Source organism: Procambarus clarkii, chromosome 80, assembly GCF_040958095.1.
Source record: "Procambarus clarkii isolate CNS0578487 chromosome 80, FALCON_Pclarkii_2.0, whole genome shotgun sequence".
NCBI classification, from domain to species: domain Eukaryota; kingdom Metazoa; phylum Arthropoda; class Malacostraca; order Decapoda; family Cambaridae; genus Procambarus; species Procambarus clarkii.
In genome coordinates this window covers 6,155,018-6,222,517 of record NC_091229.1, presented here as the reverse complement: position 1 = coordinate 6,222,517, position 67,500 = coordinate 6,155,018, and the positions used below count along the sequence as shown (strand labels likewise).

General features: G+C 45.7%; 1 protein-coding gene across 1 annotated transcript; it reads right to left on the bottom strand.

Annotated features, from left to right (window-relative positions):
* Positions 1 to 17,931: 17,931 nt before the first annotated feature.
* On the bottom strand, positions 17,932 to 57,725 carry LOC138357813 (uncharacterized). The gene is made up of 6 exons (XM_069314990.1): positions 57,708 to 57,725; positions 56,538 to 56,671; positions 53,424 to 53,601; positions 31,645 to 31,795; positions 20,150 to 20,313; positions 17,932 to 18,006 (listed from the first exon to the last, which is right to left on the bottom strand). The coding sequence occupies exons 1-6, from the start codon at positions 57,723 to 57,725 to the stop codon at positions 17,932 to 17,934; spliced, it is 720 nt and encodes a 239-aa protein (XP_069171091.1).
* Between the last annotated feature and the right edge of the window lie 9,775 nt (positions 57,726 to 67,500).

Sequence of the window (67,500 nt, the reverse complement as noted above, 5' to 3'; positions counted from 1 at the left end):
CTAGTAACCTACCTAGCAGCGATTCAACAACTAAGTGATCGCACACTTAGTGGAGGTTGAGTCGTCCCTAGTCATAATTGTTGCTGAAAGCTGCGTGTCGCTCTGTTGGAACCTAGATGGTCGAGGCCCCTAGGCTAGGTGTGGTACGGCGAGCCGGTAGGAGCAATTATAAGATTAAGTCGAGTGCATTTTTGAATTAAGTATACTTAAATTTATAAAGTAATTTCCGTTTATTTTCGTTGTTCTAGAGATTAATTTTTTTTTCCCTTACATTCAATCCCCGGTTAAAATTTTTTTTTATCAAAGTGTTTAGCATTTTCTTGCATATTAGGCTAAGTGCATACATTAAGTTTTGCTATTCCCTGTTGTATTAGTCTAAGTCAGAGGCGTTGTTGCTAGAGTGTAGTTAATCCTCTGGACTTAGGGCTATTGGTCGGTCACTATAGTAAGTGAAGGAGTTTAAGGGATAGTAAGTTGCGTGTAAATGCTTAATAGAGTCCGTGGAATATTTCTAAGTATTTTGGGATAAGTTTTCGGCTAAGTCAACGTCGGAAAGTCGTTAACTGTAATTAATTTGTATTCGTGGGTCACGTGTATGTTCTGGGCGTCATTAGGATTCCCCAGTCGATGCGAGTGATATTTTCTAGTTTTACCAGTAAGATGGTAAAATTGTGTTTGTAGACTTAGAATTCTGTTTTCAGTAGACACGTAGGTGGAAAATTTTCTAAGTCCAGCTTGGGCTAGAATCTGACTTTTTGGCGGAAATTCTAATTTTTCAGGTTTCGTGTATATCCTAGGGTCAGTATTACTCTCTAGTGCGCGCAAGGGACGTAATTCTGTTCGTAAAACATTAAACAGTGATAATTACATTTTTGTCGAATTTAGTTATTTTTCGAGAAAATCGTGTCGTAATTTTGTCAGAGTCCATTTGAGGTGAAAATCACGGATTTTGACGAAAATTCGAATTAGTGAGTGTTGAAACCGCCCGATGTGTCAGTATTGTTCTGCATACAACGTCAGTAGTAAATAATAACGTATTTATATCTGGGAACGAGAAACCCAAATTTTTGTGAATTAAAGGAGTTTTGTGATATTTGGGGTGATAGAATATTTTTCCCTCGGAGTCAGGAAAATTGGCAGAGTCCAGCAATTGAGTAAAAACGCAGTTTTTGATAAAAATTCAATTTTTGGTCAGCATATATATGTCCTGGGTGTCTATATTAATTGCTAGAGTGGTTTATTAACGTAAAACTAGTTATTTTCCTTCAGAACAAAAATTTTGATTTTTCAGCGTTTAAGCGAAAAAGCGCGGGACTTAGTTTTTTTTAGCGCAGCTGGTCCCGCTCCATTAGTCATCAGTAGCCACGCTGCTCACTTCAAGTGCGTTTAGTATTCAAGTACAGTAAATATTCTTTATTAATCCATCACGAGTGCTGCGCGTTAGTTGCGTTATCATTTAAATTGTTTTATATAAATTAGTTTCTTTAATTTTTTTAACGTAAAGGACTTAGGTTTCAGCAATAGAACTGCGGGATATTTCACGGTCAGACACGAGTGCGGGGCAGACACTCATTCATTGGATTCACTTCAGCGATTCTCTCGATAAATCGGTGTATTTCCTACTTTGGGGATTTAGTAGTTGTTTCTTGGAAAAGAGTTGTGATTTTTTTTTTATTATTTGTGTAAGATCACGGTTGTAGTGAGTCCGGGTCGAGGGTGCACTAAAGGGCAGTTTAGAAGAGACGTGGCACACCAGAAACCTCAGAAAATGTTTAAGCCAGACAGTGACCAGTCAGTAGGGACCAGTGGGAGTGGAAGTGTAGAGGATAGCACCTCTTCCGACACCACTGGGGACTGCTCAGGTACACCTCATCCACCACTACAACAACCCCAACCCCATCCTCAATTCCCGTATCAACCCCATCCTCAATTCCCATACCAACCCCATCCTCAGTTCCCATACCAACCCTTCCCCCAACCCCAGGCCACTCCATACCCATTCCAACCCCAGGCCACCCCATACCCATACCCATTCCAACCCCAGGCCACCCCATACCCATACCCATACCCATTCCAACCCCAGGCCACCCCATACCCATTCCAACCCCAGGCGACCTCATACCCACCCCAACCTCAATCCACACCCCAACCTGAGGTCACCCACACCATACCTCAACCCCAACCTCAATCCACACCCCAACCCGAGGCCACCCACACCATTCCTCAACCCCAACCTCCATCCACACCCCAACCCGAGGCCACCCACACCATACCTCAACCCCAACCTCCATCCACACCCCAACCCCAGGTCACCCACACCATACCTCAACCCCAACCTCCATCCACACCCCAACCCCAGGCCGCCACAGCCTTAGACAGGCAGATGCGCACGGAGACGCCGGGCACTCAATTGTCGCCATACGTAGAGGCGTTAAGTAAAGGCGAGGGAGCCAAGCCGAGTCACTATGGCGCGGGTTCATCAGGCGGGAAGCAGCCCTCAGCTGCAAGTTCGAGCCACCCTGCGCGGGGTACCAACAGAGATCCGCAGAGGTGTTACTCCTGCTGGAAGCGCGGGCATATACAGAGGGATTGCGAAGTCACTCCTACGAAAGCATGAAAGCAGGCTCCTAGTGATGGTAGGCCTACTTTTGAGGTGAAAGTGGAAGGTGTGAGATTGACAGCTTTTGTTGATACAGGAAGCCAGGCAACGGTAATTAAAAGTCAGCCTTCAGCAATTTTAAGTATGCACGTCTTCAACGTTGCGCAAAGACATTAACAGCGGTCAATGGGGAAAAGATTGAGATCGTAGGTCAAGGTACAGTTAATTTTGAGATTGATGGGGAATTGCAGCCTCACACATGTACGATCGTAGAGAACCTTGATTTTCCTGGTCACATCTTAATGGGAACTGATTTTCTGTCGCGATTTGATTATTCCTTGTCTGCTCAAAAAGGGGCTAGGAACTGCAGGTTGCAGTTGGGACAGACTTCCTACCCAGTGGAGATGATCGACCATCCCCCAGTTGTAGCTTCAATTAAGAGGAAGCTGAAATATAATGCGCACTATCCAAAATTGATTTTTAAGTCTCTTCCAGACACAGTTAAGAGGTCATGCGCATTGCATGCATTGACCAAACAGAGTTGCCCACCACATTCTGTTAAATTTATTAAAGTAGCCGTGGGACGTCACATACAACCAGGTACCACCCTTCAGGTGGCTGGGAGATGTGATAGTTTATTAATTCCTCATCACTTAGTTGTAGTGCTCGATAAAGGTGCACTCATTCCAGTTGTCAATCTTTCACATAAGACTTTTCGCTTCAGGGCAGGTGATAGGGTATCTCAGGGAACCATGGTGGAGGACACAGAAATCTTTCACCATGAGTCAGCTGAGACGCCAGCCGTGACTGCACAATGTAGTGCACTGAATATGTTGAACACTAAAACACCATCCAAAGTACAATACGAGACGAGAAATGTTGCACAGAATGTAGAGGAAGTAGAAAAATTAATATCAGGACTTGATTTGCAACATGTTGCACAGGCGGATAGGAAGGCACTGAGAGGAGTTTTACGAAAATTCCCGAAATTGTTTGCGACAGAGGATGACCACATTGGTCTCCTTGATAAGATCGAGCACACCATTCCAACTGGTGGCCATTTGCCTGTGTACACAAGACAGTGGAGGTTGCCGGAACAGGCAAAGAACATTATCAGGGAGGAGTGCCAGAAAATGTTGAGACAGGGCGTAATAGAGCCTAGTACGTCACCATGGCTCTCTCCTGTTGTGCTAGTTCGGAAACCGGACGGTAGTTATCGTTTCTGTGTTGACTACCGGAAGGTGAACGAACTAACTAAGGGTGATGTGTATCCGTTGCCCCGAATACAGGAGATAATAGATCAATTTGGTGCGGCTAAGTATTTCTCAACTCTTGACGCAAAATCGGCGTATTGGGCGATTCCGGTGGCAGAACAAGATAGGGAAAAAACAGCATTCTCGGATGGTAGGCACACTTATCAATTCCGTAGGATGCCGTTTGGTTTGAAGACAGCGCCTTCGTCGTTTCAGAGGGCCATCAACTTTATCCTTAGTCCGGTACTGGGTAGGCATTCTTTAGCGTACCTGGATGATGTTGTGATATATTCCAGGACGTTTGAGGAACACCTACAGGACTTGACTGAGACTTTGAAGTTGTTAGATCAGGCAGGTTTCAGGCTGAATGTTCAGAAGTGCACCTTGGCGGCTCAGAAATTCAAATTTCTGGGGTTCCAGGTGTGCCCAGACGGTATCCGACCTGACCCAGATTCTTGCCGCGCCATTGCTGACATGCCTACTCCAAGGACAGCAAAGGACGTGCGTAGGTTTTTGGGGGCGGCCGGATATTTTCGTCGTCATATTGAAGGTTTCGCTGGCATTTCAGCACCCCTGACTGATCTGACAAAGAAAAATGCGAAGTTTGTGTGGAAATCTGAACATGACGAGGCCTATCGCAAACTGAAAGACCAACTAATCACGACACCGGTATTGACTATTCCTGATTTTGAGAAAGAGTGGGAAGTGCACACTGACGCCAGCGGTATTGCTATTGGCGGGTGCTTAATTCAGCGAGACGCAGATAATTTACCCCATCCAGTAGCCTATTTCAGTAGGAAGGTCAAAGGACCTGAAGTTCGTTATTCAGCTACGGATCGGGAGGCACTGGCAGTAGTAGAATCAGTTAGGTATTTCGAGCCTTACCTATTTCAGCGGCATTTTGTAATCTACACAGACCATCGAGCATTAACACACATATTTAAAAAGCGAACAAAATGCCCACGAATGTCACGCTGGTCTCACGAACTTTCGGCCCACTCATTCCAGATCTTGTACAAGCCTGGTCCAGCACATGTTGTGCCAGACACGCTAAGTAGAAATATAGCGGCAGTTCAAATTAATGAAAACATTGAAACCATTCCATCAGATAAAATGAGAGAATACCAGATGAGCGAGCCTAGATGGAAAGAAATTATTGAGTATTTAGAGGGAGGAAAATACCCGAAAAAGAAAAAGAATTTACCTATTCATGATTTTGAAATGAAACAGGGCGTCCTGTATTATGTTAATAGCCAGAATGATAGGGCAGTATTTCAGCTAGTTATTCCGGACGCGTTGCGGTCATCAGCGTTAAAGCTTGCGCATGCTTCAAAAATTGCAGGGCATCCGGGGATCTTTAAAACGCACTTAAAAGCAAAGTCTCTATTTTATTTTCCAGGATTACTTTCTGAGGTAATCAATTTCGTGAAGTCGTGCCCTCGTTGCCAGAGGAGGAAAGGCACCCTTAAGGTACAAGCCCCACTTCAGGAATTTCCTGAAATTCGTGAACCGTTAGATCGTGTGGGGGCCGATCTGATTGATTTACACCACAGTCATGCGGGAAACAGATACGTGTTGGTGCTAGTTGACCATCTGTCTAGATACACTACACTAGTGGCATTACCTCAGAAGGATTCTCGTACGGTTGCAGATGCGTTCTTGCGTAGGTTCGTTACTGTATTCGGACCTCCTAAAGTTTTAGTCTCAAACCGGGGTCAAGAATTCAATGGGAATATATTTAGAGAAGTTTGTAAGATTTTAGAGAAAACTTCGGCTTTTACAACAGCCTACCACCCACAAGCAAACGGAATGACGGAACGGACTAATCGTTCAGTCAAGGATATGCTTGCAATCCTTGCTGAACATGATGCAAACACCTGGGATGAACACCTACCCTATGTTCAGTTCGCCTTGAATACTGCCATCCACCAATCAATTAACACCCAACCACTTCATTTGTTTACTGGTAATTCATGCAATTTCCCCTCAGGTCTGCTTAACAGACATAACGTTGCATACGGGGAGGACTATCCTTCAGAGGTCCTTGGAAAAATGAGAAATGCATGGAATATTGCAGCTGAAGCGTCCAAGAAGGCACGGACTCGGTATGCTCATTTTTATGACAAGAAAGTGCGCCCTCTTGAGTTGACGGAAGGAAGCCTCGTATTGAGAGTGAATGACGCTGCGCCCGCCAATCAGAGCAGGAAACTAGCTCCGAGGTGGCGAGGACCATATAGAGTAATTAAAAGGGCGGGGCCGGTTAATCTTGTTATAAAAGGAGTGTTCGAGGACCAGGTGGAAAGGACAATTCACGTGAATAAATTGAAACATTATCATGCTAGAGAGGAATTAGAACTGCCTTCAGCGGGTCTAGTTCCTGACTCAGCAGTGCTGACTCATGGCTTCACCGACGAGTCAGAAGATGAGGATGACCCTCTGTCATCGCTCATCAGTAGTCAGGTGCAGTCTCGCCACCCTATGGTAACGAGATCTCGCGCTGTACAGTAAAGTAACTTCCTTGGTTAGTATAATTTATTATTCATTAGATTTTCCTGTAAAGGCAATGAGGTGTACTATGTCTATACTTAACTCAGGTAGCAACTTTTACCGTGCTCTGGGGTTCCACCTCCACCAAACCCAGAGTATATCTATGCTTCCGCTGTGTTGTGTCTGTCTGTTCCCAGGTCTGATTGGTACACCGACCCAGTTGTTCCAGCCACACGTGAACCCTTGTCTGTACAGACCGAGGGGGGAGGCACGTTACACAAAGCCCTCCCCCCACCAGACCCAGTAACCCATACATCAGTTACTTTGGGGATGAGTGACTGTCCAAGAGTCACCCGGCCGACGCCTCACGTCACTAACGAGGTTGTCAGGGCCAGCGAGCTGTCCACATTATAGCAGTCACCGGAGGTGCCATACAACGCCGGGGTAGCTGTCTCGAGATCACCACTACCCACCTGCTGCGTCATCAAGACTGCAGCCATTCCAGCAGTGTTGGAGGAGAGGTCAAGAAATGGAAAGCACGTAGCAGTACTCAAGAATTTCGCCGGAAGATTAATGATTACGTCATCTGAAGTAACAAGAAAACAGAAGTAAGGCGGTCACAGGTGGAAGGCACGGTTTCCCTACAGAGTACCGGGACTCGCCAATAGAAGGTCGCAAAATTGTTTCCTTTGGCCTAAAGTCGGCGGTACGAGGGTATACACAGTTGGTGTTTACGGCCTAGTAACCTGGTGACATCAAGAAACGCCTGAGATGACGTGAGCAATGATGGAAGACGAGATTCACCTGTTCTGCAAACAAGCAACCCGCCTCTACGACCTTCTGACACCACTCCTGCTAAGAGACACCGTTGGTACATCCAGTCCTGCTCTGCTGTGGTCATCTGCGACGACAAGTTTAACATCAAGACTGCCGTGTGAACTGTGATTGATACGAAGGCGTGTGGACTGTCGAGAGCAAGATTAATGGCCGAAGTAACAGTATTCTACAGCTGTCACTTGGCACTCAGCTCTACTACACTCTGTCGTCATTCAGGAGTACCGGATGGGAGTACAAGAGGACCAAGTATTGATGTCTACACACGGGGAGAAGCAAGATCGACATCGTCATCGTCAGCGACTACATTCAGCATCCAGCAGCATCGATTTTTTTTCGATTACTCAATATGAACAATTGATACAAACAACAAAGTGGCTCTGAACATCTGTGTAAAGAACATCTGGACACTTTTGTTTAAATGTTGAAAAACAGATTTAAAATAATTCTGGTATAATATATGAAAATTTAACTCTATAAATTGGTCAGTAATCAAAATCGAAGCCCCTGTGTAATTGTCTCAACCCAGAACAAACGTTTATGGAAAATTATGTTGTGCTATTTTTTGCAGAATGTTTGAACACAGGAGAGGCGGACCAATATAAACATTGACACTTCTAGTGAGTGAGAACACTTGGCTGTACAGTCAGCTGAAACCTGTGATATAGTATAGGATTTTTTTTTATTTTTAGATACATGTAATAAACGTTAGGTGTGTTCCTTAACATGTCAAGGTTGACATTGATGGGGAGTGGTTAGTACACGGATGTGTACCTGATAGTTCCGTAGTACGCTCCCGGATGACTGAAAGTTCAATCTGAAGTTATAACTTTAATGTTTGTTTGAGCACGGTGTGGCCGGCTCTAGAGGACACATGGACTTGGCTAGTGAAGAGCCAAGAGAGTTTAATAGCTAGTCTTTGATGGTAGAGTAGGGACATGTTATTTAGCTATGTCAGTAAGGATAGGATGTATGTTTCCTGATGTTAGAGGATTGCTGTCAGTTGACAGCTGAGAAATTTATGAATTTAAACATGTTGATGTTGGACACTCAAATATTTGTCAAATTTTATTAGTTAGGGTAGCTTTTGTTTGTGGCATGAGTTGAATTGTGGGTTTGGATACTAAACCTCGTGATTTTTAACAAATTAACAAGGTTTACTAAGTGCTTGTGCGGGGGGGTTGTAACAAACTAGGCTGTTGTAAGAATTATCCACAGTGGTTTATCGATAAAAGAGAATGGGAAGCTGAGCCCGCATGGTGACCTGGGAACCTGACCCCAGGGGAATTCGCGGTGGAAATAACCGACGCCTTGTTCATAGCTGCGTATAATGAATCATCCTATAGTATTCAGTAATTTAGAGAAATTAGCCTTTATTCATTTTGCATTAAAATTGTATTGTAAAATAGTACTGGATACAATATCAAGAGTATTCTAATTATTGAGTTTAAGTCACCATCAGTGACGTCACGAATCAGATCTAACTTGTAAGGCGGAGTGACCGGCGGTCATAGGTCATCAGGGTTGACAGGTCTACTATTTCTCAAAGTTCAATTAACCTTTTTGGGGGATCGGGAACAGCTCTGCCGTTAGATGTTTGTGTAATTTAATTTCAGTAAAATAATTCAACCAGTCTGGATCAATTCAGTACAAACAGAGGTTAATTGTTATAACTTAAACCTTGCTAAGTAACTGGGGTAAGCGATGCGGAAGGATACAATGTTCTAGTCTGGGCTAGATCAGACGAGGACAGGTCAGTGTGGAAACAGGAGCAACTGGGAGAGGCCAACCATCTTACCTCTCCCCAAGACCAGCCCAACATCTTTAGCTGGTTGCCCAAGGTATAGTTGCTATGGTTATTTATAGAGGTAGTCTCATTGCCAGTCAGGTCAAGTAGGGAGTGTTAAAGTGACAGGGAGTGAACATATTTAGATTTTTGTTTTAGTTTTCTTTTAATAAATTAATTAAGTTAATAATTTGCATTTTTACTGTTTCCATGTGTTTTATGTGTACACTTGTCCTGGTCACGTGGTCCACACGAGGTAGAGTTGGATTGGGCGCCGATTCTAACATCGATTCTAACATCGAATCATTCCCGTGTAATTAATTTCACACTCTTAAGTTTCCACGGTCATCGGTTATAGTGGGGATCAAGCCCCAAGGTTGATTAATTCGCATGATCGATCCAGACCTCGATCATTGCTGTGTTACTGGTCTGGTGGTGGCAGCGTAGAGGCGACTCTAGGGTTTTGCTCAAAGCCTAGGTCACGTCATACTGGGTGTAGAATCCTAAGTCGGTCAATCGTCTTAGGACCACGTGGCGTGGAGTTGGCTTTGGTAAAAGTTTTGGATGCCCTTGGTAGAGAATAAAAAGTAAGAATATGGGTAGAAAGAGGGCAAAGAAGGAAGATAAGTCAGAGAGGAACCCTAACCCGTGTTACATTGTTGATGTGCTTCTTAAGATATGGGCACCACACAACTGCTCCATATTCTAGCTTTGGCCTAACAAAAGTCGTGAACAATTTCTTTAGTATATCGCCATCTATATATTTAAAAGCAATTCTGAAGTTAGAAAGCGTGGCACAGGCTCCTCGCACAATATTCTTTATGTGGTCCTCAGGTGATAGTTTTCTATCTAGAACCACCCCTAGATCTCTTTCTTTATCTGACTTCTTTAAAGAGTTCTCACATAATATATAGGTTGTGTGGGGTCTATGTTCTCCTATTCCACATTCCATAACATGGCATTTATTAACATTAAATTCCATTTGCCAAGTGGTGCTCCATATACTTATTTTGTCCAGGTCTTCTTGAAGGGCATGACAATCATCTAAGTTTCTTATCCTTTCTATTATCTTAGCATCATCAGCAAACATGTTCATATAATTCTGTATACCAACTGGTTGATCATTTATGTAGACAATAAACATCACTGGTGCAAGAACCGAACCCTGTGGTACTCCACTTGTGACATTTCTCCAGTCCGATACATTGCCTCTGATCACAGCCCTCATTTTTCTATCAGTCAGAAAATTTTTCATCCATGTTAGAAGCGTACCTGTCACTCCTCCAATATTTTCCAGTTTCCAGAACAACCTCTTATGTGGAACTCTGTCGAAAGCCTTTTTTAGGTCCAGATAGATGCAGTCAACCCAACCATCTCTTTCCTGTAATATCTCTGTTGCTCGATCACAGAAACTGAGTAAATTCGATACACAGGATCTTCCAGATCGAAAACCATACTGTCTGTCTGATATTATATCATTTCTCTCCAGGTGTTCTACCCATTTAGATTTAATTATTTTTTCCAATATTTTGACTATTACACTTGTCAATGATACCGGTCTATAATTAATTAATTAAGATTAATTAATCTTCCCTGCTTCCACTTTTGTAGATTGGAACTATGTTAGCCTTTTTCCACACATTAGCTACAACTCCTGTAAACAGGGATGCCTGAAAAATCAGTTGAAGAGGAATGCTGAGCTCAGGTGCACATTCTCTCAGAACCCATGGTGAAACTCCATCTGGACCAACTGCTTTGTTCTTATTTAGCTCCTTGAGCATTTTTTTCACTTCGTCTCTAGACACCTCTATGTGCTCTATGTTGTTCTCTGGAATTCTTATTGTATCTGGTTCCCTGAAGATTTCATTTTGTACAAACACACTTTGGAACTTTTCGTTTAATGTTTCACACATTTCCTTTTCATTTTCCATGAATCTATTTCCCATTTTCAACCTCTAAATATTATCCTTTACCTGCAATTTGTTGTTTATGAATTTATAGAATAGACCTGGTTCTTTTTTACATTTGTCTGCAATCCCTTTTTCAAAATTTCTTTCTGCCTCTCTCCTCACTGCCGTGTAGTTGTTTCTCGCATCTTTGTATCGCTGGTATGTTTGGGGGTTTGTAAACACCATGCTATGTATTTTCACAAACCCAATATACCTTCTTGTATATAAATAAATAAATAAATAAATAAATAAATAAATAAATAAATAAATAAATAAATAAATAAATAAATGAATAAATAAATAAATAAATAGCCAAACGTCTCTGACCTGCTGCAGGAATTGAACCCAGAACTTTTCAGTTAATGAACTGACTGCATTGACCATTGTATTACAGGACCCTCCTTTTATTTTATGTATATACAAAATGTACAGTGGGTCGTGAAAGTACATTTTTGCCAAGCCACTAACATGCATAGCATTTCAGGAAGGTCCTAAAGCTAACAGAATTTGCAATTGATTTAAAACTAGGTGAGACAGTCAATCTTGTATACAAAAAAAATGTGATGACAGAATCTTAATCCACATAATTACTACCATGTACAGTAATAATGCAAGGTACAAAGAATGGCCGCTAGCTTCCCAGATTCCAACTTTGTGAATCACAGATTAACGAAGCAAAACGTGTTTAAAAACTTAACACATCCTCATGAATCCAAAATAGTTCTGCAACAAACCAGAACATAACAATGAATGTAGGCAAGAAATTCACAATTCATCACTCTAGATCAAAGTAAATCTAGAATGCAAAAATCTATATATGCAGCCATTCAAGGGTTCAATCCAACTGATAAACTTTACAAAAAGGTGGTTAAAAAAAAGCTTCATCGTCTCAGGTATACTGTATACTTAGATAAAGCATTAGGAACATTTAACTCGTATCTAGAAAGTTTCCTCTATAAAGTTATTTTTACTACATCTTTAGAGGAGTATATACCATACATTGCAAATTCTATACAAGAAAAATTAAACCAGATTTATGTATAATGTCTACATTAACCAGTACAGTAATATTTTATTTCCCATGAAAGACTAAAGTTGATAATATGAAAAGCATCTTTCTAAGATCATCCAGCTACAAAAGATTCCACCATGTCATAAAACAGGATCATGTACACTCACTGTTATCACAGTTGACTACCAAGAGAGAGCTCTCTCTGTACCGACCACTACAACTTGGCAGTCCCCACACACTTCTGGCTTTCCCTCACGTTAGTCAACTAACATGCTGCCATTAAAAACAAAGTAACAGAAAATGTGTAGGCCATAAGGAAGGGAACAGCAACAGCCAAATCTGATCTGAAAGGCTTTTTTCACATAAAGTGTAGGTTTTTCTGAGCTATTCCATTACGCTACACAATAACAATATCTACCAGATACATAAAAAGGAGAAATATATAGGGCGACTCCTGTGCTGCCAAAAATCCCTTGAAGGATGTTTGCGGTGTGTATGTGTAATTACCTAAATGTGTGTGTACTCCTCTAGTTGTGCTTGCGGGGGTTAAGCTAAGGCTCTTTGGTCCAGCCTCTCAACTGTCAATCAAATGGTGTTGTTACGACCCTGGGTTCTTCAGTGGAAACCAGAGGTCAAAAATTTAACTAATTAAGCTACGTTAGAGTAGGAAATCGCAACCCGATGTGGCTTTGTTTGTATCTTCCCTGCCAGACGTAAGACTATTCTTGTTTCTGAAAGAACATTTAAAGACTGAGCTGGGGGTTGATTATTAAATAATAACATAGGCACCAACTATGCTTACTATTACTTTTTAATCATTTGTAAAGTAAACCTGAGTAAACTTTGTATAGGGCTGCGGTACGATTAGTTGAGCAGTCTGCCGGCAGCTGTGGGGAAGGAGACTGAGACTCCATCTTTTTCTGAGCTGGTGTAATGTGGACAGTTACCTCTTACCCTTCCTCTTCGTTTCCTTATTTCTGTGTCTTGTTCAAGCTAAGTATATACTGTGTACATTATTCAATTTCTGGCATACTCATGTTCTATGTGTAGGGTATTATATTTCGTGTGTAGTAGGTGTGTTTAGAGTTTATATTACTAGTTATTCTAAAGGGGGTCCCATTGGAACCACGTGGTCCCCTACCCTAAGCTGACTCTAACTTCAAGTTATTCAATAGTAGAGCTTTACCCTAGCTTGTGCTCAGTGTAAAACCTTGTATCCTGTTTATGTGGACCAAGGCTTTTAACGTAAGGTAGTGTGGTAAAGTTATTATTATTATTGTTATTGGTGTGAATGTATATGGGAGGGCTGTTAACGGGTTAATAAATAAGTGCCTTAAAACAGAGTATCCCTTCTTCCTGTGTGGGAGTGCATTGATCAACCCTTAGACTGACATATATGGTCTAGTAGCAAGTTATTATTACTGTGGATAGTTTATTTTGGGGGTCGGGCCTTTTAGCTCTCCCATATTTGATAACTGTCTTCTAACTACCCTTACCCCTTAATAGTACCAGTTCCCCCATAGCAAGCCCACCACCCATTTATATTTATAACAAGTGGGGGCCTGTCTGGGATGAACAGTATAAGTGTAAAAAATTAGATTCTTGAGTGCCAAAACTAAAATTTGTTGTTTTCCGCAGAACGGTTGTGTGCTAGCCTAGGGTCCAGCTCATCTAGCAAAGGACATTCTTGCACTGACTGGACACCCAGCTGGATCCCTTCACGATTAAGGTTAGTGTGGCCTTGTGTTAGGGGCCGTGCAAATTTTTGTTTTTTTTCCAATTTTTATTTTTTAATTTTTTCTTTGGCTGGGAGCTAAAATTATTAGTGATGTCATCTGAAATGCAGAGACTGGCAAGGGAGCCTTCAGTGGTAGAGATAAAGAAACTTACCAAGTCTTATTTAGTATTGTTAGGCAAGGAATTTGGCCTAGAATTAAATGACGCGGATAAAAAGTGGACTTTGGTGAATGAAATATTACAGCATTGTATTGATGAAGAACTATTGGCAAGTGATACACCTTTATACCAACCTAGCCAAGCAGAAAGTGCAACTCATAGGGATAGAGAATTAGCTCTAGAGTTAGCAAAAATAAAATTAGAGGAGCAAAGACTCAAAACCGAGGAGGCTAGAATTAGAGCGAATGCCACTGGACCTCCACCTGCCAGGGATTCAAACCCCAGGCATTATGAGAAAAAGCATAATTCACCTGAATTTTCCGAGTCAGACCCTGAAAGGTTTTTCAACCATTTTCAGAGATTGGCCATGTCCATGAACTGGCTAAAGGAAGAGTGGGTGAAAATCCTACAGGGAAGACTTAGGGGGAAAGCACAAGATATTTTTATAAACATGCCTGACGACGAGTGTTTTGAATATGATAAAGTCAGGGAACGTATTTTGCGGGCATATGAAATTACTTCTGAAGCTCACCGCCAAGTTTATCACAACCAACCGCTCACTGAATTTGCTAATGATCAAATTGGATTGTTTGATAAATGGATTCGCTCGGCTAAAGCCGAAACATACGAGGCACTCAAGAATACTTTGTTAATTGAACAGTTTATAGATAGTATGCCAGACATTGTAGCTCAGTATATTAGAGGAAGGGTAGAGGTAAATTCTAAAATAGGGGATTTGGCCAAGTTGGCAGAAAACTACCAATTGGCGGGCAAAAGGCCCAATAAAAATAATTGTACCCCACAGAGTAGCAAAATTTATACCCACAGCCAGTCCAGACCAGCTCATTCTAACACTTTAACTAATGCACCTTCTGTTTCAGACATAACTAACCCTGTTAAAGTGTCTAGCCCCACGGTACCTAAGGGTGAACCGAAGGGTAATTCTGTTAGTAATGTCTTTTCTCCCCGACGTTTTTGTGGTCACTGTAAATGTCCAAACCACACTATTAGCCGTTGTTGGCAACTGTACCCGGAAAAAAGACCCAATGCTCTAGTTGTGACACAGGGCTTGAGGCCTTCGGAAGGGTTAGAGAGTAAGACCTCCAACCCACAGTGGTTGGTCTTGCTTGCCCCATTCTTATCGAAAGGGAGACTACTTTTGTCTGAGGGTTCTTCCTGGAAGGACGTGGTGATCTTCCGAGACACCGGTGCCATCCAGACTTTAATTTTAGAGAGTGCGTTGCAAGGTGCCAACACTCTCGACACTGGAGAGGTGGTACTGGTCGAGGGTGTCACTAGTGATACTCGAGCAGTACCCCTCCATAAGGTTACCCTGGAATCTGATTTCCACAAGGGTGTACAGTTGGAGTCACTTCATACCTACCTTTCCCTAATGTTGATGTAATAGTTGGTAATGATTTAGCAGGGGATAAGGTAGGGGACTCCAGACTGCCTATTATGTTGCCTACCCCTAAGGTTTGCCTGGATCCACCCGCCGCAGAGGATAATGTTGTGTTCCCTGCGTGCGCAGTGACCTGGTCTATGGGACTTAAATGTAAGGGCAGCCCTGTGCTTGCCAAGGTGGTAAATCCCGAGGACACAAGGAACTTTCCGAGTGGTGAAAACCAAGTGGACCTCGCGGACACATTCATGGCCCGACTCGATGACGTGGCCGAGGACATTGTGGAGAGCCTGCCACCGCCATCTACCGAGAGTAGTGGGGAGGTGGAGGAGAACACTGTTGAGCCTCAGCCAATGTCATCTGACCAAGGCCTAGATGCCTCCTTGAGTGACTTACAGAAAGCTGACCCCACTCTTGCAGATTGTCATGAGACGGCCGTCTCTATGGAGGAAATTGTAGACGCAGCATGGAGACCACAGAGTGCTCCCTTGTCAAATGAAACGAAACGCTTTGCGTAATAGTGGCTTTAGGCATTGTATGTACTAGCTCTATCTATAAAGCCAACAAACTTTGTAAAATCTCTTTATGTATGTACCTTACCTAAATAAAAATTATTATTATTATTATTATTATTATTATTATGAGTGGGAGGTAGTCCACCAGGTTATGTTGCCGACCTGTTATAGAGAAAGAGTTTTGGCAGCTGCTCATGATGATCCTATGGGGGGACATCAAGGTATTAATATTACGTATCACAAAATTTTAAAGTATTTTTTCTGGCCCAAGCTGAAAAGCGATGTGGCAAAATTTTGTAATGCGTGTATTGTTTGTCAACTGGTTGGGAAACCAAACCAGACTCCACCTAAAGCTCCTCTAAGGCCTATTGTCATGCCAGAGGAACCATTTTCTCATGTTGTAATGGACTGTGTTGGACCATTACCTAGAACTAAGTCTGGTAATATTTACCTAATCACGATGATGTGTATCACTACTTTGTTACCCAGAGGCTTTTGCTGTAAGGAACATCCGAGCAAAACCTGCTGTTGCTCATATGTTGCAATTTTTTTTCCACTTTTGGAGTGCCTCGGGTCGTGCAAACTGACAATGGTACTAACTTTAAGTCTGATATTTTTGAGCAATTTTGTAAGGACTGTGGAATAACTCATAAGGTTTCCTTCCCATACCATCCACAAAGTCAGGGGGTAATTGAACGTTTCCATCTAACTCTGAAGCAGATGTTGAAGACATCGTGCGAGAGTTCCCACACCTTCTGGGACGAGAATTTACCGTATGTTTTGTTTGCGGCTAGAGAGGGATTACAAAGTTCACTGGGTTGTTCTCCTTTTGAGTTAGTCTTTGGCCATAAAGTTCGTGGACCCTTGCAAATGTTACAGGAGAATCTGTTAGGGAACATAACGTTAACCGAAGGTTCGGCTTTCTTTTCGCAACACCACCAGAGACTCAAGGACTGCAAGGCGGCCGCACTAAAGTATCTTGGGAAGACCCAAGAAAAGATGAAAGACCGAAACGATGCTACGGCTAAGTTGCGGGTATTTCAGCCTGGCGACCCTGTCCTGGTATTAAAGCCTCGACTAGGGAACACTATGTCCCACAAGTACGAAGGCCCCTACATTGTGACAGAAAAGACTGGGGACCTCACGTATAAAATGAGGCACTCTGACAAACGTAACCAGGTAATGCTCGCACATGTAAATCGGCTGAAGAAGTTCCAGGGCCCCAGGCCCATTGCACTAACCAATGTTTCCATTTCCAGTGAGGAAGGGGATGATTGTTCTGGGGACCCAACTAATCTCATTCTCAATAAATCTAGTTCTGTGAATGCTGTGGAGGAGGGACTGTCCCATTTGCAGATGGCCCAACGTGAAGAGGTGCAGTCGTTGGTTGATGAATTCTCCAGTCTGTTCGGGGAGGTCCCGACCCAGACTGATGCCATTTGCCATGATGTCGAGTTGACGGACTACACTCCCATTCGCCTTCAACCCTATCGGATGAGTCCAGAAAAGAAGGCCATCGTACGGAAGGAGGTCGACTTCTTGCTCCAGCACAGCCTCATCCAGCCAAGCCAGGGCTCTTGGTGCTCGCCCTGCCTTTTGGTCCCCAAACCAGATGGCTCCTGGCGATTATGCACCGACTATCGGCAGCTCAACAAGGTGACCATTGTGGATGCCTACCCGCTGCCCCTCCTCGAGGACTGCATCGACAAGCTGGGAAACGCCAAGTACGTCTCGAAATTCGACCTCTCGAGGGGGTATTATCAAATCCCACTCACTGAACGTGCTAAACAACTAACTGCGTTCGTGACACCCGAGGGTGTTTTTGAGTATCAAGTGTTACCGTTCGGCTTGCGTAATGCCCCTGCCACGTTCCAGAGACTCATGAACTCTCTGCTCGCTAAGGTGCCAAATTGTTGGGCGTATTTAGATGATATCGTGCTTTTTGACAGTAATTGGGCTGACCACATAGCTAGGTTACGCCAGTTGTTCGCAATCTTGAAAAAGGCAAATCTTACCTTAAATGCTAAAAAGTGTCATTTTGGCCAAGGCACAGTGACGTACCTCGGTTATGAAGTGGGCCAAGGAAAAGTGTTACCTCGGCAAGATAAAATCAGTGCCATTCTGGAATATCCAGTGCTAAAGTCTAAAAAGGACGTTCAAAGATTTATTGGTATGTGTGCGTACTATCGACGTTTTTGTCACAACTTTTCCAGTGCTGCCACTCCTCTCACAGACTTGTTGCGGAAGGCCGTTAAATTTAAGTGGTCATCAGACTGTGCAGAGGCATTTAAAAATTTGAAATTGATCTTAGCTTCCGCCCCAGTGCTTGCTAGTCCAAGGTTCGATCGACCGTTTAAAATTCATGTGGACGTGTCTGACTTGGGTGCTGGTGCAGTGTTGTTGCAAACTGGGGATGATCAAGTGGAACACCCAGTATATTATTACTCTGTGAAATTCGACAAGGCACAACGCAGTTATTCAGTGGTAGAAAAAGAGGCGTTGGCGCTAGTGTTAACATGTAAAAAGTTCGAAGTTTACCTCACAGGTAATATAGTGGAAATGTACACGGACCATAACCAACTAGTCTTCCTGACTCAGATGAAGGGTAAGAATAAACGCATCCTCAGGTGGGCGTTGTACCTACAGGACTTCAATCATTCCATTACCCACCTACCGGGCCAACTCAACGTGATGGCGGACGCTCTGTCCAGGTTGCCGGAATAACATTCATCTAGGCCACAGGAAGCCATTTACCAACTGTCATGCTTTAGTTATTTTTTTTTTAGGTTCTCCTGTGACATTAAATATTGCGTGTCCAAATTATTTACTTCCCTGTTTTTTTTGTGTATGTTTTTTTTTCTTTCAGAGAACTCCTTTGTATTTTTCTTGCAGAGAAATTGTTGTTTTTTATTGATTTTTTTTTTGTCATATGATTTTCTTTTTATTCTCTGTATACTCTTACAAAAAAATATGACTACTATTCTAGTAGTAACATTTTTTTATTCTCTGAAGGGGGGAGGAGTGTTACGACCCTGGGTTCTTCATTGGAAACCAGAGGTCAAAAATTTAACTAATTAAGCTACGTTAGAGTAGGAAATCGCAACCCGATGTGGCTTTGTTTGTATCTTCCCTGCCAGACGTAAGACTATTCTTGTTTCTCAAAGAGCATTTAAAGACTGAGCTGGGGGTTGATTATTAAATAATAACATAGGCACCAACTATACTTACTATTACTTTCTAATCATTTGTAAAGTAAACCTGAGTAAACTTGGTATAGGACTGCGGTACGATTAGTTGAGCAGTCTGCCGGCAGCTGTGGGGAAGGAGACTGAGACTCCATCTTTTTCTGAGCTGGCGTGGTGTGGACAGGAACCTCTTACCCTTCCTCTTCGTTTCCTTATTTCTGTGTCTTGTTCAAGCTAAGTATATACTGTGTACATTATTCAATTTCTGGCATACTCATGTTCTATGTGTAGGGTATTATATTTCGTGTGTAGTAGGTGTGTTTAGAGTTTATATTACTAGTTATTCTAAAGGGGGTCCCATTGGAACCACGTGGTCCCCTACCCTAAGCTGACTCTAACTTCAAGTTATTCAACAGTAGAGCTTTACCCTAGCTTGTGCTCAGTGTAAAACCTTGTATCCTGTTTATGTGGACCAAGGCTATTAACGTAAGGTAGTGTGGTAAAGTTATTATTATTATTGTTATTGGTGTGAATGTATATGGGGGGGGGGCTGTTAAGGGGTTAATAAATAAGTACCTTAAAACAGAGTATCCCTTCTTCCTGTGTGGGAGTGCATTGATCAACCCTTAGACTGACATATATGGTCTAGTAGCAAGTTATTATTACTGTGGATAGTTTATTTTGGGGGCCGGGCCTTTTAGCTCTCCCATATTTGATAACTCTGTCTTCTAACTACCCTTACCCCTTAATAGTACCAGTTCCCCCATAGCAAGCCCACCACACATTTATATTATAACAGGTGTACAGATTCCTGACCCTACTGGGCTCTATCATATCTACATTTGAAACTGTGTATGGAGTCAGCCTCCACCACATCACTGCCTAATGCATTTCATTTGTTAACGACTCTGACACTGAAGAAGTTTTTTCTGACGACCCTGAGGCTTACTTGGGTAATAAGTTTCCACCTGTTTCCCCTTGTTCACGTACCACCCATGCTATGTGTGTGTCTCCAAGACTGAACCTTTACTTTTATATTTATCATTACTTATTTTGCTAATTTTTAGAAAACGTACTGTGATTTTTTAAAAATTCTTAACCTTGCTACCATTGAAGTAACAAAAGTGACCATATAATTCTTAGAGAGCCATACCATTATTTAGGGAAACTGAACATATATTGCAAAAAATCACATTGAAAATCAGTAATTCAACAGATGTACTCTACATACCTGGAAATCAAACATAGGAAAAGGGCAGACCATGGAAGTTATGCCAATGAATGCCATGGAGGTATACTTAGTGTTAATGAGGTGCTTGTACAGGGGTTTGACAACATTGTCTTCCACAGTAATGCCACACTCCTTTGACAAAAATGGGTATGAAAACGTATAACCTAGAAAGAAAATGTAAAAAAAATGTATTAGTAGAATGTACAACATATTTATTAGTAATTTATACATTATTCATGCCTCATTGGACATGTATATGGACATCGACTGGACATGTATATGAGTGGGATTGGGTGGTTATAGATAGGAGCTGCAACGTATCGGCCAATAGGCCTTCTGCAGTTGCCTTTGTTCTTATGTTCTTATTGTTTCCACTGTGTCTCAGCCCCATTAACTTCTATTTCTTTTTCACCAAAATTAAATAAGATTAGGTTGGTTGATCAAGTGAATATATCCATGCAAAGAATTACACACAAGCACAAGATAGAAGCTAAAAAATAGAAGAAAAAGAGGTGATTTGATCACTATATACAAAACAGTAACAGGTACAGGTATTGACAAAATTGGCAAAAGAATTTTTGAAAACTGGAACTTCAAGAACAAGAGGACATAGATTTAAGCTATGGAAACAAAGCTGCTAAAAACCAGCGTTGAATGTAATGAAACGCCATTTTCTGGATGAGTTCCTGAGGCTCCCCGAAGCTATCCAGGCTGAATGGATATGTATATCTTTCTGGTATCAGTCAGTGCATGGAGTCTTTGCCTACCGGGGACCACGAGCCAGAACCTGGCCCCCTCTAGAGAGGCACGAGGAGCAATGGCCTATAGAGACCCCCCTGTGGTTGGGAGCATTCTGTCTGCCATCGACCGTGACAGGCACCCAGAAAGGTAGGCGCCCCAAAACAAACCCCTATTCTGGTAAAACTATTGCGACCGAAGGCCGAACAAGTGGACAGAACTCCCCAAACGAATTAGCAAACTAGCATGACGTCATCGCGCTGCTGTCTGCGCACCCCCCTCTCCCCTCCCCGGGAAGGGGAAGGGGGAGCCCTAGACCTACCTGCCGGCGACCCAACCTTTAGTTCTTAGGCTGGATCTCAAAAAGCGCGATAAACACAGCCGACCAGAGGGAGGGATGCCGGGGAGCCTCCGGGACTCACACAGAAAATTGTGTTTCATTACATTCAATGCTGGTTTTCTGGTTGGAGCCCTGTCGGCTCCCCGGAGCTACCTCACCACAGATAAGAAAAAGAGCGAAGGATCCAGGAGGCGGACGCCACGTGCCCTAACATAAAATCAAGACCACAGACGAAACTAAAAGACCTTGCAGACTAACCCCAGAACAGGAAGAAGGGAAGGAAGGGAACCCAGGCAAACCAAAACGCATCCACGGGCCCAGAGGCCAAGATGCGCAGAGAACAGCGAAGAGCCGCAACCGAACAACAAAGAAGCCACCCCTGGCTTGACCAACCAGGCAGCAACCCAAGGACCCCTCCAGAAAGCAGCAGACCCAAACAGAACCCAAGAAGAAAGAGACTGCATCAAACGAACCTATCACGAGGACCAAACAAGGCAGAAAAACACGGGCGCCGGAGGAGAGCCAGAAACTCCCCGACCCGCCCCTAGAGGTCAACACCAACAGAAGAATGAGACATGAAAGATAAAACAAAAACACACCAGAACCAAAACAAACAAACCGAGGAGAAGAAAGAAAATGACCACCCGGGCCAACGACCAGGATGGCACCGGAAGCACAAGAGCAGGCCGGAGGTGAAACAACGCCCAAGACAGCTAGTGGAACGGAGAAGAAGGAACAGCAACATCGAAAGTGACATCGTAAAAGCGGCTGGTCCGCCTGAGCCGGTAACCACCCCCCCTCCTCCCCCAATATTGGGAGGGTAGGTTATGCTAATGAACAAGAGTACTAGTTAAGGACAGGGTTGTTAATTAATTTTATTTCAGCAGGAGTCTCTGTCCTTTCTGGCTGTCGATAGTAATTTTACCGACTAGCTTTTTTTCTTTGGTTTGTCTATCTTTCTAGGTAACCACCTCGGTCGATGACGGAATATGACACTTTTAATGTAAAGTGCTCACATGCCATTGTTCCCTGTTTCTCTGAGGGGACCAGGTTACCGGTATACATAAGAACTCCGGTAACTGATGACTACAAACTGTTGTAATCCACAAGTTAGTAGGAATTATTAGCTAGAGGATCATTACTACAACACTTAACGAATGATGATTGGAAGTACATGTAAGTAGTCAGACTATGGATCACATATCTAAGAAAGGTCAATGGATTAAGACCGAAGCGGTTTAGCCAAATTACTAATTCCTGGAAAGAGGAATTATTCTTCGTCAGGCTTCTAGGATCAAGGTTACCGCTCTAGGGATAAGGTTAATCGGATTATGCCTTCCTTGAGAGGCGGGGTGAAATGTTTGAGGCCATGGCTGACTGGAGTCAGTCTGATTGTGGGAGTTGAACTGGCAAGTCCTCTGGATCCCCGTTTGCGGCAGCAGCGAAGTCTAGCAGACAGCTATGCGAGAACCTGATGTGATCGTAGTGACGAAGTTAAGTCTGCAGTATGTGAGTATTGAATGAAAGACTAACCGGGTGTGGAGTGTTGTAGTAATCATTCCGTATTAGGGACTTAGGCGGAAGTTACGAGTGTGGGTGGTGATCGCGGAGGTCAAGTGGTCTATGGGTATTGGAAGTGTATTGACCTAATAGAGTATGTTAATATGTATTTATTTGTCAGAGTCTATTCTTTGTAATTAAATGACAAAACCCGACGGCCTTTAAATACCTTCCATATGTTCATTCATTGTGTTCCAGTACAAACCGAGTCGTACGCCTCAAGGGTCTGGTGTGTGTAGGAGTATAGGTGGTAGTAACGGTTGCTGAGGCAAGGTGTTATGTGTTGTGTATTCGCTGTGTTCGGAATGAACCGGGGTTCAGCGTCACGACATATTTGGTGGCAGTGCAAACAGGTTTTGGAACACTTTGAGAGATGAAGGAAGTGTGTTACTGGTTTAGTTGGTGAGGGAATGTTCGGGAATTGGTAGACGTCGGGTTGTGTTCAGGACGGTGGATATTGGAGTGAGGAAGGGAAGGAGTGTGGGCCAGTGAGTGGCCATAGTGGGGTCTGGGGCCAAGGTGTGTGGCCAAGTGGAGTGGCCACGTTGTGCAGCAGGGAAAGGTCTCCTAAGGGGTGGAAACAGTAATGTGGGGAACTGATAAGTGACGTTGTTAATGGTGGCTTAAAATTATAAGTGATTCTAGTGAGATTAAGGGAATAAGGCCAAGTAAGGTTACTGTACGGCAAAGCGTCAAGCTGGTTCATACACGAGCACATAAGGGGCGAGTAGCCATGACGGGTACGGGTAGTAATAGGGGCGCCAGTGGCCAGGCCACGAGTATGTCGGTCAGGGTGAGAGTGGTGATAACACGGCGGCGTTGCTTACGGCGCAGGCGGCAGCGTCAGAGACAATTGGGCAGGTTGCACAGTGGTTGAAAAATGTGTTGAGCACGCATGAGACGACTAATGCAGGACCTAAGGTATATGGAGACATACCCACGTTTTGGGGCGCCAAACGGGATTCGAAAGGTCAGTTACTGACGGATATTAGAACTTTTTCTTTGCTCTAGAGAAGGCGACTAGTGTGGGGTCATGGTCGGATCAGGCAAAGATTGCATTGGCATATTCCAAGGGGAAGCAAAGACCCTTCTCAACTCGGCGGAAATTAGAGAAATAAATAGTTATAGCGAGTTTAAGCAGGAACTGATAGATCATTACGATGTGCAGCACGATGCAGTAGAACTAAAGGCTCAGTTAGCTGCACTTAAACGAGAACCAGGGGAACAATTAAGGGCGTTTGGCCATAGAATAAGACTCTTGGGTGATGTGATTGAGCGGACGGAAACGCAGTTCACGGGGGTAGTAAGAGATTCTATGCAACGGAGTGTTTTTTTCGGTGCATTACCGCGGGAAAGTACGTTACACTGCAGGGAAGCTAAGTCTTTTAAGGAAGCGGTGAAACATGCAGTGTTTTGGGCGGAGAATAGCCCGACACATAAACTGACAGAGGATGACATTTTCAAGGAAGTGTCCCCTAAGGAACAGACAAATCTTGCAGACACGCAAGAGAGACAGGCTCAGCTCTGGGCCCCAGTAGCTCAGCCAGTGGAGGATGGACCCGCGGCGGGGGTCACACATTCCAAGGGCAAGGGGCGAGGTGCTCCTCGACGTGACAATAATAAGGGCTGGGAGCCAAGGGTGTTCCACCCACGACACCCCACACAATACGAGTGGGGTGTCGTGGGGACCCCATCAGGGTACTCGTGGGCAGCGAGGAGGCTATAATCAAGGGGCACGTGGAGGCAGGTTCACTCCTGCTCCACCACGATACACGCCTGCTCAGGGAGCAACAGGAATGTACCACCAGAACCAGGGAACCGGTAGAGGGTATCCCCGGGGAACGGAGTACACTGCAGGTAAACACGAGCCAGACTGACCTAAGCAGACAAAAGTGTGTAAGCTGTGTGGTGACGGTGGTCACTTGGCCTGGCAGTGTAAGCTTTTTGTTCCACCTAATTACCCAGTGTGTACAGTAGGGGGTGGCGGACAGTGGTTGTGTACCGTCGGGTCGGGTCATCCCATAAAGGTTCATTTACGGTTAAAGGGCACTATCTATACAGCCTTGGTGGACACCGGTGCTTCCGTGTCCATCATGAGTCGTAGCGTGTTAGGATCAGACGTCAGGCTGGTACCGAACAACAGGAGATTAACGGCGGTGGGGGATAATGCGTTGCGGGTGTTGGGTGAGACAACTGTGGATTTCCAGCTAGAAGATAGATGGTTTAAACATAGTTTTGTAGTAATACAGGATATAGGGCTGAAACATACCAACATTATCTTGGGAATTGATTTCCTCGAAAAATACTCATGTACCATAGCGTTCAGCGCAAGGGGGAATAAATTGGTATGTGGGGGTCAAGCGGTAGACGTTAACAAGGTGAGGAGTAGAGAAGGAGTAGCAGTAGTGAGGGGTAACTGTGGTAACTCGGCTGGGGACCAGAATATACAGTGGGCAGTCACGGTACCCAAGGATGTCACCATTCCGGGAGAAGCATCCTTAGTGATTAAAATGGCATGTAAAGCCAAGGGAGTAGACGTTGTGCAAATTGAGCCATTGGATAATCCAGCAGGGTTGGTGATAATGGAGACTATTGAAGACATAAATGAAGGGGTAATTCGGTTGAGGGTTTTTAATCCCTCTCGGTGGCCAGTCACCTTGATTAAGCATGCACAGGTAGCGTGGGGGAACCCTGTGGAGGAGATTATTGCAGCCATGTCAGTAAGTCAGAGTGAGGGCGATGAGGACAGAATGGATAAATTAATGGGAATAGTGGATAGGATGTCCATGGAAAGGGAGGTTAAGGAAGCCTTAAGGGGCTTAGTCAGGGAGTTCCCGGATGTTTTTGCGTTGAGAGGGGAACCCCCAGGGTGCATTACTCAAGGAGCACATAGGATTGACGTAGAGGGCGCACATCCAGTATATACGAGAGCATATAGCATACCAGTGGCACACCAGAGGGAGGTGAAAGAGGAGATAAGCCAGCTAAGAGATCATGATATCATTGAACCATCCAGTTCACCGTGGCACAGCCCTCTCGTAGTAGTCAGGAAAAAGAATGGGGGAGTGAGGTTTTGCGTAGATTTCCGCAGAATAAACAAGCTGACGAAAGACGAAGCATACCCATTACCTAACATACAGGACACATTGACACACTTGAAGGGTACACAATATTTTACCACATTAGACCTACTCAGTGGGTATCACCAGATACCGCTGGAGGAAGAGTCGAGGGAAATCACAGCGTTTAGTGCGTGCAACAACGAGCTCTGGCAATATAAACGACTTCCTTTCGGGTTGAAGTCAGCACCTGCTGTGTTCAGTAGGCTAATGATGAGTGTATTATCGGGGTTGATAGGTCCCACAGCGTTGCTGTACCTCGATGACGTAATCGTGCTGGGAAAGTCATTAGAGGAGCACATGCATAATTTGAGGAAACTCTTGCTAAGGCTGAGGTCACACAACCTCAAAGTGAATTTCGAAAAATGCAGTTTTTTTTGGAGAATCGGTAACATTCCTGGGTCATACAGTGGGCCGGATGGGTATCAGTCCATTGCCAGATAAAACCAGGGATATTAAAGAGTTCCCAGTTCCACAGAACAAGAAAGAGTGCAAATCTTTCCTGGGGTTGGTTAGCTATTATCGGCGATTTATTAAAGATTTTTCAAAAATTGCAAGACCATTACATCAGATCAGTGGACTTGCAGAGTTCGTGTGGGGGAAGGAACAACAGCAGGCGTTCCAGGTACTGAGGGCTGCTGTCAGCTCTCGCAGTATCTTGGCGCACCCAGATTTTCGCAAACCATTTCTGGTGTATGCGGATGCTTCTGGCGCAGCAATAGGTGGTGTGGTAGCTCAGGTGGATGAGCGAGGACGGGAGCATCCCATTGCATTTTGTTCACGAGTACTATGTCCTGCAGAGAGGAACTATAGTACGATTGAGAGGGAAGCGCTAGCGATCACATTCATATTACAACGGAACCGGTACATCTTGCTTGGACATGAAATTTGGCTCAGAAGCGATCACAAACCCCTTAAGTATGTGTTCGAGTCCAAGGAGCCTTGTCAGCGACTGGCACGGTGGTTACCTCGCTCTCAGAGTTTAACATTACAAACTTTGAACATGTACCAGGGAAAAGCAATGTGGTCGCTGACGCGTTGTCAAGGTGTCACAATGTAGCAGTGGTGAGTGAAAGGGGGGAGGAAGATGTGTCGTGGAATGTGAGGGAGTTGATACGGAGTCAGGAAGGTCACCCCCTGTGGGGGGAGGTAAGGAAGTTTTTGAGGGGTCAGCGTGCGGAGTTGAGGAGGTCACTTCCAGCCCCAGTGGATGAGTTTGTGGTTGAAGATGAGGTGTTGTATCATCTTGGTAGGGTTTCGGGTATACGGTCGGAACCAGTATACCAGGCAGTCTTGACACCGGAGTTCCAGAGGACTGCAATGTGTCTGTGTCATAACATCCCAGCAGCAGGCCATGGAGGGGAGTCCAAGACGTTGCAGAGGGCACGTCAAAGGTTCTATTGGCCATCCATGGGTAAAGATATCAAGGTCTATGTAGCCTCTTGTGACAGTTGTCTGAGGTACAAGGCACATAGGTTGGGGGCGGAACCTTTGCGTAGGTGGCCGGAGGTGAGTACTCCCTTCGAGAGGTTACACATAGATCTCATTGGGCCGCTACCACAAGCTCATTCAGGGGCGAGGTACATATTTGTAGCAGTGGATGCACTCACACGGTTCACTGGGGTGAGTGCACTCCGTTCTAAGTCGGCAGAGGATGTGACCCAGGCCATGGTGGAAAGTGTGTTAACCAGGTTTGGGGCTCCTCAACAAGTTGTGTCAGACCAAGGGTCAGAGTTTATCAATCAAGTATTTCAAAGCATCGCGAGTGTGTATCAATTCAAACATACTCCAGTGCTGGCATATCGACCATCGGCGAATGGTTTGGTTGAAAGACACAATGCTGAAGTAATCAGTATTCTGCGGCATTTGGCTGCTGATGATGTGCTTGCATGGGATCAGAGTTTGTCGATGGTGGAGTCGGCGCTCAACACGGCGTTCAATAGGTCGGTGGGAGAAACCCCGCATTTTTTGTTGCATGGGTTCGATCCCCGACTTCCGTTCACGACGTTCACAAGCAAGCAACCGCCATGCTATGCATTAGACTTCAAAAGTGTTGTCTGTAGGCATGGGCATGGTAGTTTTGTAGAGTGTGGGGTAGTGTGTAGAGTGTGGTGTTGAGTGGTGCATGGGCATGGTAGTTTTTGTAGAGTGTGGGGTAGTGTGTAGAGTGTGGTGTTGAGTGGTGCATGGGCATGGTAGTTTTTGTAGAGTGTGGGGTAGTGTGTAGAGTGTGGTGTTGAGTGGTGCATGGGCATGGTAGTTTTGTAGAGTGTGGGGTAGCGTGTAGAGTGTTGTGTAGAGTACCATGTGTAGTGGGTGGTGTAGTGTTGTGGCGTTTGGACGCCTGGTATGGAGTGTGGTGTTCTGGAGTGCATAGCGGCACAGGAGGCCAGGTGGTGGTGGGTACGGTGAGTATCGGTGTACTGAGGTCAGGTGCGTCAGGACGCAGAGCCTGGCTGTTGAGAGACGTGGTGTTATAATGAGGTCATCAGTGGTTGCGTTGACCAGAGGTGATGGTGTGTCGGAGTGGGTAAGTCTTATGGATAGGATTATAATGTAGAATTTCAAAATTTCAGGTGTTGGTGGTTGCAGTGGGCGAGCCAAGTAGATATACTAATTTCTCATTAATTAAGTTGTTACAGGAATCTCGCTAGAGGCGAGCCAGTGGCAGTATGATGTTTTAGTGACATAAGTGTGAAATTATTTTAATGAGGTATTTATTGTGATAATGTATGTGTATGTATATACTGTATATTACCTCATCGGCACCATTACTGAGTGTTAGGCTTGAGAAGGTCCCCCGGGATCATGTCACAGAGCTTCAGGTAGAGTAGAAGGGAAGCTATGAGGCTACACTCAGTTATTCTAGAGAAAAAAAGGGGGAGGAAGTGAAGCCAAGGTGACGTTATAGGCGAAATTCGCCCCCTGACATCAAAGCAGGAATAAGGGCCAGCTGCAATGGTTTTGCAGCTGCGCTCAGGCTATATACGGGGAGAGAGTAAGGAGCCGAGGGGGTTATGTAATAATGGGATCGAGCCAGGGGGCTCCGAGGGAATATTTTGCAGGTACAGCGGTCGGGAAGGTGTGAATACAGGTGGACACACTCTGGGCGGATGGGCCTAGACCAGAGAGCTGTGAGGGATCTACAGCGTTCTGGGATTGGTGCCCTGGAACGAGACGTCAGCACAGACCCAAGGGAACATGACCCTGGGGTAGGAATCTCCGTTGCTCTGGAGGCCAGGATCACGTTAGCTCAGAGCAACGATGGGACATTGACAACATTCACCAGGCTGGACAGCCTGGGTTTTGTCTGGGTCATGGAGGATCTATGACCTAGCAACCATGGGACACGAAGACAAGAGAGGTGATGCTGCCAATTGTGGAGGAGGCCAGTGAAACATTGTGTGATCATTGTAAGCCTTATGTCAACAGTACAGGGCAAGATGTTAAATTATAATTAACTTATTACTAAGGATGAAGAACCTTAGATATATATGTGTTGTGTATATATTAATGACTAGTGTCATTTCTGTTTAAGTGCCAGCATTCTGGTCAATGTAATTTTATGTTTATGTTTGTATGTAATTATATGTCAGCAGTTTAGGTATATGTGCATTGCTGGAGATGGGAAAAATTATTACAGACTATTTTACCTGTGCTATGATGTGAATATAATGTATATGTTGGAGAAGTGTTGTGAGCCATATCGGGGAAAATTTTAATTTATTTCATCGTGTGTATGATGAACTTTTTGGATGATTTTTTAGTTGTACACATATGGTGGGTGCATCCTCCAGGTCCTTGCACTAATGGAACCATTGCAATGATGCATATGGGGATATATGCGTGTTTAAGGAGGGGAGTGGTGTTGTAATCCACAAGTTAGTAGGAATTATTAGCTAGAGGATCATTACTACAACACTTAACGAATGATGATTGGAAGTACATGTAAGTAGTCAGACTATGGATCACATATCTAAGAAAGGTCAATGGATTAAGACCGAAGCTGTTTAGCCAAATTACTAATTCCTGGAAAGAGGAATTATTCTTTGTCAGGCTTCTAGGATCAAGGTTACCGCTCTAGGGATAAGGTTAATCGGATTATACCTTCCTTGAGAGGCGGGGTGAAATGTTTGAGGCCATGGCTGACGAGTCAGTCTGATTGTGGGAGTTGAACTGGCAAGTCCTCTGGATCCCCGTTTGCGGCAGCAGCGAAGTCTAGCAGACAGCTATGCGAGAACCTGATGTGATCGTAGTGACGAAGTTAAGTCTGCAGTATGTGAGTATTGAATGAAAGACTAACCGGGTGTGGAGCGTTGTAGTAATCATTCCGTATTAGGGACTTAGGCGGAAGTTACGAGTGTGGGTGGTGATCGCGGAGGTCAAGTGGTCTATGGGTATTGGAAGTGTATTGACCTAATAGAGTATGTTAATATGTATTTATTTGTCAGAGTCTATTCTTTGTAATTAAATGACAAAACCCGACGGCCTTTAAATACCTTCCATATGTTCATTCATTGTGTTCCAGTACAAACCGAGTGGTACGCCAACAGGGTCTGGTGTGTGTAGGAGTATAGGTGGTAGTAACGGTTGCTGAGGCAAGGTGTTATGTGTTGTGTATTTGCTGTGTTCGGAATGAACCGGGGTTCAGCGTCACGACAAAACTAGTAACTCACATCAGCTCAGATAGCTTCAGGGAGCCGACAAGGCTTTCCCAGAAAATCACAAAACATTGAATATAAATTCAAAGAGCCACAGAAATCAAAATATGTCTGTTTTTGTGTCTAATAACACAAAAACACGAAGCCATTCCAATACTGTACTTTATATTCTTCTGCCCCCCCCCCCTCACACTCCTTCCCAACAAAGTTGACTTTATAATAATTTTATTTACAAGAAGGTACAATGGGTTTGTGAGTTTACATAAGATTGGTATTTTTACATTCTTCCAAATCCACTAACATGCACAGTGTTTTGGGCAGGTACTTAATTTAACAAGTCATATATTAAAGTTTATTTGATATCACATATTAAAGTAAAACTCGGGTACAGAAAGCGACAATGTGTTAAAGAACATAAGCAGTGGAAATGAGAATGGAAAACATGTGGTTAAACACAGAATGTGTGATGAGTATAGTAATGAGGAAGGAAATGATAGGTTTGGAATAAGAAACGAGTGAGTGAATAAAAACAGATGATTTTCCACCCGTAGAATTATAAACCCATGGAACCCCCTATCTACCGAAGCCGTAAATGCCAAAACAATTGAATTTTTAAATCCAGCTTGAAAAAATCATCAGGACAAGTGTGGGGACCTTTGAAAAGCTGCCAGCATCCTATTCTTGGTGAGCCCACTCTAGTGTGTTAGTGGTGTACCCATTCTGGTAAATTCAGGAAATACAGTGTGGTGGGGAGGGTGACGTGCGATACACTTAAGTGGTATGGACATTGGTAGCATGACAAAGCATCATTTAACAAGATGCATAATGGTGATATAAGGGGACTAATGGTGAAATAAGGGGACAATATAATAGAGGCACATGACCAGTGTTTGGGGGAATGCAGAGCAGAACAATACATGAAAGAAAGGGAGAGATGTTAGGACATCATGACTATAGATATTGATGCACAAATTAAGTGGTACTGCTTTGAAATATTCTAAAAATAATTTGCACAAAGTGAGAGTGGGATGTTTCACATAAAATATATACTGGTATTATAAAAGTCTCTTTTCTTACCAGTACAATACATGATAACATCAGCCTCAGCAGAGGACCCATCTCCAAACACAAAACCATTTTCCAAGGCAGACACCACACCACGAACTTGACGAACTTTGGGTGGCAACTCTGATGGTACTGGTGTTGGAAGGTTGTGTGACAGTATCACCTGAAAATCACAAATAATTTTTAGATTATTTATTATTATTTGGTATAAGAGTAATTAAATTAATAAAGAATGATTATGATTGCATTGGCACCATGCTGTGGTGAAGAGCAGCATGGAAATAAGGCATACAGTGAGGAATATACATGTCTTACTACAACTTCACTACTACAATACTTGTAATAATGTTGCTATAACAGTTGCAGCTGCAACCACCAGCATGGCAACGACAATAGCTGCTACTATTTCTACAAGCACACAAAGCAGTAGTGTCATGTATTGCATATATACTGTGTCTGACCTGTAACAGGTATCTATAGGCTTTCTACAACTGTGGCATGACTAGAAACAAAACTTTCAAGGTGAAAACTTGATTCAGAAGGAGTTGACAATAGCGTGAAATTTCTGTTCTGGAAAGATTTGTAATAATTTCTGGAAAAGGGTTAAAATGTGTATGGACCTCTGATCCTCAAACAATGTTCTCTAATTGTACTTGTGGCCATCTTATACTTCACTGGGTCTATTCTATACTTCTGATCTTATCTTTCACTACGGTAAGATATTTTATTGTGTAGATTTGAGACTGGACCTCTGAGTATCATCAATTAAAATATTATTTTACAAACTCACTCATCTCTGCCCAGAGGGGCCAGTACAACTGGCAAGAGAGACCAGGAACTAAGACTGAGTCAGCCACATGGAAGACTACAAATTCTACACCAAACCTACTGTCTAGTGAAAAAACCCAGCTTTGAATGTAAAGAAACGCCATTTTCTGGGTGAGACCCGGAGGCTCCCCGGAGCTTACTAGGCTGATATGCAAATGTCAGACTTTGGCATCAGTCATGTGTATGGAGTTCTGTGGGCCTACCGTGGACCACGAGCCAGAACCTGGCCCCCTCAGAGAGGCATGGGAAACAGTGACCTATAGAAACCACAGTGTGGTTTGAAGCATTCTATGTCTGCCATCAACGGGTCAGGCACCCAGAAAGGTAAGCATCCCAAAACAAACCCTTATTCTGGTGAAATTATTGCTACCAAAAGCCGAACAAGTGATAGAACTCCCCTAAAAGAAACGAGCAAACGATCATGACGTCACACGTCGCCGTCTGCACAGCTCCCCCCTCCCCGGGAGTGGAAATGGGGAGCCTCAGACCACTTACGCCGGCTATCCACCCGTCAGTTCTGAGGCTGGATGTCAAAACACACACAAAAAAAACGCCAACCAGGGGGAAGGAGGGATGCCGGGGAGCCTCCGGGTCTCACCCAGAAAATGTCGTTTCATTACATTCAACGCTGGTTTTCTGGGGGGAGCCCCTTCGGCTACCCGGAACTAACTACCCACAGAGGAAAAACTTTGGGACGTACCCCGGGAGGCGGTCGTTGCTCACTCCACAACTCTAAAGTCTAGACAATTGGCTGCAACCGTCGACACAAAATGACACAGGCCCGACTAGGCCCAGGGACGTGCACGAGGTAACGAGCAGCCAGGACCCTGTTCGACCACCAAAAGCCCCGTGCCCAAATGCCAGCCCAGGACACGGTACCAAAGATGACAGCAAGAGCAGCTAACTTACATACGTCATGGGTACGGGGATAGACCGCAGGCTGGCTAGCCTGAAGAACTCTGCGGACAACCTGGGAGACCCGCACCCGCGATCAGGAAAGAAGGGGAACCGGATCAACCTAAAGTGCGTCCCAGGACACAGAAGTCATGGTGCGCAATAACAGCGAAGAGCCGTCACCGGACACAAAACACGATGCACCCCGGCCCAACCAATTAAGCATCAACTACCCAGGGACCCCTCTAGAAAGCAGCAGTCCCATTCTTCGCCAGAAAAGAAGGAGACTGCTGCAAACGAACAAAACCAACATGAAGACCGAAAGAGCAGAAACCCTTGCGCCAGAGGAGAGCATGATGCTCCCCAACCCGACCCCCAGAGCCCAATGCCAACAGAAAAAGAGCCCTGGAAAACAATCCTGAACCGAAGGGGCCACACCAAACCAAGGAGAAGAAAAGAGCACTCTGTCCAATGACTAGGACGCCTCAGGCGGCGCAAGAGCAGGTCGGAGGTGAAACAATGCACGAGACAGCTTGCTAAACGGCACAGAAGTAACATCAATACCGAAAGCAAGTGAAAGCGGCTCTGCCAGCGCCGCAGGATACGAGGCGACAGTATGGGGCAAGAGGACGGCCCCAAACCTCCAAAAGAGAATGACAAGACAACGCCAACAAACGCAGCTACAGCAGAAGGAAAAGAAAGAACCACCAAAAACCCCACACCGCTGCCAAGAAGGAGCACGCAAGTGGGACACCATCACCGAAGCCACCCGACTACCAACAGAAGGTGAGAGACTCGAGGCAGAACCGAACCAGCCCCGCCATGGCCAATCGAGCCTAAGAAGAGGCGGAGCCGCAGGAAGATCTCGGGTGCGACCACGGAGCCAGCAGAGCTGGAAACCCAAGCCGGCAAAGCAGGAGATGGAACGTTCGCCATACAGAAAAATATCCCAACGCCCGCAAGCCCACCAGGAGATCGGAGACGAAAGTCTCAACACGCGATTCTAGAGAAGGGAAACCGAGAGACTGTGAACATGCCAACAGGTCGGGTAAGCCAGGAAACCAGGAACCCAAACTTGGCAATAGGAGAGCCAAAAGGCACAAACAAAACACAACCATGTAATTACCTAAGTGTAGTTACAGGATGAGAGCTACGCTCGTGGTGTTCCGTCTTCCCAGCACTCTGTCATATAACGCTTTGAAACTACTGACGGTTTTGGCCTCAACCACCTTCTCACCTAACTTGTTCCAACTGTATACCACTCCGTTTGCGAAAGTGAATTGTCTTATATTTCTTTGACATCTTTGTTTAATTAGTTTAAATCTATGACCTCTTGTTCTTGAAGTTCCAGGTCTCAGGAAATCTTCCCTCTCGATTTTATCAATTCCTGTTACTATTTTGTATGTAGTGATCATATCACCTCTTTTTTCTGTCTTCTAGTTTTGGCATATTTAATGCCTCTAACCTCTCCTCGTAGTTCTTGCCCTTCAGTTCTAGGAGCCACTTAGTAACATGTCTTTGCACCTTTTCCAGTTTGTTGATGTGCTTCTTAAGATATGGGCACCACACAACCGCTGCATATTCTAGCTTTGGCCTAACGAAAGTCGTGAACAATTTCTTTAGTATTTCACCATCCATATATTTAAAAGCAATTCTGAAGTTAGAAAGCGTGGCATAGGCTCCTCGCACAACGTTCTTTATGTGGTATTCAGGAGATAGAAAACTATCTAGAACCACCCCTAGATTTCTATCAGAATTCTTTAAGGATTTCTCACATAATTTATAGGTTGTGTGGGGTCTATGTTCACCTATTCCATAACATGGCCTTTATTTACATTAAATTCTATTTGCCAAATAGTGCTCCATATACTTATTTTGTCCAGGTCATCTTGAAGGACATGACAATCATCTAAGTTTCTTATCTTAGCATCATCAGCAAACATGTTCATATAATTCTGTATTCCAACTGGTAGATCATTTATGTAGACAATGAACATCACTGGTGCAAGAACTGAACCCTGTGGTACTCCACTTGTGACATTTCTCTAGTCCGATACATTGTCTCTGATTACTGCCCTCATTTTTTCTATCAGTCAGAAAATTTTTCATCCATGTTAAAAAATCGCGAGCTGGTTACCTGGTTGATACCTGGTTGATGGGGTTCTAAGAGTTCTTCTACCCCCCAAGCCCGGCCCGAGGCCAGGCTTGATTTGTGAGAGTTTGGTCCACTAGGTTGTCGCTTGGAACGGCCCGCAGACCCACATATCCACCACAGCCCGGTTGGTCCGGCACTCCTTGGAGGAAACAATCTAGTTTCCTCTTGATGTTGTGACGGAGTTCCCCCCCTTATAATTCTCCCACGCCTGCAGTAAGAGTCATGTCTACTTTTCCCAAGCGTTCTCTACGTTGCAGGCTACAATTTGATATATGGGAGAAAGTGAAGTGTTCTCGGAGAGCCGAGAAATTTGTGAAATAGCAATATTTTGGCCTGTGGTATAGGCCCTTTAGGGAGCCAAGATGGCGCTTGCCTCCCTGATCTCCCGCCAAAACCATGTGATGTCAGTGGCACCGGATTGGTCACCGACAGCAATGTGGCACCGGGAGCCAATGAAAACTTCCTGTAGCGAAAGTGACGTCACGAAGGAAGGGGGTCCAGGCCGCGCGCCACTCTGGCGCCATCAGTCAGACGCGACACGTCATAGAGGTCGGACGTGCGACGGTTGGTCTTGTATGTTGGACAGTTGTTTCCTGCTCCCGTGGATTTACGCGTCACCTGAAGTCCGCCAGTACTCTGAGAAGTCTTCCCTAGTTCATGTGTTGAACCAGAAGAGGGAATTGACGGTTATTTGAGCAACAAGTGCTCCAGTCAGGTGCTGTGCAAGAAGCAGTGAAGCCGTGCAGTGACGTATGTGACGTCTGTGGCAATTCACCAGTTCGTGACAGCGTAGTGGCAGACAGAGCCACTGGGTAGCTGAGGAAGAGAGGACTATTTGGGGAAACCGGACGACTGTAGCTGAGACGTAGGCGACAGCCGTTGCTGGGAGAAGACGACGGCCAGGAGACCGACTCCAACCTTCAAGAAGTTAAGAAGGAGGACGGACCTGCAGTGAGGAGGCACGAAGACGACGCGCTAAACGGTGGGACGACGAGAGGCTCTGGTAGGACACGACGACGTGTGTGTGGGGGCGCTCCCGACACGAGGACCAGGAGCTACATCTCGACTCTCATCGGAGGATAGGGTGAAGTAGGTGTTTCTAGTTCCCTCCCCATTCCCCTTTAGTTAGCTATGTTATTCGGCTATATTATCTAGCCTGAGGATTTTATATGTCGTGAGCAAGTCTCACCCATGTCACGATAAAGCACCAGTGTGCTAGACAGTACTATCAAGAGTACTTGTAATATTCATGTTGATTATTGGTGTGTACAGGCACCAGGAACAAGTGATAAATTTACTGTGTTGTGTATATCTTTCTATAGATTTTGGTATGAACATATAGTGGTAAATTATATATAATATTATGCCAGTATTTGAAAGTTAGGCTGTGTGCCCAGAAATCATTTATTTTCCATGTATTGATATTTGATGTATCTACATTATATATGCTATGTTCATGCAGTGATAAGTCGTTTGTGAGTACAGTGAATTATTGCGTTATCGCCCACGAGAGAAAGTACTGAAAACTCCAGTGTTAATATTTCATAATATATTGTTGGATGAATAACAGTGTAAGGCCATTACAGTGAGTCATTATAGCATTGATTGTAGAAAAGACTGTTTGAGCCTGAGTACAGTGTAACTGAGTAATACGGTTTATTTGTGCCAATATCGAGTGTGCGAGTTTCTAGTAATATTGGAGAATTTAAAGAAACAGCGCGCGTGAATCTAGGAAACAAGCAAAGCTTTCGCACGGAGAGGCCAGGCGATCAGCTGTTCTTGACACTTGATGAGGGGGGGGGAGGTGTTGCCACCTAGTGATCGCATGCTATTCGTGGGAATTACCGGCCGCGTCAGGATCAGTTGATTTATTTGTTATTGTTTGGCCTTGTGACATCTTTCATGCCTTTTAAGTAAAATACAAAATCACCTTTGTGTTTTTATCATTCCCTCCATTGATCTTGTGGCTATATTACACTGAAAGCATAGAGTGATAACAATAAGTACCTGCCTGATTCCTGATCTTTTGAGTGTGACCTTGCCAAGGCTACCACTAATTCCACCAGTCCACTGATGGTGTTACTGGCCACCTAAAACACCAGTTGGCGACCTTGTGGTTAACCGTAGAGCCCGATTGTTGGGGAGGGCACACGACAGTCAAGTGCACGAGTCGTGTTCTCACTCTTTCTTAATTAGAGGCCGTTAAGATTGACTGGGAGACTCTCCTGGCGTGCAGTGGCGCCGTGAGGATCGAGTGAAGACCCGCAGGGCTACGGTGAGTGACCTTGAGCATAACTATTGCTCACCCCAGAGTAAGGGTAGAGAATAATAGAGAGGTGAAACCCCAACATTGGCGACCTTGCCAGGATCTCGATCGGAGTAAAGGTTGCAGTGGTGGTACTTGGCAGTGGTGTTAGAGATCAGGTGCAGATTATCACTCATAGCACAAGATGGAGGATGATAAAGTGACGAGGTTTATTGACTCTAGAGACGAACAGGTGTTGGAAGAGTGCACCAAGGCACAATTACAGGCTATAGTGGATCATTTTGGAATAAAGCTGAAATCGGCCAGAGTTGGTGAAAGAAGACTAGAGATAATAGCTCAGCTCAGGGCTCGAGACGAAGCTTTGGGGGAGGAACGGCCCCAAACACCTGCCAGTGAGGGTGAACACCTGAGTATTGGTGGAAGCAGCAGGGGATCCAGCGGCAGCAGGCACAGCATAAAGCTGGAAATAATGAAGCTGCAGCTAGAAGCACAGCAGCGCAGAGAAGAGCGAGAAGCGCAGCTGAGGAGAGAAGAGGCACAGCAGCGCAAGGAAGAGCGAGAAGCAGAAGCGCAGCTGAGGAGAGAAGAAGCACAACAGCGCAAAGAAGAGCGAGAAGCACAACAGCGCAAAGAAGAGCAAGAGCGAGAAGCACAGATGAAGCGTGAGGAGCGAGAAGCACAGATGAAGCGTGAGGAGCGAGAAGCACAGATGAAGCGTGAGGAGCGAGAAGCACAGATAAAGCGTGAGGAGCGAGAAGCACAACTGCGCCGGGAAGAGCAAGAGCGAGAAGCAGAAGCACAACAGCGCAAAGAAGAGCGAGAAGCACAACAGCGTAAGGAAGAGCGAGAAGCACAGCTACGCCGAGAAGAACAAGAGCGAGAAGCACAACTACGCAGGGAAGAACACGAGCGAGAAGTTAGGCTGAGACAAAGGGAAATAGAAGCCAACAAGGAGGTAGAGCTGAGGCGAGCTGAATTAGGACTCTGTATACCTGCTCCGCCGCCACAGGAAAACCGACGAGTGAGGGAACGAGACCTGCCGGTCTTTGTGCCTAGTGAAGCCGAAAGTTTCTTCGATCCCTTTGAGAGAGTTGCTGCTATGAAGAGGTGGCCGAGGGCGGAGTGGGCGGAGTTGGTCCAAGGGAGGCTCACAGGTGAAGCTCGCCAAGCCTTCACTATGCTCGACTTCCAAGAATGCACTAACTACGATGCGGTAAAACGAGCTGTGCTCCGTTCCTTCAAGCTCACGCCGGAGTGTTACCGGAAGAGGTTTAGAGAATGTACCCGGTCACCAGGAAAATCGTATGCGGAGACGGCGAGGGACATGGAAAGAAAGTTCCTTAAGTGGATGGACTCTGAAGAAGCGGGGTCGGCCGAAGAAATCAAGGAACTAATGGTCATGGAAAAGTTTATGTCCGTGCTCCCACCCGAGATCAGGATGAGGATAAAGGAGGCGGACATAAAGAACCTGAGGGCCACAGCCGACCGAGCCGACATGTTAGAAGAAGCCCTACGCCCACGCCGAGAGGGACAGCACCGACCACCCGCATACGTCGGAAATGATAGGAGCTATAGAAGGACGGATGGATGGAGGACAGGAGCGAGTTCTCCCAAATCCCACCTCTCAAGTTGGAACACCCGAGGAACAAAAGGTGTTGTAGAGCCGATAGAGGAGAGCCAAGCTGAAAGCTCGGGAGTTGTTACTGCAACGAAGGAAACAACGAGCGGTGCGGGAAAGACACAGGGTGCGACGGCCTCTGGAGGCAGTGCTAAGGCGGGCGGTGGCGGATGGTCTCCGCCGAGGGGCCGCTGCTACAACTGCGGAATACCCGGACACGTCGCGCGGGAATGCAGACGCCCTAAGCAGTGGGGACACATTGCTTTAGTGATGTTCGAGGACCAGAGGGCCGAGAGAGTGCGGGATGATCCCGTGCTGAGTGGGGAGAAGAAGGTTCACCCATTCGTGTGTCAAGGAACCGTAAGGATGGGGGACGCAGACCCCATCCCCGTGAAGATCTTAAGAGACACCGGGGCCGATTTTACCCTGGTAAGTGAGACCCTGTTCCCCGAGGGTTACGAAAGTACCAGTGTGGGGGTGGCAAGTGTGACCACTGTGGGAGGCCCGGTGAGTGTGCCCCTACACCAGGTAACTTTGGATTCCGATTATGGCTGCCAGACCCTTGTGGTGGGAGTCTGTACATCAATGCCCAAGATGGAGGCGCAGGTCATCTTGGGGAATGACGCGTGTGGAGGATATGTCCTTCCGCATCTCGTGAAGGGCGAAGAGTACATAGAACAATACAAGAAGACAGGCGGAGAGTTGAACGTCTGTGGGGACGAGAAGGGAATCGCACCGGTGGCGATCCCAGTTTGTACGGTGATACCGAGACAACGCGAAGAACCAGGAGGTTGTGGATCTGATGGGGCTGAGGAGTCGACTGACAGCCTGGGAACAGATCACCTCTGCGTAGGACCCAGAGAACGAGTGGAGGGCGAAAGTAGCCCGAATGGTGAGTTGCAGGTGACACTCACCGGTTCTCCAGGGGTAAACCGCACTCGTCTCGGAGAGTTACAGCAGGAGGAGTGCCCCGAATTGGTTAGTGAGGCCGAAGGAGGACGTGTGGGTCCTGAGAAGGCTTACTTTCCATTTATCTATATTATATATACCTTGCTATCCATGCTGAAGGAACGATGGACACCAGGAGCGACCGTGGGAACGGTGAACGAATATGTCCAGAAGTTTAAAGAACGTCTCACTAGAGCGAAGGAACTGGCTGGGAAACACCTGAAGGAGGCGCAGCGTAAGATGTCGGAGTGGTACGACAGGAGAGCTGCGCAGAGGGATTTTCAGGCCGGATCCCAAGTAATGGTTGTGCTTCCAGGTAAAGGTAAGGTGACCAGGTCGCGGTTCAAGGGACCATACCAAGTGCTGCGACGGTTGGGTCCAGTGTCGTACGAGATTGGGAAGCCGGATGGACCCCGAAAGAAACAGGTGTGTCACGCAGACCGCCTGAGACCTTTCTTCACTGTGGAAGGAAGAGCCGCCAGGCAGGACGGAACGAGTACCGGAGAAACCCAGCGGAAGACGGGTCTGTGTGTACAGGGGGACCGAGAATTCCCGGAGGAGGAAGAAAAGTGGTCCAGGGCGGACGGCACCAGTCTCACCAGCACTGAGAGTCTGACAAGGATCAAGGTCAAGCACATCAAGGGGAAGGACGACGTAGTAGCGGACGCCCTATCCCACATACACTAACGAGACATGACTCTTATTTTAAGGGGAGGGGTATGTGACGGAGTTCCCCCCCCCCCCCCCTTATAATTCTCCCACGCCTGCAGTAAGAGTCATGTCTACTTTTCCCAAGCGTTCTCTACGTTGCAGGCTACAATTTGATATATGGGAGAGAGTGAAGTGTTCTCGGAGAGCCGAGAAATTTGTGAAATAGCAATATTTTGGCCTGTGGTATAGGCCCTTTAGGGAGCCAAGATGGCGCTTGCCTGCCTGATCTCCCGCCAAAACCGTGTGACGTCAGTGGCACCGGATTGGTCACCGACAGCAATGTGGCACCGGGAGCCAATGAAAACTTCCCGTAGCGAAAGTGACGTCACGAAGGAAGGGGGTCCAGGCCGCGCGCCACTCTGGCGCCATCAGTCAGACACGACACGTCATAGAGGTCGGACGTGCGACGGTTGGTCCTGTATGTTGGACAGTTGTTTCCCGCTCCCGTGGATTTACGCGTCACCTGAAGTCCGCCAGTACTCTGAGAAGTCTTCCCTAGTTCATGTGTTGAACCAGAAGAGGGAATTGACGGTTATTTGAGCAACAAGTGCTCCAGTCAGGTGCTGTGCAAGAAGCAGTGAAGCCGTGCAGTGACGTATGTGACGTCTGTGGCAATTCACCAGTTCGTGACAGCGTAGTGGCAGACAGAGCCACTGGGTAGCTGAGGAAGAGAGGACTATTTGGGGAAACCGGACGACTGTAGCTGAGACGTAGGCGACAGCCGTTGCTGGGAGAAGACGACGGCCAGGAGACCGACTCCAACCTTCAAGAAGTTAAGAAGGAGGACGGACCTGCAGTGAGGAGGCACGAAGACGACGCGCTAAACGGTGGGACGACGAGAGGCTCTGGTAGGACACGACGACGTGTGTGTGGGGGCGCTCCCGACACGAGGACCAGGAGCTACATCTCGACTCTCATCGGAGGATAGGGTGAAGTAGGTGTTTCTAGTTCCCTCCCCTTTCCCCTTTAGTTAGCTATGTTATTCGGCTATATTATCTAGCCTGAGGATTTTATATGTCGTGAGCAAGTCTCACCCATGTCACGATAAAGCACCAGTGTGCTAGACAGTACTATCAAGAGTACTTGTAATATTCATGTTGATTATTGGTGTGTACAGGCACCAGGAACAAGTGATAAATTTACTGTGTTGTGTATATCTTTCTATAGATTTTGGTATGAACATATAGTGGTAAATTATATATAATATTATGCCAGTATTTGAAAGTTAGGCTGTGTGCCCAGAAATCATTTATTTTCCATGTATTGATATTTGATGTATCTACATTATATATGCTATGTTCATGCAGTGATAAGTCGTTTGTGAGTACAGTGAATTATTGCGTTATCGCCCACGAGAGAAAGTACTGAAAACTCCAGTGTTAATATTTCATAATATATTGTTGGATGAATAACAGTGTAAGGCCATTACAGTGAGTCATTATAGCATTGATTGTAGAAAAGACTGTTTGAGCCTGAGTACAGTGTAACTGAGTAATACGGTTTATTTGTGCCAATATCGAGTGTGCGAGTTTCTAGTAATATTGGAGAATTTAAAGAAACAGCGCGCGTGAATCTAGGAAACAAGCAAAGCTTTTGCACGGAGAGGCCAGGCGATCAGCTGTTCTTGACACTTGATGAGGGGGGGGGGAGGTGTTGCCACCTAGTGATCGCATGCTATTCGTGGGAATTACCGGCCGCGTCAGGATCAGTTGATTTATTTGTTATTGTTTGGCCTTGTGACATCTTTCATGCCTTTTAAGTAAAATACAAAATCACCTTTGTGTTTTTATCATTCCCTCCATTGATCTTGTGGCTATATTACACTGAAAGCATAGAGTGATAACAATAAGTACCTGCCTGATTCCTGATCTTTTGAGTGTGACCTTGCCAAGGCTACCACTAATTCCACCAGTCCACTGATGGTGTTACTGGCCACCTAAAACACCAGTTGGCGACCTTGTGGTTAACCGTAGAGCCCGATTGTTGGGGAGGGCACACGACAGTCAAGTGCACGAGTCGTGTTCTCACTCTTTCTTAATTAGAGGCCGTTAAGATTGACTGGGAGACTCTCCTGGCGTGCAGTGGCGCCGTGAGGATCGAGTGAAGACCCGCAGGGCTACGGTGAGTGACCTTGAGCATAACTATTGCTCACCCCAGAGTAAGGGTAGAGAATAATAGAGAGGTGAAACCCCAACATTGGCGACCTTGCCAGGATCTCGATCGGAGTAAAGGTTGCAGTGGTGGTACTTGGCAGTGGTGTTAGAGATCAGGTGCAGATTATCACTCATAGCACAAGATGGAGGATGATAAAGTGACGAGGTTTATTGACTCTAGAGACGAACAGGTGTTGGAAGAGTGCACCAAGGCACAATTACAGGCTATAGTGGATCATTTTGGAATAAAGCTGAAATCGGCCAGAGTTGGTGAAAGAAGACTAGAGATAATAGCTCAGCTCAGGGCTCGAGACGAAGCTTTGGGGGAGGAACGGCCCCAAACACCTGCCAGTGAGGGTGAACACCTGAGTATTGGTGGAAGCAGCAGGGGATCCAGCGGCAGCAGGCACAGCATAAAGCTGGAAATAATGAAGCTGCAGCTAGAAGCACAGCAGCGCAGAGAAGAGCGAGAAGCGCAGCTGAGGAGAGAAGAGGCACAGCAGCGCAAGGAAGAGCGAGAAGCAGAAGCGCAGCTGAGGAGAGAAGAAGCACAACAGCGCAAAGAAGAGCGAGAAGCACAACAGCGCAAAGAAGAGCAAGAGCGAGAAGCACAGATGAAGCGTGAGGAGCGAGAAGCACAGATGAAGCGTGAGGAGCGAGAAGCACAGATGAAGCGTGAGGAGCGAGAAGCACAGATAAAGCGTGAGGAGCGAGAAGCACAACTGCGCCGGGAAGAGCAAGAGCGAGAAGCAGAAGCACAACAGCGCAAAGAAGAGCGAGAAGCACAACAGCGTAAGGAAGAGCGAGAAGCACAGCTACGCCGAGAAGAACAAGAGCGAGAAGCACAACTACGCAGGGAAGAACACGAGCGAGAAGTTAGGCTGAGACAAAGGGAAATAGAAGCCAACAAGGAGGTAGAGCTGAGGCGAGCTGAATTAGGACTCTGTATACCTGCTCCGCCGCCACAGGAAAACCGACGAGTGAGGGAACGAGACCTGCCGGTCTTTGTGCCTAGTGAAGCCGAAAGTTTCTTCGATCCCTTTGAGAGAGTTGCTGCTATGAAGAGGTGGCCGAGGGCGGAGTGGGCGGAGTTGGTCCAAGGGAGGCTCACAGGTGAAGCTCGCCAAGCCTTCACTATGCTCGACTTCCAAGAATGCACTAACTACGATGCGGTAAAACGAGCTGTGCTCCGTTCCTTCAAGCTCACGCCGGAGTGTTACCGGAAGAGGTTTAGAGAATGTACCCGGTCACCAGGAAAATCGTATGCGGAGACGGCGAGGGACATGGAAAGAAAGTTCCTTAAGTGGATGGACTCTGAAGAAGCGGGGTCGGCCGAAGAAATCAAGGAACTAATGGTCATGGAAAAGTTTATGTCCGTGCTCCCACCCGAGATCAGGATGAGGATAAAGGAGGCGGACATAAAGAACCTGAGGGCCACAGCCGACCGAGCCGACATGTTAGAAGAAGCCCTACGCCCACGCCGAGAGGGACAGCACCGACCACCCGCATACGTCGGAAATGATAGGAGCTATAGAAGGACGGATGGATGGAGGACAGGAGCGAGTTCTCCCAAATCCCACCTCTCAAGTTGGAACACCCGAGGAACAAAAGGTGTTGTAGAGCCGATAGAGGAGAGCCAAGCTGAAAGCTCGGGAGTTGTTACTGCAACGAAGGAAACAACGAGCGGTGCGGGAAAGACACAGGGTGCGACGGCCTCTGGAGGCAGTGCTAAGGCGGGCGGTGGCGGATGGTCTCCGCCGAGGGGCCGCTGCTACAACTGCGGAATACCCGGACACGTCGCGCGGGAATGCAGACGCCCTAAGCAGTGGGGACACATTGCTTTAGTGATGTTCGAGGACCAGAGGGCCGAGAGAGTGCGGGATGATCCCGTGCTGAGTGGGGAGAAGAAGGTTCACCCATTCGTGTGTCAAGGAACCGTAAGGATGGGGGACGCAGACCCCATCCCCGTGAAGATCTTAAGAGACACCGGGGCCGATTTTACCCTGGTAAGTGAGACCCTGTTTCCCGAGGGTTACGAAAGTACCAGTGTGGGGGTGGCAAGTGTGACCACTGTGGGAGGCCCGGTGAGTGTGCCCCTACACCAGGTAACTTTGGATTCCGATTATGGCTGCCAGACCCTTGTGGTGGGAGTCTGTACATCAATGCCCAAGATGGAGGCGCAGGTCATCTTGGGGAATGACGCGTGTGGAGGATATGTCCTTCCGCATCTCGTGAAGGGCGAAGAGTACATAGAACAATACAAGAAGACAGGCGGAGAGTTGAACGTCTGTGGGGACGAGAAGGGAATCGCACCGGTGGCGATCCCAGTTTGTACGGTGATACCGAGACAACGCGAAGAACCAGGAGGTTGTGGATCTGATGGGGCTGAGGAGTCGACTGACAGCCTGGGAACAGATCACCTCTGCGTAGGACCCAGAGAACGAGTGGAGGGCGAAAGTAGCCCGAATGGTGAGTTGCAGGTGACACTCACCGGTTCTCCAGGGGTAAACCGCACTCGTCTCGGAGAGTTACAGCAGGAGGAGTGCCCCGAATTGGTTAGTGAGGCCGAAGGAGGACGTGTGGGTCCTGAGAAGGCTTACTTTCCATTTATCTATATTATATATACCTTGCTATCCATGCTGAAGGAACGATGGACACCAGGAGCGACCGTGGGAACGGTGAACGAATATGTCCAGAAGTTTAAAGAACGTCTCACTAGAGCGAAGGAACTGGCTGGGAAACACCTGAAGGAGGCGCAGCGTAAGATGTCGGAGTGGTACGACAGGAGAGCTGCGCAGAGGGATTTTCAGGCCGGATCCCAAGTAATGGTTGTGCTTCCAGGTAAAGGTAAGGTGACCAGGTCGCGGTTCAAGGGACCATACCAAGTGCTGCGACGGTTGGGTCCAGTGTCGTACGAGATTGGGAAGCCGGATGGACCCCGAAAGAAACAGGTGTGTCACGCAGACCGCCTGAGACCTTTCTTCACTGCGGAAGGAAGAGCCGCCAGGCAGGACGGAACGAGTACCGGAGAAACCCAGCGGAAGACGGGTCTGTGTGTACAGGGGGACCGAGAATTCCCGGAGGAGGAAGAAAAGTGGTCCAGGGCGGACGGCACCAGTCTCACCAGCACTGAGAGTCTGACAAGGATCAAGGTCAAGCACATCAAGGGGAAGGACGACGTAGTAGCGGACGCCCTATCCCACATACACTAACGAGACATGACTCTTATTTTAAGGGGAGGGGTATGTGACGGAGTTCCCCCCCACCTTATAATTCTCCCACGCCTGCAGTAAGAGTCATGTCTACTTTTCCCAAGCGTTCTCTACGTTGCAGGCTACAATTTGATATATGGGAGAGAGTGAAGTGTTCTCGGAGAGCCGAGAAATTTGTGAAATAGCAATATTTTGGCCTGTGGTATAGGCCCTTTAGGGAGCCAAGATGGTGCTTGCCTGCCTGATCTCCCGCCAAAACCGTGTGACGTCAGTGGCACCGGATTGGTCACCGACAGCAATGTGGCACCGGGAGCCAATGAAAACTTCCCGTAGCGAAAGTGACGTCACGAAGGAAGGGGGTCCAGGCCGCGCGCCACTCTGGCGCCATCAGTCAGACACGACACGTCATAGAGGTCGGACGTGCGACGGTTGGTCCTGTATGTTGGACAGTTGTTTCCCGCTCCCGTGGATTTACGCGTCACCTGAAGTCCGCCAGTACTCTGAGAAGTCTTCCCTAGTTCATGTGTTGAACCAGAAGAGGGAATTGACGGTTATTTGAGCAACAAGTGCTCCAGTCAGGTGCTGTGCAAGAAGCAGTGAAGCCGTGCAGTGACGTATGTGACGTCTGTGGCAATTCACCAGTTCGTGACAGCGTAGTGGCAGACAGAGCCACTGGGTAGCTGAGGAAGAGAGGACTATTTGGGGAAACCGGACGACTGTAGCTGAGACGTAGGCGACAGCCGTTGCTGGGAGAAGACGACGGCCAGGAGACCGACTCCAACCTTCAAGAAGTTAAGAAGGAGGACGGACCTGCAGTGAGGAGGCATGGAGACGACGCGCTAAACGGTGGGACGACGAGAGGCTCTGGTAGGACACGACGACGTGTGTGTGGGGGCGCTCCCGACACGAGGACCAGGAGCTACATCTCGACTCTCATCGGAGGATAGGGTGAAGTAGGTGTTTCTAGTTCCCTCCCCATTCCCCTTTCGTTAGCTATGTTATTCGGCTATATTATCTAGCCTGAGGATTTTATATGTCGTGAGCAAGTCTCACCCATGTCACGATAAAGCACCAGTGTGCTAGACAGTACTATCAAGAGTACTTGTAATATTCATGTTGATTATTGGTGTGTACAGGCACCAGGAACAAGTGATAAATTTACTGTGTTGTGTATATCTTTCTATAGATTTTGGTATGAACATATAGTGGTAAATTATATATAATATTATGCCAGTATTTGAAAGTTAGGCTGTGTGCCCAGAAATCATTTATTTTCCATGTATTGATATTTGATGTATCAACATTATATATGCTATGTTCATGCAGTGATAAGTCGTTTGTGAGTACAGTGAATTATTGCGTTATCGCCCACGAGAGAAAGTACTGAAAACTCCAGTGTTAATATTTCATAATATATTGTTGGATGAATAACAGTGTAAGGCCATTACAGTGAGTCATTATAGCATTGATTGTAGAAAAGACTGTTTGAGCCTGAGTACAGTGTAACTGAGTAATACGGTTTATTTGTGCCAATATCGAGTGTGCGAGTTTCTAGTAATATTGGAGAATTTAAAGAAACAGCGCGCGTGAATCTAGGAAACAAGCAAAGCTTTCGCGCGGAGAGGCCAGGCGATCAGCTGTTCTTGACACTTGATGAGGGGGGGGGAGGTGTTGCCACCTAGTGATCGCATGCTATTCGTGGGAATTACCGGCCGCGTCAGGATCAGTTGATTTATTTGTTATTGTTTGGCCTTGAGACTTGTTTCATGCCTTTTAAGTAAAATACAAAATCACCTTTGTGTTTTTATCATTCCCTCCATTGATCTTGTGGCTATATTACACTGAAAGCATAGAGTGATAACAATAAGTACCTGCCTGATTCCTGATCTTTTGAGTGTGACCTTGCCAAGGCTACCACTAATTCCACCAGTCCGATTGTTGGGGAGGGCACACGACAGTCAAGTGCACGAGTCGTGTTCTCACTCTTTCTTAATTAGAGGCCGTTTAGATTGACTGGGAGACTCTCCTGGCGTGCAGTGGCGCCGTGAGGATCGAGTGAAGACCCGCAGGGCTACGGTGAGTGACCTTGAGCATAACTATTGCTCACCCCAGAGTAAGGGTAGAGAATAATAGAGAGGTGAAACCCCAACAATGTCCACGGTTGTTTCGGCAATATTTCTCATGCTCGCTGGGAGGGTATTGAACAACCGTGGTCCTCTGATGTTTATACAGTGCTAGAAGCTTACCTGTCACCCCTCCAATATTTTCCAGTGTCCAGAACAACCTCTTTTGTGGAACTCTGTCGAAAGTCTTTTTTAGGTCCAGATAGATGCAGTCAACCCCGCCATCTCTTTCCTGTAAAATCTCTGTGGCTCTATCATAGAAACTGAGTAAATTCGATACACAGGATCTTCCAGATCGAAAACCATACTGTCTGTCTGATATTATATTATTTCTCTCCAGGTGTTCTACCCATTTAGTTTTTAATATATTTTTCCAATATTTTATGTATGGGATAAATGGAGAAAACGGAAAAACACAAGAAAAGACCAGAAGAAAAACCCCAGCACCAACGGCCAGGGACAAGAACGTAGAAGGAAGATAAGGAACGAAAAGGCAAGTAGCAAAACGGGAATGGAAGGGACACGACCAACAACACACAGAACCGCTGGTCACGTCCCGACAAGCCACGCCAACAACATAGATGTGTGACACGTCCGAATGGAAGTGATAAGGTAGAGAAAGACCAACTACGGGACCCCAGGGGCACACGCACCTGTGGGACACCGGTAGAATGAAAGCCCAACGAGCCAGAGAGACATGGGAAAGAAGCATTGCAGTGTCAGTAGTAGAAAAGCGGAACGCATGAGGAAGCGATGTGGCGAAGAATGACACCACACACAGCTTCAAGCGCAGATATGATAGAGCCCAGCAGGCCCAGGGACCTGCACATGAGCGAATGACAGGTAAGAAGCGGGACTAAAAAGCCAGAGCTCAACTCCCGCAAACAACTAGGAAAGGGCAACTAGGTAAGTGCCGTACAGAGAATCCAATGTACATGGAAGGGCTAAGCCAGGCACTACAAGACGTGCAAGGAAAAAGTGACCCAGATAAGACCACAAAAAACGGGGCCACGACCCCCTTTGCAACCATCAACCCAGATGAACACGTAAGACCCCAGGAAGAAGCACGAAAGGGCCAAACAAAATCCACAACAAATCCCAAACATGCATCCACAGCAGGAAAACTGCAGCAAAATGCCATCTCAAAACATCCAGACAGGAACACTGACCCCATAACATATACCCCCACCAATGTACCTTGCAAGCTGGTGGAGGTAGGGCCCCTATCTGGACTCAAGCGTGGGCTGGACATGCATAACAGTGGGACTGGATGCGTATAAATTGGAGCTGCCTCGTATGGCCCAAGAGGCCTGCTGCAGTCACCTGTGTTCTGATGTTCGTATCCAAAATCACCAACCAGCGTCTGGCCGAAAGAGAAGCCAGACCGCATAAACTCACTTGCAGAACGTAGACACGAACGTATCATGATATATAATAGCCGAGAAGATTCCGGGAGCACCGCCAGTGGAAGAAGGCAGAGCCGCATATGCAGGAGAAAAACAGGGTAGAGGCGAAGGAGGAGCCCGACACCCATATGCAGGGAAAACCCAGCGTCCTCCCCATAGCAGCAATCCAGAACACCCCCAGGAGCTACAGGGCACGGACTGGAGAATGGAGAGGAGCAAGAGGCGAAGTACCCAAGAGAAAGGGGACGCAAAACCCCAGCACACCACCCGAATAAAAAACAACCACGGCGCATGCGCAGCAGTGATGCCAGAAGTCGCGAGCTGAAGAAAGAAACCGTGAATGTGACTAGAAAAATAGACAAAATAGTGTTGTTAACGACCGAATCCCGTATGAGAGTACACAAGGCAGCCGCCAACCGTAGTCGAAAAGAGCAGGAAGGAGCGAAAAGAAACATAGCACAGCATCCCATTTGGGCTACAAAGAGCCCAACCGGGATACATTAAGGAGCCCAATCTGGCAACCCTGTGCAGTGCAGGACAGTGCACGGAGTGCCCCTATATTGCCAATCCTGACCTCAAAAGCTTCATTGAAGGTTGTAACAAAACCCATGAGCACCACACCAGAAACAAATACAGTTTTGATATTCCAAGAGTACGGCTTAATCAAACTACAAAAGCTCTACAAATCAAGGGACCCAGAAATGTGGAATGACCTTCCCAATCATGTTAAAGACTGTACCTCTTTCAACCAGTTTAAGATAAAAACTAAGCACTACCTATAAATTCCCTGTAATCTACCTTACCCCCTATATTGTCAACCCATGTCTGTTTTTTTAAACAAATCTGTTTGTCGACCTAATTGTATTTGTGCTGCTTTTTCTGCCATGTTCCCCCCTTTTTTATTTTTTTATTTTTATTTTTAATTGTTCTCAACACATTTTATACTTTAATCTCAATTAGTATTAAGTTTTAGTCTTTAATGTTTTTCCTGCCCGAAACGCTTTGCGTAATAGTGGCTTTAGGCATTGTATGTACTAGCTCTATCTATAAATCTATCAATTTTTGTAAAACCTCTTATATGTATGTACCTTACCTGAATAAACATTTATTTATTTAAAAAAAACACAAGACACAAAGAACGAAACAGGGCCGAAAACTGCGAAGCTTGGAGAAGGACCAACAAGCCCCAGAAGGGACCGGAAGACGACAGACGTTCCAAGAATACGGGAAGAAGCAAAACCTTCCCGATCCTTCAAGAAAAAAGAAGCAAGCGTGAAGCACGAAGGCACAGAAGGCAAAGTTGCACCCGAGACCAAAAGTCACGCAGAACCCCGAGGGGGACATGACTGAAGGCCCGTCCCAAGAAGAAGGGTGGAGAAACGTACCTACCGACAGCACGGACCTGACGGATCCAAGGGACAAGGAACCGATCCTGGGGAGGGCCTGACCCCCAAAAACATGTCCAGAGAGGGGGGGGGGAGAAAAACCTCTCTTCTCGTAACGGCAAGCCCTGACCAAAGCGTAGAAAAACCCCAGCGGGGTCCAAACGTCAGCCAGCCCTGGGAACCCACAAGGCAGGTCCCAGGGCCGAGGTCCGGGCAACCGGACCAGTACTAAGATTGATTGATTGATGAAGATTAAGCCACCCAAAAGGTGACACGGGCATGAATAGCCCGTAAGTGGTGGCCCTTTTGAGCCATTACCAGTATCAACAGCTGATACTGGAGATCTGTGTAGGTGCGACTGCACCCTGGGTGACGGGAGACATCTTCTCCCCCAGTACTAAGGAAGGGAGCCCACTGGTAGACTCATACAACACGGCTGGAGGAACAGGCTCGAATGCCTCCGTCGCTACCCCGGAAGGGAGAAATCCCCGAGACCGCCCGAGTCTCAAGACCAGCGAAGCCCCGCCCCGACCCCGAACCCACAAACGGTATGGATCCGGATGCAGGAAGAAAGGGGGAGGGGGGGGGTAACTATAACAGGGAAAAGACAAGGGGGCGCGGAAGGAAAAAACCGAAGCGTCCCACACCCCCAAAGCCCCGTCACACCAAGCAAAACGGGGCAGCCCCGGGGCTCCCAGGGAGCAAATAACCTAGCGCATTGCACCACCGAAACTTGCAACGCCCGTGCTGCCTGCACCTGCATAGTCAGCATAAGACTGGGTAATCGAGCCACAAAGAAGCAACAAAACTCGCAAGGCTCCGGGCCAAAGGTGCCACCGACCCTACAGGCAGCAGTCGGAGGCAAAACAGTGAGAGTCACCCTGAGACAAGGGGACAGAGCAACCCTCGAACTCGCACAAAGCGAGGGAGGACTCTGGGGCCACATCCATCGGACCTACGTGCCCCCTCGGGGTTTCCAAGGGTCCTGAGCCTTTACCAAAAGGGACTCACGCCCATGTAATCCCAGGCAGGGTACTGCTAACCGGCGCCCACAAATACTAAACAACCTTTTAAGAACTGAACCCCCGAGACGTGTACACTCACGGGGACCTAGCAGGGGGAACCACCGGAAGGAGGAAGAGTACTCAGTACACAAGGGGCAAGAACCAAGGCAGACCCCCCACCAGGCAGACAAACAAAAAGAAAACAAACCGCGCAGGAGGACAACATACCTAGGAGGAACACACAACAACATCACAGAAGACACCACGAAGGCAAATACTGCTTGGAAAGCAAGGCCAGAGAAGACACCCGCCCCTGTTTGCATTAGCTGACGAACTGGGGTTGAGTAGCCAGCGCGGTGGGTCCGGTGCTCCCTCTATCCCCCTCCAGGGGGAAAGAGCTGCGCAGAAGAGCAACGCAACGGTGTGATGACATTTGCTTGTTTGCTCGTTTCTTGGGAATTGAGGGAATTCTGCCTCTGTTCGGGTTTTCAGTTGTAAATTTCTTACCATGGGGGGGGGAGCCGGTTTTGTTATGCCTACGTTTCTGGGTGCCTAACCCCAGTCAATGGCAGATAAGGTTAACCCCCCCCCCCTCCACCCCACCCCGAACAGCTAGGGGGGTTTTCCAGGGCCATTGCTCCCTGTGCCTCTCCAAGGGGGCCATGTTTTAACTACTGATCCCCGGTAGGCAGAACTCCATATACTAATGTCCCGGTCTAATGAATCGCATATTAGCCTGATAGCTCCAAAGAGCCTCTGGGGCTCCCCACAAAAAAAAAAACAGCATGCAAGCTTAGCTTATGGTAACTATCTCTATACAGTTTGCTTGCTTAAAAAAGAAAGATTTTTATATCTAAATCAAAGATTTTTAAAATTTTGATTTAAATCAAGAAACCTTGGCATAAATGTTGCAACGCCACAGAAGGGATCACCCAAGAAACTGTTGTTGTTGTTTAAGATTCGCTACTTGGAACAAAAAGATCCAAGTAGCACGGGCTAAGGTGAGCCCATGTCGTCTTTAGTGAAATCTAACAAGCATTATTGAAATAAATATTCCATTACCATGTATTCTGAATTAATTTATTTACCTCTTTTGCCACTGTAGAAAGCTCTATTGCAATATCCATGCCAGATGATGCAGCCCCTAATATCACTAGAGTTGCTCCTTTGTATGAAGATGGCTCCCGGTAGTCATGGCTATGACTCTGGCGGCCCTTGAACTTCTCAATGTCTTTGATTTGTGGTAAACGTGGGACAGAGTAATGTCTGAAACAAAGCAAAATGGATAAACACCTTTAAGTTATAAAATATTTTAGTTATAAGAATTTAGCAGCTCTAACAACTTTCAATAAATTACATTTCATTTATGCATTGTAGGCCAGTCAAAAAAAATAATAGTATCTTATTTAGGAAAACGTATATATATAGTGGTACCTCAGCTTACGAATTTAATTCGTTCCCAGAGACGGTTCAAAAGCCGAAAATTCGCAACCCCGAAACGAATTTTCCCATAAGAACTAATGTAAATTAAAATATTCCGTTCATACTCCCAAAAATATTAGCGTCAAAATAGATTTCATACCTAATTCTCCCAAATATTTAGTACTACAGTATGTACATGTTATTGCTTACCTTTAATGATGACTCTTGTTGGCATATGGAAGACGGTGAGGACGGGGGGGAGGAGGAGAGGTGTTAGTGTTTGGAAGGGGAGTTCCCTTCCATTATAACATCAGGCAGTGATGACGTCTCTGGGGTACTCTCTCTCTCTCTCCTATGTTTTGCCTACATACCACTAGGACCTGCTTGTGGCTCACTGCTTGTTTTTATCACTAAAAATCTTTCCATAAAGACTTGTTTTTCCCTACATTGTAACACTTGTCTGTAGTGAGGCATCACTGTGTCACTAAAAATGTTAAGGCAACGGCCTACTACAGCTTGCTCTGGATGAGTTGTTTCAACAAAAGTTTGCATTTCTTCCCATAGTATACAGCACTTTTTTATTGTTGAGGAAGGGACATTCTGTACTGCCTCCTCCCTCCCAATGCCACAGTGTTGTGACATTCACAACACTGTGAATGCCACTTTTTCTAATTTCTCAATCATCCCCTGCTCGCTTTAAACTCTTTCTTATCTGCATCACTTGTTCCAGGGGTTATCTTTAAAAGGTCTTCATGAAATAGCCTTGCTTTCTCACAAATGATGGCCTCAGAAACGCTATTACCTGCTAACTCCTTGTTGTGCATCCAAATTAATAAAAAACTTTTCATCGTCCTCGAGTATTTGTGCTCTTTGTTTCGTGATTGTTAATACACCTTTTTACCACTTTAGCACTCATAATGTCCTGTTCTTGGCAATTACAGTGCATATCGTTATCATAGATTTGTTGAACTACCAAGCTAGTTCAACAACTCGTGTACCATTTTCATATTTACGAATAATCTTTGTTTTTGCTCTATGGCCATCCTCACATGTGTTTTCTTAGGTTGAACCTTACCACTGACTTTCTTGGGACCCATGGCGTAATATATAATAATTACTTTTAAGTTCAAAACCCCAGAAAGCTAAAAAACAATGAAATTCTTTACAAAAAATTCACGCACGATCGTCACTAAGCGGGAGGTACTGGTAAACTGAAGTGCGAGCAACTGTGCAGGAACTATGCGCTAGACGCCCATACGCGTATCAACAAACTACGTTACCTGAAGCAAAGCTCGAAAGCCGAATCACATTTTACAAAAATATTGGGCTCGTAAACCGAAAATTTCGTAAATATTCGTAAGCCAATGTGTCACTGCACATACGTACTGTACAAGGATACAAGCAAATTGTTGGATTAAAATATAGGCAAGTATATCACTTAAAGCCACTAATGCGCAAAGCATTTGGGGAAGTCTTTCTCACCTGTGCACTCACCTACTTGTGCTTGCAGGGGTTGAGCTCTGGCTCTTTGGTCCCGCCTCTCAACTGGTGTTACCTTGTGCCTCACACTGAGAGCCAGATGCACTTAAATTTTAATTTGCCAAGTTTGCTTTTAACTGTAATGGGAAATTCCTTCTTGGCTTTCAACCAATAGGTAAAACATTCATGTACAGTTTTCACAGCACAGATTATAAATATACACTTTAATAAAAACCTAATACTGCACTGTCCTTTAACACCCAACCACTTAGACTGTTCAGTATAGCGACAGCCTAACTTCTTACAGGGTCGGTGTTTGAACCCCTGAAGTCCAAGTGGCTGGGTACTGTTCCTTCCCCTAGGTCCTATCCCGGATCATTGTTCTCATATCCCTTCCAATTGTTGGTCATACTTGCTTGGTACACCCCTCATATTTACCTTACCTTTAACAATATCTGGCTTTATCAATTTTTCTTTGCATGTGCTGGAGTTGTTAAATATAAGTGTTGCACAAAATTTAAAAATACAGTACAGTCAGTCCTCGATACTCATGGGTGATCCATAGCTGGAAACCCTTGTTCAGAGAGTTTGAATTTGTAGAGGCCAAGTTAACTGATATGGGACAATAGGGATGCAGGACACTTTGTTGGGTCACAATGCAATACTGGTAATGTATTTGTGTACAAAACCAGAAGACTTTAATTTTTGTGTTTATTGCATTTTCCTTATTTTTTTGCATGCAAATATATTTTTTATAAGAACAAAAAAGTTGTATTATTATTTTTTAATTGCTCACAGACAGACAGTGGCACTTTGGATGATAGGTGTACTTAAAGTGATCTTTTAAAAATTGCACAAAATGTGCTATTTTGCATTCTCCAAACAAGTAAAGATCAAGGGGCTAACTGTACCATATTTGTCAAAACAATATCAAGTCAGCATGGCTATAATGTACAGTAAACTGTTATAATGACTATATATATTCAATTAAAAGGTGATGTATTAAAATGAAACATATGGACTAGTCTATGAACAACAGAAAATCTTAGAGCTGTCTTAACTAGATTATCTATATTTATTTATTTATTTATTTTTATACAAGAAGATACATTGGGTTTATAAGAGAACATATCATTGATGTATTTACATTCTTGTAAACCCACTAGCACACATAGCGTTTCGGGCAAGTCCTTAATCTAACAGATAATTTTAAGTAGGTAATTTATATACTGTACTGAATCATATATCACAAAACAAGGTTTTATTGAATAAAAAAATCTATGAAAATAAGATTTCCTTACCCATTACAGACAAAAATTGCATCAACAGTGCTAGTAGTTATCTCCTCAGATTCTAGGCATCTTACACGCACATCCCAGGCTGGAGGTCCTTCACCCTTCAACACAGGCTTTACTTCTTCCACATAATGCCCAAACTGAAAGTTACACATAACATATACTAAACTAGTGTACAGTATAACCTGTTATCCTAAATTCACCTTACTCTATTCACTATATTACCTGTCACCTATTATTTTTTTATATATATACAAGAGTTCTTAAATTCTTGTACAGCCACTAGCATACGTAGCGTTTCGGGCAGGTCCTTAATCCTAATTTCTCCTGTAATACGACCCGCCAAATCGTTTAACAACCAGGTACCCATTCACTTCTGAGGGAACAGAGGCTACAGTTAAGGACTGGCGCCAAGTAAATCCTTCACGGCCAGGATACGAACCCAGGCCAAAGCGCTCACGAAACGGATTAAAGACTCGACAGCCAGCAGCCGCCGTGAGCAGACGTGCTCCCAGGAGCTCCCGCCACCTACAGGAGAATCTGAGCGTTGGCTCCGCCCGCCTCACTCAGGATTGGTGCGCCAGCCAGCCAATCACAGCCGGCCGGCCGCGTAGCAGCCAGCCTCACTCACTGCCAGTCAGCTACAAGCTCTCTCGGCGTCAAGACACGCCGGGGCAACTGTACTGTGTCCCAATCCAGCTCTCCAGACGCATACAGCAGTATGATGTCCTAATAAAATAACTACCCATCCTCATCCTTCACCCCACACCCCCTCCCCCCCATTCCCCCACCCCCTCCTCCCCATTCTCTCCCTGCCTGTAACACAACACACCACACACACACAATACACAATGCATAACCTACTAATCATAGAATTAAGGTGTGAATAAGGCTGTCTTTCTAAACTGTTTCTACCTCTTGTATTTCGCCATTCCAAACGATCATTCCCGAGCAGTAGCCAAAACCGGGTTCTTGAAATTCTCGCGGAGGTTTGATCGGGCAACTAACAGCCTTGTAGCAGGCTTAGGCTATCGATAGGTTCAATTACCACCTTGTCTAGTAGCTCTAGTTGCCTAGCAACTAGAAGTTAGAGGCCTCGGCCTAACTAACACCCACCATCCACTTAGTCTACCTGGACACTTCACAACCACCCATAGTATAGATTAGATTACCCACCTTCACCCAACCCACCATAGTATAGATTAGATTAGGCTGCCTGGCCCACCAAGCTATGGCGACCAAAGTCAGATTCACAGACGAATCTGGCCGGGTTCTTACTCCAGCCCAACTACTTGAGGTGGTTCACGAGGCCACCCAGATTACCTACAAAAATGTGTACAAAATAACGAATGGAGCCATCTTGTTGGTACCCCCAGCAAACCTCCCAGACCTCCTTTCGTCAGACACCATGAACAAACTAAGGGAGAAGAATATCACTGTCTACCCTCCTGCCGAATTCCAAGCCCAACGCACCATCTTTGTACATAGGATCCATGACATCATCATGGATCACTCAGTTGAGGAAATAATTGCAGAAATAGAGAGGAAAAACAGGGATGTTAAAATACTTCAAGCCCACAGATTCACAACCCAACGCAACAACCAAGTACTGAAACTTACTCTGGCTTCACCGGAGCAAGCAACGCAAGTCTGCACACAAGGCCTTTCTGCATTTGGCATCATGGCTGAACCTGACAAAATCAGCCCACAGAGGTTTTACAAGCTCAAGCAATGCTTCAAATGCTTTCAGTATGACCACTATTCCAACGCATGCAACAATGGAACCCCCAAGTGCAGCAGGTGCACAGGGGAACACAGCTACAGGGAATGCACAAACCCAACACCCAAATGTGCTCTATGCAATGGTCCACACATTGCAATCTCGCATCTTTGTCCACGTAGGCAAGAGGCAATCAAGCAATTGCAAGAAACGGAGACAGCAGCCCGTCAACAAGCAACTATTACCATCCCTGCCCCTCCTCCACCAGTAAATGCCTGGGGCATCCCTAACCAACAACAGGCCCAGTCGGTGGCCCAAGGGGGACACCAAAGCACCCAACATCCCCATAACCCCACGGTTATACCAGAGCAAACCCAGAATCATACACAACAGGCCCCAACACCTAACTCTCTTGTACCAAACCCCGATCCTAAGCCCAGCTTAGGGGCCGAACTCCTAACATTTGCACAAATCCAATTTCCAGACAACCCAGTGAAGCTCCTAGGTTTCTGGAACTCACTTAGGAAAGACAATGGCCTGCCCCCTGCCCATATGTCCGAGGACTCGCTTGCCTACTTGACTCCTAACATCACAACAACCGCCGGCCAGGCCCAAGCACAACCCAACAACCCCAACCCTAGTGCTCCTCGCCCCCAGGCCTCAACCAACGCCCAGGAGACTCCAAACTCCTGAACAACCCCGGCCCCTCCACCCCGACAATCTGGCAAACACCTATGTCCACCCTTCCTGAAACAATCCCACATGAGATCGTCCTCAAAGCTCTCACAAACTCCCTTGCCATGCGGAACCCCATCCGGGGCCCAAGGAATTTTCGCTTCAAAAACCGCAGCCCCACAACAAGATATTCCACACAACGCTGTACCAAGAGGCCTAGGACCAACACTTACAGTCGAACCCCATCCCCTGAGGACAGAGCAAGGGCAAGCAGTCCCCATAACTCTCCACCAGAGAGCGACTCTAGCACCACGGATGTGGACATCATGAACAGCAGTGACCCCGAAGACCCCTCAATGGCACAGCAAGGTATGGGAAACCCCAACCCCAACCAATCTCCGGCCGGAACCAGGAACAAGATACCTGGCTCAACAGCTTTACCCCCCACCTCCACAAACAGAAGCGGCCAAACCGAATGTAATAACACTGGCACTAGAGCCAAACAAACACTTCCGTCTCATAGTCAATAATGGGGATCACAATCCTTCAAGTGAACATCAGACATTACTTCAACAACAGATACCTACTCACTCTGGAAGTAGCCAGACTTAACCCAGATGTTATCTTACTCAATGAAACAGCGGTCAGACAGGACCAGCACATCTCCATCTGGGGATATTCCACCAGAGAAGTCAACAGGGGTAGGTACAGTGGGGTGGCAATACTGATAAAAAGAGGGCTCTCCTACCGCCCCATCCTCGTAGAAGACGACAACTTTCTTGCAATAGAACTCACCACTTCACACGGCCCCCTCATCGTCTGCACCGCATATCTACCACCTAGACTGGCCTACCTCCCCTCCATCCCTCTGAACAAGCTGCTCGACAGGAACCTCCCCACTATCATCGCAGGAGACCTGAATGCCCACCATCAGGCCTTATTCAACGCACCTGCCAGGCCAGACCTCAAGGGCAGGCAGCTCTTCAATCTAATGCAAAACCGGGACCTCTCCTTCCAAGGCCCCCACTTTAAGATGCTCTTTGCGGGCAACCAGAGGGGCACCCCTGACATAGTGCTGACCAACAGAGATTGTGACCTGTTCCACTGCATAGTAACCCCAGGCAAGAACGTGGGGTCGGACCACATCCCTGTGGTCACATCCCTCCAAGCAGCCCCCTTCAGATATGTGGCACCACCCAGGCCCAGACTGGGAACCATACGTGCCCGTGACTATGACACCTTCCTTGCTGACGACCCCATCATTGAGTTCGAGAACCTCCCAACCCAAACAATCGACCAAGCAGTAAACACCATCCACAACCGGATCCAGCTTGCAACCGAGGCCACTTGTGAAATATCCACCACAAGGACTTACCACCAATATAAGCCGACCCGAGAAATCAGAGGCAAAATGAATGAGTACCAGCGAGCCTGCCAAAGCCACTACCAAACTGGCCAGCCACCAGCGTTGACCCTACAAACACTCAGAAGGGAAACCATAGACCTTACGCTGACCCACAAGAGCCACATTTGGGGAACCCTAGTGAGACAGGCCAACCAGTACAAAAGGGAGCCGGGTACTTTCTGGCGCAAGATCAGACAGCTCCTGGGATCGGTTAACCCCAGCCTCACCCACCTTGTACACACATTTCTTGACGAAGATGAAGAGGAGCAACAAGAAAAAATAGAAGACCCGCAGAATCAGGCTGACCTCATGGGCGCAGTTTGGAAAAAGACACTCACAGCTTCAAACAGCAGAGCCTTCAACAACACTCACTTTGAACGTGTCAACCAATGGACAACAGAAAATGCCGCCTCCCTTAACAGCACCCCTCTGATTGACCTGACAACCCTAGAAGACGACCACCCTCTAACAAGACCCATAACTATGCTAGAGATGAGAGGAGTCATCAAAAGCACCAGAGATAAGGCCCCAGGACCATCAGGGATCAAAGCGCTGCAGATCAAACTTCTACCAGGCAATCTTCTGCAATCCATACTCAACCTATTCAACGCTATGCTGGCATCGGGTCACATTCCTGTAGCATTCAAGTCAGCCAAGATGATATTCATTCCCAAACCCAAGAAGACCCCCACCAACCTGGCAACTACCGTCCAATCTCCCTCTTAGACACAATAGGCAAGTGCTTTGAAAAAATCATGTCAAACCGTCTTAACTACTACATGGAGTACAACAACCTCTTCACAGAAAAGCAGTTTGGCTTTCGAGCACATAGATCAACCCAGCACGCAATTAACATCATCTACGACGCCGTAAGCTCAATTCGCAAGCAAAAACACGTAGCTTTGATTGCGACGAGGGACGTACACAAGGCCTTCGACAGCCTGTGGCACGATGGTCTTGTTTACAAATTAGCAGACTTACCAGCGCAAAACTGGACCCTCCTCAGGCTGATCAGAAATTTCCTTAAGAATAGGCAAGTTACCCCCAGCTTCAAGGCAAAAGAGGCCGCAGCCTTCACCCCAACAGCTGGAGTCCCCCAAGGATCATGCTTGAGCCCGGTTCTCTTCAACATCTTTGTAAACGACCTACCCCAACCAGAGTATAGGGACACCATTATCGTACAATTTGCGGACGACGTAACACACGTAATAACATCTAACCCTAGCATCCAAGCGGCCAAGCATGAAACTGTAACCCGTAAGGCAAACGTAGAACTAGCAAGGACTGTTAACTGGGAAAGGAAATGGAGGATCACCACTAACCCAGAAAAGATCCAATTAAGCACTGTCGGCTGTATGGCCTTCTCCATTGAAAATGAGGGGGGAATAAGAATCAGGGGTGAACCCATAGCCATCTCAAACTCCAACACAGTGCTCGGGTACAACTTCAACAGGCTACTCAACTCCTCCCAGTACGTATCCCAGAAGACAGTGATGGCCCGGGGCTCACTGGCGAGGCTCTTCCGTTTCAACCAAGCCCCATCCCACATCAAGCTCCACCTGTACAGAATGATCATAAGGCCTAGCTTGGAATACCCTTACGTTCCCCTGAACCTCATCAACAAATCCAACATGCTGAAGATCCAACGAGTACAAAACAAAGCACTTCGCTTTGCAGAGGGCCTGACTCTGAGGGACAGGGTAAGAACTGACCAAATCCATGAGACGCTCAACATGAAGCCAATGAACATTAGGCTCAGCTACCTGGCCAGAAGACAGCTGTACCGCATGAAGAACATGTATGTCCCAGACCCAGAAGATCCCTTCGTAGCAGAAAACACCACCAGCGACTACGAGATCCACGAACCACCACACAGAACCAGAAGAATCACTCTCCAACAAAAAGTGATCAGGCATATCCATGATGAGGCCTTCCCAAACCCTCAGATACTAAGCGGTCTGCCAGACGATCCAGATGAGTGGCCCATCCCGGACCCAATCTACACCAAATGAAGAATAAAGAAAGAAAGAAAAAAAATATATAAAACCAAAAAACCATTTGTCGTGGCATCAGAAGTGTAACTACCCTGATGTTTCTAAGATTAGCCTCCTTCAGCCAACTCCATCGGCTCTAGTGCTTTAGGACACCAACAAGGTCACAAACACTAGCCCCCCCAGCCAATGTACTGACAACACAACAACACATACGCAAACAAACAACACATACAAAAATGTCAACCCATGGTGGACAGGCCACCGAACTTTCAAACCTCCTCTCTCTCTACACCCACATCCTCTTCCTGAATTTCATCTCCCCATCCCTCTACCTCCCCCATCCTTTCCATTCCCTATGGACATCAATCCGAATCCTCACGAAACGCCAGGCAAGAGTGTTACCACTTTGCCACGGGGACTAACTATGCAGTACATGTTTTAACTTTGTATTCTCTTATAACTCTTATATATTTAATCTTTTTTTATAGGAATAACTTCAACTATTATAGTCTTAAAAGATACCTGAAAGTGTTCTCATTTTCCAAACAAGAGATGCCATGTCAATGACGATACTTTTTAAGACATTGGTGCTCTCTAGAGTGGAATATTGTTGTACACTAACAGCCCCATTTCAAGCTGGAGAAATTGATGACCTGGAGAGCTTGCAAAGATCTATCATCGCTAGACTCCACTAAATAAAATATCTACAGTAAATTAATGAGACTGTCTAAAAATTGTAAATGTGTATTCTCTTGAGCACTGGCAGAAGAGATACATAATTTATACTTTATATAAATGTTATAAGAACTAGTTTCAAATCTGCACACAAAAATAACATGAGACCAGAAAGCATGCAGGATGTGCAAAATAGCCCCACTGAAAAGCAGAGGTGCAATAGGCTCGCTGAGAGAACACTCTAATCAGCATCAATGGCCCAAGACTTTTCAACACACTGTCCCTACACATATGGGGCATAACTTGCAGTGTTCAAAAGAGAACCAAACAAGCAACTTCAAAGGATAGCTGATCAACCAGGAACCTTCATCAGGCTCATGATGAAGCCTAGATGCAGGTCTCCGTCCTGTATCTAGGACGTAGACCACTATACTATAAGTTGTTACCTGTAATTTCTGATGTAGACGCATGTGATGTACCTGCTGATTACTCATACATCCTGCATTTCTATGTGCAATTATGGATTGCAATCTCTAAAACAAATGTTCAATGAATTTGTAAGCATTTTCAGGTACCGTATGCCTGATATATATTATATATATATATATATATATATATAATATATATATATATAATATATATATATATATATTATATATATAATATATATATATATATATATATATATATATATATTAGTATATTTTGGTAGCAGTCTTTCCTGTAGACATATATTTTTAAATATGACCGAAAAAGTAAGATTAATAATTCTAACACGAATTTTCTCTATCTTACGTTTCTTTTCACTGTTGATGGTAATTCAAAGATCAATTCTCCAAAATTCATTTTTATTTCTAGTCTGACGCGACACTTGAGCGCGTTTCGTAAAACTTATTACATTATCAAAGACTTTAGTTTACAAACACACAACTGAAACTGAATAGAGCTTACACATCTTCGATTTTATATCTACATTTGGGTGAGGTGGATGAGGTGAAAACAAACTTTCAACAATGGGTATTGAATGGGTATTAAATTCAAACACAAGATAGAACAGGAACACCATCTGGTCACCATTTGGTCCGGGAGACATCTCCCGTCACGCAGGGTGCAGTCGCACCTCCACAGATCTCCAGTATCATCTATTGATACTGGTGATGGCTCAAAAGGGCCACCACTTACGAGCTATTCATGCCTGTGCCACCTTTTGGGTGGCTTCATCTTCATCTTAACACATTCACAAGGGAGACATCTCCCGTCATGCAGGATGCATTCGCACCTCCACAGATCTCCAGTATCAGCTCTTAATACTGGTAATGGCTTAAAAGGGCCACCACTTACGGGCTATTCATGCCCGTGCCACCTTTTGGGTGGCTTAATCTTCATCAATCAATCAGAACAGGAAACAATGGGTATTGAATGGAAGTAATTGTAGAAAGCCTATTGGTCCATATTAATTGATGCTTCTATATTGGAGCGGAGTCTTGAAGTGGGTAGAATATAGTTGTGCATTAATTGGCTGTTGATTGCTGGTGTTGACTTCTTGATGTGTAGTGCCTCGCAGACGTCAAGCCGTCTGCTATCGCTGTATCTATCGATGATTTCTGTGTTGTTTGCTAAGATTTCTCTGGTGATACTTTGGTTGTGGGAAGAGACTATGTTCCTTAATGGAGCCCTGTTGCTTATGCATCCTTAAACGCCTGGAAAGAGATGTTGTTGTCTTGCCTATATACTGAGTTTTTTGAGGCTTACAGTCCCCAAGAGGGAATTTGAAGGCATAGACGACGTTGGTCTCTTTTTAAAGCGTTCTGCTTTGTGTCTGGAGAGTTTCTCATGAGTAGGCTCGCCGTTTTTCTGGTTTTATAGTAAATCGTCAGTTGTATCTTCTGATTTTTGTCTGTAGGGATAACGTTTCTACTGACAATATCTTTCAGGACCCTTTCCTCCGTTTTATGGGCTGTGGAAAAGAAGTTCCTGTAAAATAGTCTAATAGGGGATATAGGTGTTGTGTTAGTTGTCTCTTCAGAGGTTGCATGGCGTTTCACTTTCCTTCTTATGATGTCTTCTACGAAACCATTGGAGAAGCCGTTGTTGACTAGGACCTGCCTTACCCTACAGAGTTCTTCGTCGACTTGCTTCCATTGTGAGCTGTGGCTGAGGGCACGGTCGACATAAGTGTTAACAACACTCCTCTTGTACTTGTCCGGGCAGTCACTGTTGGCATTCAGGCACATTCCTATGTTTGTTTCCTTAGTGTAGACTGCAGTGTGGAAAACTCCGCTCCTTCCCATGACTGTTACATCTAGAAAGGGCAGCTTCCCATACTTTTCCATCTCGTAAGTGAAACGCAACACAGAATTCTGCTCAAATGCCTCCTTCAGCTCCTGCAGATGTCTGACATCAGGTACCTGTGTAAAAATGTTGTCAACATACCTGCAGTATATGGCCGGTTTCAAGTTCATGTCGACTAAGACTTTTTGCTCGATGGTACCCATGTAGAAGTTTGCAAACAGGACACCTAGGGGAGAACCCATGGCGACCCCATCTACTTGCTTATACATGTGTCCATCCGGGCTCAGGAAGGGTGCCTCTTTAGTACAAGCTTGGAGTAGTTTCCTTAGACTGTTTTCTGGTATGTCAAGAGGAGTACAGGCCGGATCACGGTACACTCTGTCGGCTATCATCCCAATTGTTTCATCCACAGGTACGTTGGTAAACAGAGATTATACGTCCAACGAGGCTCTTATCCCTGTGGCCCGTGTTCCCCGCAGCAAGTCAACAAATTCCTTTGGAGACTTCAGGCTGAAGGCGCAAGGGACATAAGGAGTCAGCAAGCCGTTGAGTCGTTTCGACAGTCTGTACGTGGGTGTGGGTATCTGGCTGATGATTGGCCAAAGTGGGTTTCCAGGCTTGTGTGTCTTGACATTTCCATACGCATATCCAGGTTTATATTCCCCAATAATCTTTGGCAGGTGGAGTCTAGATTTCTTGGCGTTCACAGTTTCAATCAATTTGTTGACCTTTGACAAATACAATTTGTCTCCACCTTGAAAAACATAAATTAATAAATGAGTCGCAACATGGTTTTACAAATGGCCGTTCATGTTTAACAAATTTGCTAACTTTTTATTCCATCATATTTGAGGCAGTTGATAGTGGTAAGGATTGTGATGTTGTGTACCTTGACTTTAGCAAAGCTTTTGATACAGTGCCACATGAAAGACTAATTAAAAAAAAATAGAAGCTCATGGTATTAGGGGTGCTATATTAACTTGGATTAGGGCATGGCTATTCCAAAGGAAACAGGGAGTTAGTATAAATGGGGTTAAGTCAGAGTGGGATAATGTTGTTAGTGGAGTACCTCAGGGCTCTGTCCTGGGCCTCTGTTGTTTATAATATATATAAATGATTTAGAATCAGGTTTGAGTAGCAACATTTGCAAATTTGCCGATGATACGAAAATCGGTAGGGAAATTAATTCGGAGGAGGACTCACTATCACTTCAAGTTGATCTAGATAGGGTTTTGAAATGGTCAAAGGATTGGCAAATGCAGTTTAATGCTGATAAATGTAATGTTCGGAGGCTAGGTAATGATGATAGAGTTACAAGATACGAGCTAGATGGTGTTGAGATTGCGAAGTAGGATTGCGAAAGGGATCTGGGAGTTATGATTAGTAAGAATTTAAAACAAAAGGATCAATGCATGAATGTTCGTAATAAGGCGAATAGGACACAGGGATTTATTAATCGAAGCGTTAGTAACGAGACACCTGGTGTAGTTCTTAAGCTATATCTTCCTCTGGTTAGGCTCCATTTAGATTATGCAGTTCAGTTTTGGTCGCCGCATTATAGAATGGATATAAATTCACTTGAGCGTGTCCAACATAGGATGACTAATTCCCCAAATTAGAAATCTTTCATATGAAGAAAGATTAACAAAGCTTAAGTTGCATTCACTGGAAAGGCGAAGAGTTAGGGGTGACATGATAGAGGTTTACAAGTAGATGAATGGACATAACAGGGGGGATATTAATAGGGTATTAAAAATATCAACACGAAACAATGGGTATAAATTGGATAAGTTTAGATTTAGGAAAGACTTGGGTAAATACTGGTTCAGTAACAGGGTTGTTGATTTGTGGAACCAATTGCCGCGTAACGTGGTGGAGGTGGTGTCCCTCGATTGTTTCAAGCTCGGGTTGGACAAGTATATGAGTGGAATTGGGTGGTTATAGATAGGAGCTGCCTCGTATGGGCCAATAGGCCTTCTGCAGTTACCTTTGTTCTTATGTTATGTTCAGTATAATACTAAGAAAATGTATAATTATATGAATGTAAAATAATGATAAATTGTAAGATAGCTCGAAGGACCAGAATGAGTAATTAAATGAGAAAATCAGTGACTTAAAGATCTATGATTATATAAATAAATTCGATTAATTAGGCAATGACTGTAAATTATATAATTCTAGAGCCAGCCTCCCATGACACATTTGGGG

Bases quoted from the DNA above. Each gene is read 5' to 3' on its own strand.
- LOC138357813 (XM_069314990.1), bottom strand. The intron at 53,602-56,537 runs GTAAGGAAATCT...GCTTTGTTTCAG, and splicing joins GCAATTTTTGTCTGTAATGG to ACATTACTCTGTCCCACGTT. The intron at 18,007-20,149 runs GTATGTAGAGTA...GCCTCTGCACAG, and splicing joins TTCCTATGTTTGATTTCCAG to TCTGATGACCACTTAAATTT.